The sequence below is a fragment of the Mixophyes fleayi genome, chromosome 6 (assembly GCF_038048845.1).
Source record: "Mixophyes fleayi isolate aMixFle1 chromosome 6, aMixFle1.hap1, whole genome shotgun sequence".
NCBI classification, from domain to species: Eukaryota; Metazoa; Chordata; class Amphibia; order Anura; family Limnodynastidae; genus Mixophyes; species Mixophyes fleayi.
The window spans coordinates 38,033,589-38,094,536 of NC_134407.1; the positions used below are offsets into that span (position 1 = coordinate 38,033,589).

At 39.6% G+C, this 60,948-nt stretch overlaps 3 protein-coding genes across 3 annotated transcripts; 2 read left to right on the forward strand and 1 right to left on the reverse strand.

Annotated features, from left to right (window-relative positions):
• Positions 1–11,011: 11,011 nt before the first annotated feature.
• Positions 11,012–12,031, reverse strand: LOC142095317 (taste receptor type 2 member 2-like). The gene has a single exon (XM_075178272.1). It carries the CDS (start codon positions 12,029–12,031, stop codon positions 11,012–11,014), a length of 1,020 nt encoding a protein of 339 aa, XP_075034373.1.
• A 12,145-nt stretch (positions 12,032–24,176) lies between these two features.
• TMEM52B (transmembrane protein 52B) lies at positions 24,177–36,306 on the forward strand. Its single transcript, XM_075178273.1, has 6 exons — positions 24,177–24,180; positions 25,614–25,678; positions 26,882–26,925; positions 30,002–30,040; positions 33,904–34,073; positions 35,904–36,306. The coding sequence occupies exons 1-6, from the start codon at positions 24,177–24,179 to the stop codon at positions 36,116–36,118; spliced, it is 537 nt and encodes a 178-aa protein (XP_075034374.1). The 3' UTR covers positions 36,119–36,306.
• An 11,968-nt stretch (positions 36,307–48,274) lies between these two features.
• GABARAPL1 (GABA type A receptor associated protein like 1) lies at positions 48,275–57,127 on the forward strand. The gene is made up of 4 exons (XM_075216317.1): positions 48,275–48,463; positions 51,049–51,127; positions 51,227–51,345; positions 54,479–57,127. The coding sequence occupies exons 1-4, from the start codon at positions 48,374–48,376 to the stop codon at positions 54,542–54,544; spliced, it is 354 nt and encodes a 117-aa protein (XP_075072418.1). The 5' UTR covers positions 48,275–48,373; the 3' UTR covers positions 54,545–57,127.
• The last annotated feature ends 3,821 nt before the right edge of the window (positions 57,128–60,948 follow it).

The window sequence follows — 60,948 nt, forward strand, 5'->3', positions numbered from 1 at the left end:
ACAAGAGCCCGTGGCAGACAGTCTGTTCCGTTATGCATTATTTTCTTATTATTGTCCGGTAATAATATAGTGCCAGCGGTGCAAATACCATTGGCGCTGCAGGTGTGGTGAACCGGGGCCCATGGAGATAATGGGGCCCACTGCATGGGGAACTAGTGAGCTGTGGGCCCCTCTTCCCTTCTCCCCGCTTCCCTGCACCGGGGCCCACAGCTCGCTAGTTCTGCCTTTGTATAGTGCCAATATATTTGCACCACTGTATGTATGGTAAACAAACACTGAAGACTACAGAAGTCCCTGGTCATATTAGTTAACAGTCTAAAGGTAATGGGAAATTTGAGTTAATGATGTTGACGGAATATCTAGTATGCCCCCACAACAGTATATACGCTTAAAGAAACATTCTTACATTTTAGCTGCATATATTTAAAGACAAATGCAACTGAAAGTATACATATAAGAGCGCAATTTTGGGCCAAGTTTTTATGTTTACGTTCTGGACACACAATTGCTTTCTACTCTAAATGAGGCCCTTTGACAGCACCGATAGGCAGCGGTGGAGATGCAGAGATCTGTCCACCAGACTTATTAGTATTCTAGCCACTGATAAATATGGCAGCTGCTTTCCTGGTCAGGTCCTCTCCAGGGTGAACAGAAGGGGAGATGTGAATTTATTTCTGCATTAGACTTTTAAAGGAATTCTTTTTTTTGCATTGAAGTTTTTATAGTATTATCATCTAGTTAATTAAATAGTTAAATAATCTGCCCCAATGGGTGATTGGGAAAAAATATAATATTGTTTTCAATGTTGATGATTTTATTTTGGGGATTAGAGTATTAAAACATTTGGGCAGAGTTTATCATGGAATAAACTGGTTGCATGACATTAGTGAATAGGATGCTGTGCACACATGGCAGAAGAAGGAAAATAGATGGATCTGCTGTTATGAGCCAGATATATGACTGATAAGCGGAGAGAAGTCAAACTGTACAGAGCAGAAAGGAAACATTTCATTATGTGCGCCCTGTAAGTGCACTTCAAAGCCACCTGCCTCTGCAGAAGTGTCCGTATAAGCCGTTATCGTGGGAATTTATTTGTAGGAGTGGGAACATTTTTAAATTTTTTTATCATCATTTTTCACAAAATTGCAGCAAGTTTGTTTATAGGAAAACTGCAGAAATTTTGTTTGTAAAGTACCTAATTACAGAATATATATGAGAGGTGGTTCGTGAAGGATCACAGTTTTGCATTGTTATATTTGGGGTCAGTGCTAGTCATTCACAAACCTGCCAATTCCCAGTTAGAGTGTGATAATAACCTGCTTCTGCTTTTCACCAGAAAATTATTAAAACACTAAAAATGACTCAGGTAGGCAGGTATGATATATGACCTGGAAACATTACATTATGGCATTAGTATACGCAGGAAGATGTCTGGCTTTTTACCATCTTATAGTTTTAAGTAGAGATGGTCACTGACCCCCGTGTTTTGGTTTTGGATTCGGTTTTGGATCTGGATTACCGTCGTGTTTTGGTTTTGGTTTTGGTTTTGCAAAACCGCCATTGCGTGTTTTGGTTTTGGTTTTGGTTTTGTTTGGTTTTGTTTTGCTATTTTTTTGGAAAATCCATGTTTTTGGGCCTAAATTAACCCAATTTAGTGCTCCAACTGTTTTAGAGACAAGTAATCTAATTGTTGAGGTAATAAATCATCCAAAAAAACAGTTTAATTCTTCGTTGGTAGGCCTATTCTACACACAAAACAGATTGTCTTCCTCTCCATCTATGCATATTGGCAATGCAGCCATCGTCTTTGAATGTATATTACACCCTACACTTATAGTTAAATATGTAAAGAAATGGAAAAAGCCAGTTTGGTTTCTGTCTCTCAAGGCCCCCCTCCACTTGTATAAAATACCAAAAAATTCAGCCATTATAGACTGTACAATATTAATTGACATGGAGAAAGCCAGTTTGGTTTCTGTCTCTCTAGGCCCCCCTCCACTTGTATAAAATACTAAAAAATTCAGCCATTATAGACTGTACAATATTAATTGACATGGAGAAAGACAGTTTGGTTTCTGTCTCTCTAGGCCCCCCTCCACTTGTATAAAATACCAAAAAATTCAGCCATTATAGACTGTACAATATTAATTGACATGGAAAAAGCCAGTTTGGTTTCTGTCTCTCTAGGCCCCCCTCCACTTGTATAAAATACCCAAAAATTCAGCCATTATAGACTGTACAATATTAAGAAAAATGGACAAAGCCAGTTTAGGGTCACTCTGTCTATGACACCCTACCCTTAAGGATAAATTGCCCTAACAGCAGCCTTTCAAGATGGTATGTGATATGGAAATGCCACAAGTCCCTTTCCTCTTTGGGGGTAGATTGCACCCTACACTTACATAGAAAGTTTTAAAAAGATGTTATCGACACCATCTTCAGCTTAATCCTCACCCTCATCAGTGTGTACGTCATCATCACAGACTATCAATTCATCGCTGCTTGAATCCGCCATTAGAGAACAGTCAGTGCTTGGATGTCTTGGATGGTGAAGGCCTTCCTCGTGGAAGATGTAGTTCATTTTTATAAACATCATTTTCTCCACATTTTTGGGAAGTAACCTTCTACGGCGATCACTGACTAAGTTCCCTGCTGTGCTGAACACTCGTTCAGAGTACACACTGGAGGGTGGGCAGCTTAGGTATTGCAAAGCAAGTTTGTACATGAGTTTCCAAATGGCCTGCTTTTCTTCCCAGTAAGGAAAGGGACTGTCTGACATTTCCATATCAACTACCTCTTGAAAGTAATCCTCCACCATCCTTTGCATGTTTATACTCATATTGGATGGAGTTATGGGCAAAGTGACACATTTTTTTGAAAAATCCTTCAAACCAGCCCAGATGTTAAATTGTTCTGGTCTGCCCCCTGTGTCTTCTCTGCTTCTTTTTTGGAAATTTAATTTTTTACGAGCAACAGCTTGAAAAAAGGGAAGGAGGACACGTCGTCAAGCCGAGGCCCAGTTCAGCGGCCAACTTGCTGAGCAATAGCTCCTTGCAAAAGTTCACATCTCGCTCATTTACAAGTAAAGACTCAATGTAGGTTTTAAACCTTGGATCAAGCACAGTGGCCAAAATGTACTGATCCGAGTTCAAGATCTTAATAACTCGAGGATCATTGTGAAGCGAATTAAGTACTTGATCGACAAGGCCAACATACTTTGCTGCATTGCTTGCTTTCAGCTCCTCCTTCATTTTCTCAAGCTGCTTTTCCAATAGTCTAATTAAAGGAATGACTTGGCTCAAACTAGCAGAGTCTGCACTGACCTCACATGTCACAACTTCAAATGGTTTCAGCACCTTGCACAGCACTGAAAGGATTCCCCACTGTGCAAGAGTGAAATACATCCCCCCTCCTTTCCCAATGTTATGACTTGTGCAATATGCTTGGATGGCTTTGCGCTGTTCCTCCATCCTCTGAAGCATGTACAGGGTGGAATTCCACCGAGTTACCACCTCTTGCTTAAGTTGGTGGCAGGGCAAGTTAAACTGCTCTTGGAGCTGCTGTAATCTCCTACATGCTGTGGCTGAATGCCTGAAATGGCCTGAAATTTTACGGGCCACCAAAAGCATCTCCTGCACCTCACGGTTATTTCGTAGGAAGCTCTGTACCACCAAGTTGATGGTGTGAGCAAAACAGGGAATATGTTGGAAATCACCCAGCTGTAATGCTCGCACTATATTGTTGGCGTTATCTGAAATGACATACCCTGGGGAGAGTCCGAGTGGTATAAGCCATGCATCAATCACATCTCTCAGTTTGCGTAACAAATTGTCAGCCGTATGCCTGTTAGTGAAGCCGGTGATACAAAGAGTGGCCTGCCTGTGACAAATGTTACGTAGTGGTGTACATGCTGCTGCTGTTCCTGCTGGTGAAGGTGAATGACCAACCCAGTGGGCTGTCACAGTCATATAGTCTTTGGTTTGGCCACTTCCACTTGTCCACATATCTGTGGTTAAGTGAACAGTGGGCAGAATGGCATTTTTCAGCGCAATCTCTACATTTTTACACACTTTTTGGTATAGTTGTGGAATAGCTTTACGGGAGAAATGGTGTCGCGATGGAATTCTGTAACGCGGACACAAAACCTCAATTAACTGTGAAAAACCAGTTGCGTTTATTGTGGAGATTGGACGCAGATCTAACACTAACATTGCAGCCATGGCGTCTGTGATTCGCTTGGCGACTGGGTGACTGCTGTCATATTTGCTTCCCCTCGCAAATGATTGTTTCACAGTTAATTGCTGAAATGTAGGACTGCTCATTTTATTAACCTGCCTCTGGGATGACGATTCACCCCCAGCAGCAGCAACAGCAGCAGCAGGACTAACGCTTTCTTCAGAGGAATCAATAATAGTGCCGGAGTCATCCAGCCTTAAGTGGGATGCCGGCCTAACTCCGAGCGCTACCGAGGACATTGATGAGGATGGTGTGGTGGGTGTATTTTGTAGCCGTCGGTATGTCGGTGAGCGGAGGGTCTTAGCTGATGAGGGAGTGCTTGTATTCTTTTGGGAAGAACAGCTTTTCCCAACACTTTGCCATGAACTCTCGTTAAATGGCGTAACATAGACGAGGTTCCAAGATGGTTAAGGTCCCTCCCTCGACTGACTGTGGCTTGACATACACTACAAATGGCTATACAATTGTTGTCTGGATTTGGGTAGAAATAATTCCACACATAAGAAGTGGATTTTTTTGTTTTATGCCCAGGCATGACAATGGCCTTTTTCTTGTCACGTACAAGAACTGCTGCCACTGGTGCAGGACTTACACAAACAACCTCATCCTCATCAACATCCTCATTAGCGCCCTCGTCGCCTACACAAATCTCCCCCTCATCCTCTTCTGATTCCAAAGTGGCATCCTCAATTTGGGTATCACCGGCTACACTCGGGCTATTAAGGCACACATCAGCAGAATGCTCACGATTAGACATCCCACTGTTGGATGGACTCTCCACAGGGATTGTTGTCATTTGTGAATCAGAGCAAATATTCTCCTGTAATGCCTCACTGTTATCTTGCAGCTCGGCTTTGACGCGTAACAGTAGTTGTGCACCAATTGTAGGCTGGGTAACTTTTTGGGATCTGCCACTAATAGCCAAAGGTGAAGGCATCATTCTCTCTTTGCCACTGCGTGTGTAGAATGGCATGCTTGCAATTTTTTTTTTATCGTCACTTAACTTTTGCTCAGTTACACTTCTTTTTCGCTTCAATACAGTAAAATTTTTTTTGTTTTTTGTTTTTTGCACTAATTTGAAAACACTCTGTTGTTTGACATCGCCTTGGCCAGATGACGTACTGGGAACACTAACATCAGGACTGGTGACAGAACCTGGTTGCTCATTCAGATCATATGTGGACTGCTTTGAATCCATTCTGAGCGCAAACCACTGGGGAGTGCTAAAAATTATTTAGTAGATACTGCTGACAGATATGACTTTTGACAGCCAGAAATATTAATGCACAATTAGGGAGGACACCCCAAAAGCACTGAGAAGTGCTAAAAATTATTTAGTAGATACTGCTGACATATATGACTTTTGACAGCCAGAAATATTAAGGCACAATTAGGGAGGACACCCCAAAAGCACTGAGGAGTGCTAAAAATTATTTAGTAGATACTGCTGACAGATATGACTTTTGACAGCTAGAAATATTAATGCACAATTAGGGAGGACACCCCAAAAGCACTGAGGAGTGCTAAAAATTATTTAGTAGATACTGCTGACAGATATGACTTTTGACAGCCAGAAATATTAATGCACAATTAGGGAGGACACCCCAAAAGCACTGAGGAGTACTAAAAATTATTTAGTAGATACTGCTGACAGATATGACTTTTGACAGCCAGAAATATTAATGCACAATTAGGAAGGACACCCTAAAAGCACTGAGGAGTGCTAAAAATTATTTAGTAGATACTGCTGACAGATATGACTTTTGACAGCCAGAAATATTAATGCACAATTAGGGAGGACACCCCAAAAGCACTGAGGAGTGCTAAAAATTATTTAGTAGATACTGCTGACAGATATGACTTTTGACAGCCAGAAATATTAATGCACAATTAGGGAGGACACCCCAAAAGCACTGAGGAGTGCTAAAAATTATTTAGTAGATACTGCTGACAGATATGACTTTTGACAGCCGGAAATATTAATGCACAATTAGGGAGGACACCCCAAAAGCACTGAGGAGTGCTAAAAATTATTTAGTAGATACTGCTGACAGATATGACTTTTGACAGCCAGAAATATTAATGCACAATTAGGGAGGACACCCCAAAAGCACTGAGGAGTGCTAAAAATTATTTAGTAGATACTGGTGACAGATATGACTTTTGACAGCCAGAAATATTTATGCACAATTATGGGGGACACCCCAAAAGCGCTGGGGAGTGCCAAATATGAAGAAAAAATAATAAACCTCTATCCTCCTCTCTGCACTAGCGATTTTGGTTAGAGCAATTGCAAGAACAATATTGTATTCTCTGTCCCTGCTCTAATTAGCCTATGACTACACCCTGCTCTCTCCCTCTGTCAAATGGCGATGGATTGCTGTGGAGGCGTGTATTTATAAAGTTGAAGTATCGCGAGAACCGAGCCCCGAGATCCGACGACGTCACAATGACGTTCGGCCTCGATTTGGATTCGGAACGGGCGGGAGAGTACCGAGCTGCTCAGCTCGGTACTCGGATACCCAAAGTTCGGGTGGGTTCGGTTCTCGGAGAACCGGACCCGCCCATCTCTAGTTTTAAGTACATTAACAAAACTATTACATGATGCAATGCATGTAAAATAAGATGAACAGAATTTTTTAAAACTTTTTATGATTATTATATTATCACCGGATGGGAGACACCATGGAAACATCATGGGAAATATATGCCTCTTTCATAAGGATATTTGTGTCCATGGTTTAAACCAGGGTATAACTAGCAGTCATCAGTCCCGTTAGCAAAATGTTTTTCTTGGGGGGAGGGTCCAGCGTTGAGTATCTACTCACTGCTCCAAGCGTCCAGACTCTGAGTGAGGATAGCACATATACAGCGGAGGCCCGTTGGGGCTTTTAGTTCCATCACAGTGTAGCTGACGGCACAGACATTCTCTACTGCATAAGCACCGCCCCCCGAGCATGTTCAAAAGAGAAGATATGGCGAACAAACTGGTTGGTCCAACATTGTCGCCCCTGACCCCCATCACCATCAGCCGCATATGGTGGTTGTTGATGAAAATACAGTCATACTTTTATTATTATGCTCATCTAATATAAAAGACTATAGTATATTTGTGAGTTAATTTAAGTAATAAAGGTTGGGGGGTGGAGGTTGTTTGAGTTGTTATCTCAGGTGGAAGAATAATCGGAAATTGGCCTCATCTTCTGGCTACAGCTAACTCAGCCAATTTACATATCACATAAAATCCATCTAGCAGGGTATTTGGTGTAAAGTGTTTATGCATTTCAAATGACTAAAACCTTCTTCTCTTAACTCCCCTCCACATCCAATTAATTTATTATCTACCTCAACACCCACTCTACAGTACCTCTCATCTCCCCACTTCATCCTAATCACTGTCTGCATCTACACTCACACTGACTTCCCACTACAGCTCCCTAATCACCGTCTGCCTCTATACTCCCGACCTCTGTCTTTATCTCCATCCTCCTTAATGTCTGTCATACACTGACCCGAGCTTTTGTCTTTCCTGACTTTACCACCTAATAAGTATATAGCCCAGCACTAATCTTAGATGTTGTTTTTTCTCTTCAGCCTCTGAAACTACTCTCTTCCTCTACACTTATGTTTTCAGGATTTCCTTATACATGCACATATGACTTAGGCTGCTTGGTTGGTTCAGTGGTTATTCTACCTGTTTCAACAGACAGATATCCTCAAAACATGAGCTCTTGGGGTTGCAGGGAGACTAGAGTTAAGATGCACTGCTCTACACTCACATTATCTGTTGTCTCCTCTCTCCATTCTCCCTAATCACTGTCTGCTCTATACTTACCCTACTCTGGTCTTCCCACCACATCCTCCACACTTAACATTTTCTTCCTAGCTATGTCTTTTGTCCCTAATCACTGTCTGTATCTACACTCACCTTATCTCTGTCTTTCCTATCCTTCCTCCTTAATAACTGTCTGTCGCACACCCTTGCTTTTGTCTGTCCTCTGCTTTCTCCCTAAGAACTGTAATCATTACACCTAAGTTATTGTCTTTACTCTACAGCTTCCCTAATCACAGTCTTCTTCTACTCAATTGAACTTTGGACTCCCCGCTCCATCATTTTAAATTACTCCATCATTTTAAATTACTGTCTTCCTCTACAGTAAAGCTGGATAGACACCTATGCAATTTTCGATCACACGATTCACAACCATTTGGTCAGATATTAGAAGAGCGTGTACGCTCTCACGATCATGTTTTATCATACAAAACACATAGCATCTGTTGATTTGGTTTCAGAAACTTCCTAAAAATCATGATCAACGATGGATTGATGTCGGGCAAATGTGGCCGTGTGTACGCACTCACAATCATCAGTGTAGGCAGATCTCTGTAGAGTGTGCATAGTCACGATCTTTTCAGCAGATGGTTATAACAGATGAAGATCACAGATCTGAAGGTAAATTGCGTCGGTGTTTACGCAGGAATCGGGATGCTCATCTGGACTTTTAGTCGTTGGTTGTTACATCTCAAGTAATATTGCATAGGTACCCAGCTTAACCCTACAGTAGCTTGTCTTTCCTTTCCAGCTTATCAAGCCACTATCTTTATATTGACTCAACCTAGCTTACCTGTCCTCTCCATCCTCCCTAATCACTATCTGTCTATACACTTATTACAGCCCTGGGGGTAAATGTATGAATCTCCGGATTCTTCATCTCCAGCGAGTTCAGTCTCTTCAGCCCTTAAATTTAAAGCAGCGCTGTCTTGTAAAGGGAAACTACCCTTTACAAGGCAGCACCGCTTTAAATTTAAGCGCTGAAGAGGCTGAACTCGCTGGAGATGAAGAATCCGGAGATTCATACATTTACCCCCTGGTCTTTTCTTTCCAATCTCCCTAATCACTGTCTGCCTCTGCACTTACTTTGGCTCTTGTTTTCCACTGCAACCCCCCGTAATCACCAAAATAGTCATTTCAGCTCCATCTCTTTGTGATAAAAAAAATCCAGACAGGAAAGGAGACTTCTGTTAACAATAACAGGAAACAATAATTATCCTAGCTGAAGTAAAATGTGTTCTTATTTTTCTAATACTAATAATTGTAATGACGAATTCAAGGACACATAGCACAGTAGATATTGTATAATGTTTATTTTTAGATACACATTTAAGTATGAACAAAAATTAGCCAGTATTAGAAACATTAGACACCTGTGATACTATAGTGTGTATGAGGTTCTTCTGTATATAACACAATTGAGCACATTTTTTCAAGCTTAGCATAAATGCAGATACTTTGCGTTTGCAGTGACCATACAGTGTTTCCCTATATTATGCCGGAGTCCATCAAGATGACAGGTTTGCAATATGCATACATTTCAGTTGGACAGCAAGCAGATTGGATTGGTCATAAGATTAACTAAATAGGTAAATTATTTGAGCATGTCACAGCACAAAAGCTCATAAACAGAATGGTAATATAATATTTAAACAAGTTAAAAAGAAGCTAAAAAGGAAAACTTAGACATACTCTTCATTTACATTGAATTGCAGAATGTTAGCCCCGCTGTAAGTGACTGTATACTTACAGATGTATAGTGAAAGGCCATGTTCACCATCACCTAAGCTCACAAAACACAAGAGGAGTTCTAAATAACAAAGTCTAAATTGACAAAACAAAAACACATTTATAAGTCAGAGCACACTGTGCACACTGGACAGCAGTGCCACGCAAAGATTACACTAAACACATTTGTGAGATACAAACTTGTTGTCCTTATTGTTTAATCACACTATAAGGATGAAATGGGAAGCGATAAATAATTATTTAATTAAAGGAAGTGGGTCAGAGGAACGTAGGCAGCAGGACATGGCTTATTCCTCGCTTTGCACCTAGTGTGCATGGTTTGTACACAGATAGGATCTGTTTCAAAAGGCATTAAATACCAAACATAATTATGCTCTTTTTAGGGAAGGATATGTGTTAAATCTATATGATATATATGACCAAACGTATTATTATAAATTATTGTAGAGAGATAATAAAAAAGACTTTAGGAACAGGATAATTTTTTGCAATGCATACAAAATTTAGCTACCAATAATATCATGGCATAATTATGATAATTAATTTTTTGTAATCTATTGATCTTATATTTATGCTACTACTATCGTTGACCTGTGGCAGTGCTGTCCCCTTACATACATAGAGGGGCTGATTTAGAGGTTGGTGCAGAATTTTGCTCAGGTGCAGAAATTGCAGTTGAGTAAACCATGATGACCTGCAAAGGGTACAAATGTAAACTTGTACTAAATAAATGACAGCTACAATCTGATTGGTTGCTATAGGCAACACCTCCACTTTTCAAACCCACCGGAAACCCACTGCTTGATAAGTTTACCCCCAGGTCTGTTTAACAACATTAGAAACTCTCACTGAAAACTGTATGAACAAGACAATTGATTAAGGGAAGATAATGCCCAATACTCAGTACATACAGGCGTTGTTATATGCATTGTCACTGGAAAGTATGAAATTGAGAATAGTAAATAAGAAGACCATATATGACTTAGATAGTAAGAATGCTGACGATATATGGGTACACTTATGGAAAAATTATTGGGCCACATTATAGAGCATTTTAATTTTAGGAAAGGAAAGTCCACCATGCAGCACCGAAGCTATTTCTGTAGTTCAGCAACAGAAGGATGTGAAGATTGGACTGTTTCTTCTGCTTTACTCTCCAACCAGTTGTACACAAACTATGACTCAGCAACACAGTTAAGTAAAGAATGTCTCTGTCTGAGTTACCTCTGGTTTGTAGCATTTTGCCTTCTCAAGAATCCTGATGAAAATTCTTTTGAGCTTGTGATTCCCATTGACAAGCAGAACAGAGTGTATGGAAGGATAGGCTCCGATGATTGTAGTGCACACACAACTCATTATGCCTTTGCCTAGGTTTCCTGATGCATATAGGTTGAATGCCAGCATGTAAAAAAAGAAAAAGGTGAAGAAGACGGTCATCGTTTTAACCGCTCTATAATGGGCATTTAATGATGGCTCCCTGAACCCTGTTCTCTCCTGCTCCTTCATATTTTGTGTGTGTCTTAAAAGGGAGGCAACCACCAGCCCAGTCGCAGCACAGAACAGAAAAAAGGGGGGGATGGATCCCACCACAGAAAGTGTAGAGAAGGCTGCAAAGTTGGTTCCACCTAAAATGAATGGTGTTGATCTATTGTTATTGTAGCTGTCAAATTTGCTGATGCTTTCAAAACCTTTTAGGCCAGAGTATGTGAAAGAGTTACTGCATGAAGCTGATATTGCAGCACTTGCCAGTAGGAAGAAAGGGACCCAACGATCAAAATGGGTCTTAAATATGGCAAAAATATATAGTTGGATATTAACTATTCGCACACAGTAGAAAATGCAGAGCAAAGTGGCAAGCCACATGCTAATGTCATTGAAAAACAGCCATGTACACTGCAAGTTGCTTATTGTGCTCTGCGAGCTAACAAGATCGGGAAACAGGTAAGACAACACATACATAGCTAAAACCAAAAACATAAAGGAAAATCGAGCTAGACCAAGGCAAGCAAGTATTGAATCACAGGAGCCCAGTTTTCTATGGGTCACCAGGTCAATTAAATTTATAGTCATCATGAAACCATTTGCCAGGACTCCAATAAAAGTCTCCAACACCAAAATAGTCAATGACATAATTTCATATACTGTCAATGATGTAGGACTATATGATGTAGAAGTTGCATTTTCTTGTTTTGTTTGATTGTTTGCCTTGAACATTGTTTTCCAAAATTCCCCTCTAGGTTTTTTTCAATCTAAATATGTCTTCTCCTGTTCACTTCTATTTTCCAGTGTCATGAAGTTTATCCACGGCTTCTGAGTGTTCTACAGTCACTTAAGCCTGCTAGGTTTTTGTGTCAAAATGGGAAGAATTCCAGAGAATTTAAATTGTGTCCGTATTTATTTATATTAGCATGTTATCATAGCGCATGCAAATGCCAAAAACATTCACACATGAAGAAGACTATTATTGACTCTTTGCATACAATATGCTGCTTGCTATGTGATTTAAAGCCAATGTTTTCTACTTTCTGTATTTTTATTCCTCAACAATAGTGTTATCATATGCAACTGAAATGAGAACATGGTTACATTCAATAGAAAGATTACAAGAATTAACGCCTGGAAGCTCATTTACGAAGCACAATCAATACACACAACAAGAAACCTTGGTTTTGCACATGTGCCCCTCAAAGGTCTTTGTCTTCACTCTGCAGATGGAGAAGACTCTGTAAACTAAAAACATGCATCAATGTGCAGAGACACAGGCAATTCTTTAGGAGGTGCGCTGTAAACCTTACATAGAAGATCAACCTCCTACCCCTTTAGTGCCACCCCTTTGGAACCAATTTGTCAGAGAAGCGCTGTCAAGAAATGGGGTGCTACTGGACTGATAACTTTTTATTCATCACCCGTTTCTCACGGTTTATTGTACTTTTTAATCCTTGGCCCAGTCTAAGTATATACACCAGAGCGTCAGTGTATTATGTGTATTATTAGTTCATGGTATTAGGTATAGTTTGCCCTTGCTATTACCTGCAATATTTTATGTATTAGAAATATACAGAATATTGCCATACTGTGTGAAAATAACAAGGACAACAGAAGTCATTTTGCTTGTGTTAGCTAAGGTAATTAACATTTGTCTCAAATGTCCATTGTTATGAGGTGCAGCTTAGATTTGGTTTGTAATCAGAACAATGTCTGAGCTAACTAGCAGGCAGCGCAAGTTAATTAGCTAGGTCAACAGGTAATCTGAGAGGTAATTAGGTTAGAACTTCTAGATGATATGCAATGTGCCTCCACAGTGATATACTGGCTGAAATAGCATTGGGAAATTTATTAACATGTTTCAATATATAAATGTTATTGTATCAAAATATATATCAGACTCAGATTGTGTAATGTGGCAGATATAATGTGTCAAATGTCTTGTTGTTTCACGCAAGTGTGAAATGTCATTCCTTGATGTTATATTGTAACCCTTTGTTTAGTGTATTCAGCCAAATAGGTAATTGAGTCACACCATTTCATCGTATAATCTAGGTAACAGAGACTGTATGTCTAACAGTTAAAGTGTCCACTGATAGACTCCTGCTGAAAGGGGGAGGGTTGAGACATTTGACCCTACTTCCTGTGTATACAGCCAGGAATATAAGGAGAGCAGAATGCCAATAGAGCTATTCTAGCTTGGAGGATCCTGGTGTACAAGACATCAGCGAAAAGGACTCTGGGCCAGGAATCGTGGTGTCGCTGGAGGAAACCTACCAGGACAAGGTCTGTGTGAGCCAGTAACCCAGGCTGGGCGACACCATAACTGTTTAGATAATCGGTAGTGGTAATATTGCGGGAGGATAAGACTCTGAAAGAGACTGAGACTATTATTTTGGAGTGCTGACTGCAAGAGGCTGCTGGAGGATACATGCTACAATTTACCCTGTAACTTGTGAACGACTTGTGGTGTTGTACTGTCGTAATAAAGCCTTATTCTGCATATATTCTGGTCTACCAGAGTGAGTTGAATCCCACAGAGGGTAACTGCCATCCCAGCTAAGAGTGGTATCCTCACAAGCGCATTTGCAGGAGAACTCGCCACCTGCAATAAAATAGGCCCTAATATACAGTGGCCTCTGTGATAACTTGTTTTTAAATATGTAGGGCTTTGCAGTATGGGAGAGGGCAAAGAGCAGCATACTGTTTACAGAGCCTACCAGACCCATTCTGAAAAGCCCAGGAGCTCTTCCCATTCCCTTCCTGTTCCCCTGAGCTGTGAGGGCTGAGATAATTAACAAGCAGGGGCAAACGCAGTATTTATAGAGGGGGGTTTTCATGCCACACCACCAGAGTGTATGCAAGGAGCGTGGCTAACAATTGAGACAGTGCTAGGCTGCTCTCCAACTCTTCCCATCCCCCTCAAATGGGGACAATGGTAGCCAATTGTCCCGATTATGGTGGGGCAGTTACAATTTTATTTGTCTGTCTCGTTCAGTCATGACTTTGTTACGACTGCAAGGATGGTTGGGATGTATGTCCTGCTTCACACTGTACTGCTTATTAAGGGCGAGCTGCTTGCATCTAACTGTAATGCTTGCCCTTAACAAACAGCCCAGTGTGAGGCGGGACATACATGCCAACTATTGTCGCAGTCAGGCCAGAGTACTAACTGAGCAGAACAGTCACATAAAATCGCCACTGCCCATCAGGACAGTTGGCAGACTGTGCTGCACTCTCCTATCTGTTTTTGTGGCTTTAACTACCTGAGGCTGCTCGTGTCTTAAGCTCAGTTGCTGCTTGTCTGGATCCTGGAATGTTGGGGCCTTGCATGGAAAAAAGGATAGGTATATAAAATATTTAAAGTCTAGCAGTGAGTGAACCATTTTGGCCTCCCTCCAACAACCAGTCCCAATGTCAAATCAGTAACACCTACATTTAATTAGGCCCCCCTACCTGAAACCAGCCCTGACATTAAATTAATAGAATGAGCATTTAATTAATTGACCTATTACCACCCAATTAGCCTCAACAGTAAATTAATAGCATTCAGATTTGATAGATAGACATATTTTCCCCCCAACTTGCCCTGACATTGAATTAATGGTACTCACATTTAAATAAATACACCTATTGCCCCCAAACATTACCAATATTAAATAATTAGTATTCCCATTTAATACTTACACCTATTTTCCCCCCGAAATGTCCCCAATATTAAATCATTGGTATTCACAATAAATAAATAGTCCTTCTCCCTAAACTCAGCCTCACATTAAGTAAATAATCCCCACACCACCGAAGCATTAATTATATGATTCCATCACACTATTTTCAATTAATAATCATTTCTATGACCCCACTATTAAATTAAATAATTCCCACCATAAAGTTAATGTTTGCCACCCACCATTAAATGATTACTACCCATCCTTGCCATTAAATTAATACCCAGTCTCTACCCCTAGTACAGAAAGAGCCCTCCCCCACACTTACCTTCTTCCATTCGATTCTGTAGAAAGAGGGGGGCGGGATGTACAGTTTAGAAGTGAGGGGCGGAATGGATCTGTAGATTTGTGGCAGTTAAGTGGCTGGTCCCAAGGGAGGTGCAAGTCTGCCTATGAGTCCTGAACGGAGGGCAACTGGAAACCTCCCATAAGTGCACACCTGACAAGATAGGGATCTCTGGAGTAGCAACTGTGGATTTGGTGCCAGCTTGCTCCAGGCCGCCTCCCCATCTAGTGTATCCATATGGGGTTCTCATGGTACAGTCTATAGAAGTCTGCTCTTGTGAAAGAGAAAAAAAATAGGTCAGAATCAGCTGATACTAAAGCTCTAAATATATATTCTGGACCAGAAAACTGCCCTGATTCTTCCCCCTACCTACTCATCTCACTTCTAGAAAACAGATGACCAGGTCCCTGGGGAGATTCTTGCACCCAGATTTTTGGAATACAGCTGTATTTTCTCATCAACTCATTCAAGATTAGAAATGGCCTCCTGTTTTGCCTGTGGAGAAATGGGATTTTCTGAAGCCAGCTGCCCGCAAATGGACTGTTCCTTTGCAGATATCTTTGCTACAGCTCCTGTAATCACATGTTTGCCCTTATTACAAGTACTGGTTCTAAAACAGGAGATAGTGGTCAGATTGGTGGTGGACTCTGGGGCAAGAAATACCTTGGCTTTGGAGATCTCATTGCATCAGAATGTAGTGTCACATAAAAGTCACATTCTAATTGGTTGTATACAGGAGGATGTCCGATCCAATTCAATAGTAAGGTTTCTGTTAATATACAAGGGAAAAACCAATACCCCGAATGTGTGTGTGTGCCTGCACTTGTAAGCTCCTCTGCTGATAGGTAAACTACCAACATTTTGACAATTGAGACAAAGGTACCGACAGTCAAGAGAGTGGAGTCAAACCCAGCACAGTTGGAAGGTATGCACTAAATAGGGTCATGCCCTTTATTAAGCCTAGCAGTTTAATGTAGAAGGTTGTCTATCCTGGAGGAAGGACTGTACTCTGCAAACCTATTCTCTGGCTGTTCCCTGACCTACTATTGGGCTGTTCCAACACTATGGGCCTAATAAAAGTTACATTTGGAAGAGCCCTGTCTCCTAAGTTCTGACTCAACCCCTTCTCTTCACAAATATAAAATTAAATCTTTATTCTTGATGAAAAAATGGAAACCCCACAAAAATCCAAATAAAAAAACAACCCACCTGCACTCTATAAATAACTGTGGTGAAATGATAAAAGCTAGGATTCCCCAAGAGGTTTCTTCACCTCCAGCCAATCACGCGGGACGCCTCTGGTAATTGGCTGGTATGAAGGTGTGCTGGTAGCTTCTGACTTTTTATCATTTCTCTTTGGTCATTTGTCATGAGCAGATTGGTAATTTTTGTGATGTTTTTCTTGCGATATGTATTTTTCTGCCATTTGAACAAAAAAGAAAATATATTTTTATTTCCCATTTGGAATACGATTGATCCAGACAGATTTCTGTTTAACAAAGAGCTGGGGTGTTATTTATTCAAATATCATTATTTGAAAATTGCATATGGGTGTTGTTTTTTCATTTATTCTTTTAGTATTATAGTCAGGGAACTTAGGGGCTCCCATCTACTATCCCGGATCTTCTGCAGTAGTAAAGTTGACTCTCCGTGGGTCCCAATATTGCTATTTGCCAAAGCCTCCACAATCCAGCGGGGGAAGGAATGAGTTCTAGTGGATTTCAGCACATGTCTGGCACTATCTGGAAGGGGAAAACCCTGTTTTTTGTGGACCCCCATCTCCCCACATAGTGGCACCAGCCCTGCGCTGACCAGTTTAGGGCTGTCTCTTTAAGCTGTCTAGCAATGGGCATGGTTGAGGATTTCCTGTCCATTTTTTTAAATTTGTATATTTTTTTTTATATTGTGTATAGGACGTGCTTTGTCTCAATCGATGTATCAGATGAGAACTGATCACCATCTCTTAGCTGGTGCAGAGTTCAAGTCCTTTGGCGTAGGGGAATTGACTCAAATCTCATTTCAAACAGTTTTTGCACATTGTTTGACGCTTATAAGCCTTCTGGGCCTGTTGTATCTATACTGACGTTATTCATGTTTTTAGGGCTCAAAAATATTGTACCACTCCTTTAAGCTACATGTTTTAAGAAGAGTTGAAGAAATCTAAAAGGAGTTGAAAAAAATCAACATATAAGTATTACATATTCAGTGCAGAATTGTTTGCACTTTCTTCCAGCATATAAACTTTAATAAATGTCCCCACTATCTGCTTAATGAATCTTGATTACTACACAGCTCTGCCTATTAAACAGTTTAACTGCCATACTCACATGCATTGCAGTCTACACTGATTGTACGTGTAAATTACATTATCAAAACTGGAGCAGGTTTTTGTCTTTTTTAATCTTTTATTTTAGGTTAAACATTTATCTTTATACTCCTCCAGTGCTTAAAATGCCCTCTTTACTGAAATAAAAATCAGAGTCGGTATGATTATAATTTATTGGATTATATTTTATTCTTATAGAAATAGAGATGCCTATTTTATCATAGCTTCTCAATATTTCACAAGCAAATAAATACTGCAGTAGTTGTAATAAAGGATTATTGGAATATACTTCATTCTTATAGTCACAGAGAGTTCCTGTGCCTTAAATACCCATTCTCACTCAGATAAATACCATAATAGTTGGTTTTACATATTATTTTTACTACAGATTATTACAATCATACATAGAGCCAGAGAACTTCGTTTGTGGTTACATATAACGCTGCTCAGGACAAACACAAAGCAAAGCTAAGCTCTGCCACGTCAGGGTAGTGGGGGATTTTGCTACATGGGGGAGGGATAGCGGACACATGCCTTATGGTAGGGATTAACGTCATTACCATGCGTGCACACCCCTCCTCTAGGGACACCCCACACCAGAAGCGGAACTAGCAAGCTGTGGGCCCCAGAGCAGGGAAGCGGGAAGGAGGAAACCGGGGTCCACAGCTCACTAGTTCCCCGTGCTGTGGGCCCCATTCTCTCCATGGGCTCTGGTGCACTGCGCCTGCTACATCAATGGTAGATCCACCACTGCCCCACACATAAAGCAACCAAGAGGAGGCCAATATAGAGAAACGGGTATGAAGATTATGCCTCTATTTCCAACATATTTGTTATAGTACAAACACCCCTAGATATCTAGATAGGTATCTAAGTAATAAAGATAAAGCAAAAACACAAAGTATAAGTCTAAACTATATGTATAAAATGATAACAATTTTCACAGCTTTGACCACTGTAGATAGTTAAACTCTTCCGTGTTATCCTTCCAAGTTATCTGTACTGTTTATGCTACAGAAGATGTCAGAGATTAGAACTGCTGACCAGATCTGTTACACTATGTTTGTATAAGGCAGTTGTGTTCTTGGTTGCAAAGCATTTGGTAGTAAAATCCATGCCAGTAACACAATATGCTGCATTTGCATGGCCAGTTTCTGTTTTGAAAACTTCACACACACAAAACTAATAATTTCCATGCACACATACAGAACAGAAGATATAATATCTACAATACAAATATAACTAGTAAAAACAGACCTGTTAAATAAAAGATCCGACCTCAGAATAGAGGTCTACGAATTTTAGGAAATGCAGAGAACTGTGTAACAACATAGGGGCAGCCAAGCATAAAAAACATTTTCCCGTTCTAATCCTTCTGGACAGTTGAAATGATCAACTTCTCTGTAACATTCTGTTACCATAATTGGCAGAGGCAGGCTGGGCTGGGGCGCAGGGGGGCATAGTGCAAACAACAGAAAAGCGTGGTCGCACACAGATATGGGACTTTCACCTGTTACTAGTAGGATAATCCCATCTTAGTATACAGGTGGGGTGCACTCCTACATGTTAATGACCATAATACAACAAAAGGGGAGAAAAAAGAACAAAAGGAGGCACCCCGGTCCCCAAGAAGATAATTGATGCTAATATAAAAATCAAAATTTTATTATTAATTATTAAAAAGTCAAACAAAGCGAAATAAAAATAAAAATGTATAGTGAGTGTGTGTCGTGTGTAAATATAATAGGAGCCCCATAGTGGCATTAATATTTGTTATGAGAGCAAAACTCAATTATATAAATTCCTTATAATATATAGGAATACATAGGATTCCAACTAGCTTTTCGCTTTGTTTGACTGTTTATCTTGTTAATAATTAATAATAAAAAAAATTTTTTTTTTATATTAGCATCAATTATCTTCTTGGGGACTGGAGTGCCTCCTTTGTTCTTCTTTCTCTCCTTTTGTTGTATTCTGGTTCCATAGTGCGCTACCTTGGGCTGGGTCATCTGCATTTTTTTCCTTTAAAATAGGCTGCTGAGTCGAGTATTGGCCCCCAGGCTAAAATTTGCCTGCCCTCCCCTGATAATTAGTTTACTTCAAACACAACTTACTATTTCAATGTCGTGCTTGATGACCATCCTACCTAACTCATTCTTATTTCAAATACAGGTGGATCTTATTTTCACTAAATAATGTGACACCTGGAAAGAAAATACATGTAACATGTAAAAGTACTTATTATATTCAGCTATACCTTGCTTGCATTCATAGGTTTCCTCTGTTGATGCAGCCAAGGCTGCTGCTCTTTACCATTGAAACTAGAGAGCTAGCATCTAGTACACCAAAAAAATGTATTAAAGTGTTATGACCAGTTTTAGCCTTTACTGAAATAATAACTTTGGTAAATTAATGAAGGTGAAACCTGTCCATGCTCCACGTGAGAACTTCACACTTCTTAGAACATTAACAAAATGTGTCATTTTTACTGCTTGATTGTAAACAGTTCCCCATGTTATAAAATTGTATCTTTCTCAATAATGTTATGCCATCTACAATTCAACCCTCCTTCGTCTAAACTGTGGGTCTTCCATCTTCTAGTTCCTTTTCCTGGTGTCATAATAAAACTACACTACTACCTAGAGGAGGAGTCCTCTCATGAAGCACTGAGGACTGCTCAGCGCAGCTGCTTTTTCTGCTCCATGGTTAGTCTAACAGCCGAAGCAGAAAACCTCCACTGTGAGACAATTTGGAAGGCGGCATGAGCAGGAAGACCAATGAGTAGCCACAATGACTGAGATTGAGGCTTTTTATGGCCTTCAAACTCACACCCCCGTTCTCCAGTCATTTTAAAGTGCCAAAGAAAATGTTTCACCATTTCAGGTGGTAGTGCAGTTTTAAGTAATTAAGTAATTCTTGAAAGTAGCATATTTTCCATGCATCATTCATGTTCAAGTCCTTGCAAATATATTGTCAACGTAAGTCACCTCCTGCTGACACATACGGTCATGTCAAACAGACAAAGAGTTCCCTGCTTGTGAGATCTAACAATCCAAAATCCTCACTCCTCCTTGAAGGTTGGTATGAGGCTCTGGTGTACATAAGTTGTGCTTGGTTTTCCCCAAGCATAGTGCTGTGCAATAAGACCAAACAACTCCACTTTGGTCTTGTCCGTTAAGGTGAAAATGTTCCCGAAGGTTTGTGTTTAATTCAGATGCAACTTTGCACCCTAAGCAGTATAGTGATATTTTTGGGGGAAAGAAGGTGACATGACTTTCCTTTCATAAAAGCCATTCTTTTTTTTTCTGGTGACTATCAGCAGCTCACTCAAATCACTTTCTTTATTGACATGAAAAAATAAGGGGTTCAGTTACTTTTTTTAATTTTATTTTATTTAATTAATTTTTGCAAAAAGAAAAAATATGTTTTTTGGTCCAGACAGCGCATTGTAAAAAAATATACAAGTTAACATATCAAGCAATGTATTGCCTAGTATGGGCAATGAGTCATGTTGCTTTATTTTTAATAAATGATGACAAATAAAATATTTTATATATCATGTCCTGTGAGATTAGATCTATCACATTTTAGGACTTGGTAAGGGCTGGATGACAAAAAAACCCACAGATTTGAAAGAGAGGGTGCACTTTCTTTTTCACATGAATGTACAAAGAGGCTCCAACTCTTTGGAATCCTGCGCGTCTCAATCAGTCTTTTCTCAACACTTCATAAAGGGAACTGTCCAGTAGAAATGTGCATATGCACCTGTATAGAAGCACAAACATTATTGCAAACGTCTTGATTGCTACTATCAATAATAGTTATAAGCTGGGCAGAGACCCTTTCCCATTGTGTTATAAATCTAAGCTTCTGTTACCTTACTGTTTCGTAAATAATAGAAAATGTAAAATGACAGCGCTGTATCTGATCAAGATAATAACAAGACGCTGAAAGGTATATAAAAATATAACAATTTATTTGTCACACACAATGGTAATAACCAATATATGATAAAAGTTAAAAATCAATCAAATCAATAGAAAATATTGAAATTCATTAGAATTAATAGAAATCTCCTGTGCCATAATAAACAGTCATAAATAAAGTGAATCCCGATAACAAGAATAGGTTAATACTATGACCTTATAGCTGGTTCACTTTGACCTCTATAGATCCTCATCTCCTTCCATCTTTTGTAATTTCCTGTGGTTCCACATAACTACACTTAATGTGTCCCCAGTTAATATTAACATTTATAATTACAACTTTCTCTATCTTTTCATTAGACAGCACCCACTGCAAACCCCTCAGGACTGTTGATTACACGAAGGAAAATGTAAAACACGCATTAAAATGCCTAAGTAAAGGAAAACAATTACAACATTTGTTCCTTGGATAACTCTCCAAAAGAGATCTACACACTGTTAGCGTTTAACTTTTTCCCTGCTAGAAATTCAGAGAACAGGTTACTACTATCTGTTTCTATTTTCTGTTTGATTACATTGAACGCCTAAACATAATGATAACCGTGGGGGTTATAGCTCAGTAATATGCTAATTAAATTGCTACAATTATTTCAGCGATCTGAGCCCTCCCACATGCTCATTAATAAAAGTGAGACATTGGGTATAATTCAGCCCTCACATGGAATGCAGAAGGGAGGTCATTTTACTGACCATCTCTGCCCAAACTGGTGATGAACACAAGTACTTTGGGAGGTACCTAAAGGTAAGAGGAATCTAAATGTATCACTTTGTTAGAAAGCAGATTCTATATCTGTTGTTTGAACACTGTGGGGCTGAATTTTCTATGTGATTGAAAGATCCTGATCTGGACACCCTCATTGACACTAAGAAATGTCATGTGACATCAGACATGCAGTCAATGCTACTGGTTGCAGATTCTCTTATAGACATTAGTGGTTCCAGTGGAGAAAGGCCTTTTTGGAATACACCAGGGTAACCTGCATCTACAGTATACAGTATATAAATATCCAGACTGGGGTGTTGGTACACCAATTTAATTCTAATCACACTCCCTTACAGTCACTGCTGGCGGGGCGGCTTGGTATGCGGGCTCCTCCACTCCTGATTCAGGCAGTTAAGATTTGGACAATCTGTAATAAAATAATGAAACAAACTGACATTGATCCATGTACTTCTATCTGGGGGGCAAAGAAATTTGAGAAGTTGAATACAGTGAAGAGGGCCAGGGAGTGGTCTCGGTTTGGTGTGGTGTCGGTAGGTCAACTTTATGACACAAATGTACTTAAATCCTTCGAACAGTTGGTTGGGGAATTCTCTGTACCCAGAACAATGTTTTATTCTTACCTTCAATTACGACACGCCCTAGACACACAATTTAAAGGGGAGACATTGGTGTTTGGGGTGGATCCACTGAGGAAACAATTACAGGCCTTGGGTTATAGAGGTCTGATCTCTCGAATGTATTCATGTCTTCTGTATTAATCCACTGCAGATGATTTGGATGGTTTGAGGAATCAGTGGGAAATAGATATTGGCCCTTTATCAGACAAGGAGTGGGGAATGGTTACAGACAGTACTAAAGGTTATACTTCATCATTAAAATGTCAACAAATACAGGTGTTTATCTTACACAGGGCCTACTTTACCCCTATTAGATTGGCAAAATTTCGCCCGGATGTTACCCCTAACTGTCGATCAATGCTAACTTTTGGCACCTTCTATGGGAGTGTTCATGTATACAAATCTTCTGGTGAAGGATCAGGAGATGTATTCATGTTACTGGAATTGAAGTGTCTCTTAGTTCACCGGCCATTTGTCTCTTTGGGCTCCGATTGAAGGGGAAAGTTAATAAACTGACAAAAATGTACATTTCACAGTTATTGATGTTGGCTAAGGTCTGTATAGCGAGGCTGTGGTTGGCCCCGACAAGTCCCACGGTTAAAAATTGGAAGGCACTGGTTAATACCAGCATAAGGCACGAGAGATTTGTTTATACTAGCAGACAGGCTCTGAAGAAATTTGAGAATATATGGTACAGATGGTTAGAGTCTCCATTCTATCCTATGTCATCTAGTACAGATGCTCTATTTACTTAAATGTATGGCTCCTGCAGTTCTTATAATAAGTATCTGAGTCCATGTAATAAACCCTGCATGTGTAACATACTTATATATAAGCATTTACAATGTATGATCCTGAATGAATATAGCACATTTATTATTATTATGCTTTATTGTAATCTTGTAAATTCCGTCATTTAATTCTAATAAAAATACTGGATTTAAAAAAAAAAAATATCCAGACTGTAACTTTTTATAAGAGACTGTGGGGTGAGATCTAAGGTGTTTTAGGGATAAGTTTACTTTTTAGCATTAGCTGCTTGGATGAATGTTAGATATAGGATTAGGTCAATGCCATAAGAGTTTTAATTTTAGGGGCTGAACATAATGACTGGTGATAGTGACATGTGCAAATAGAAAACAATATGTTTTTTTGGCCAGACAGTGCATTGTAAAAAGTTAACTTATCAAGCAATGTATTACCTAGTATGGGTAAGTACTAACAGTTACTAACATGTATTAATGAGATTTTAATTTAAGCAAATCATTAGTGAGTCATTATTAAAAATAACTTGTTATGTTATCTATAAAGCAGGACATGTAGGAGTCAGAATTTAGAATCACCTGCCTGGCCTAAAATAATCTATTCAAATTGTAATTAATTGATTTCATATATGTGTAAGGCCCTCTTACCTCTCTGTCTGTATTACCAAGTATTGATTTATTCCGGTGTTTGTTCCTAATTGTAAAGTGCTACGGCATATGCTGGCACTATATAAATAAGTGTCGTTGATGATGATGTTTCAGGAGGAAGTTTTAATGAGGGACATGAAGGATTAGGGCACAATTTAGATTATGGCTACTGACAGATCCTTAAGTAACTTAAGGAGGTTTGTCCTAGCCAGTAAAATTACCAGGAGATCCAGCTGAGACTGAACGAGAGTCCTTAAGGCTCATTTATGAATGGCAAAAAATAAGGACCACAATGTTTCTGGGGTGGTCCCCTTTCTTCACGTGTTAATTCAGGTTAAGAGTAGCCCCCAAAATGTTGTGTTCTTTCTGTGCTTCGCCAATAAGCATACGCCTTGAGGGGATCATTCACCTACACTCTCCATGTACAGCTTTTAAAGCATCTATTCTGTGTATGTATTCGGAGGCTTTGGGGAAGTGCCTGGTTCATCGCTGTACCAGATCCAGATGGTGTTGGAAAGAATGTGCTGTGTGCTTCACAGTTATAAACAATAAGACATGCTTGCCTACTTTGGGCAAGTACTTACCGGGAGGGGGCGTGGTGGGAGTACGGGAGGGGAGGGGCGACAAAACGCCATTTTCGTTGCGGGGGTGGGGCCTAAATGATGGCAGTAGCGGGATGCGGGAGACTTGCCAGCTCTCCCGGGAGTCCGTGGGACTCTGAGTCTCCCGGACATTCCAGGAGAGTTGGCAAGTATGCAATAAGAACTGACGCTGCTTCTTTATTTGTGCCTGCTGCAGTTTAAGCTGTACTCCCATTTCCTGGTCCTTGTAACTGCCCCTGGAAAATCAATCTGTGGCTAGCTTATGTGGTATTGTGGCTCCATCTGAAAATCCCCCTAGTTGATAGGGTAACAACATCACTTCACAACCCAACATTGTTGGTCCACCCCATTTATTGATTTCAACTTCTCCCTATTTTTTTTGCCTAAAATGATGCTCAGTTTATCTTAAGAGTGAGGGGACATCACGACTTTCTATAATATATTCGTCACTTTTATGTGTTTGATCTTTTTATTACACTGGTCGACGTGCACCGAGACACGTGATTTTCTACAAGAGTGCAAAACGAGTCTAGGTATAGGGAAAACATTTGACATTTAGCAATATACAACTGAGCTATATTATACAGTAGAATCAGAGCATCTTGTAAATGTTGTTGTTTTATCTCCCAGGTTCTATGTGTGGCGGTAACATGAGAGGACAGATTGCACTGTCTGTGGTCACTGGATTCTATCTGGTAATGTGTAACATAGATAGACATTTACAAGCATTATATGACATATCTCCAGGACATATTATCATTTTGCATGGTTGTATCCACTGAAACAGAAACTGGGAAACAGAAATCTTAAAGGCACATGATACTGAAATATATCAATGTATCAACTTTGTTTAATTCAGAGGTGCATTTCACTCCTCAATCTTCCTGTATTAATATGACAGCAGCCTCACATGACGGATGTGCTTTTGGGGACCATGCGTTTTCCACTATCTAAATTTCAGGCATAGATTTAGTAAAGCTTCTAAAAAAGAAAGGTGGAAGTGTTGCCCATAGCAACCAACCAGAGTCTAACTATTATTCCCTAGAATGTACCAAATAAATGACAACTAGAATCTGATTCTGATTGGTTGCTATGGACAACACCTCCACTTTTACTTTTTAGACGTTTGATAAATCTATCCCCAAACATTGTACTTGGTCTTTTGCTTTAACAGAGCTTTCAAAGTATGTTCTGTAAGCCTCTCTGCAGTATAATATATTAAGGGCTGAGTGTCAACAGCACTGAATGCTGGAGACAATGTTTAAATTGACTTGAAGCAAAGAGAAGTTGCTCAGAAAGTGTGTGAACAGGTAAGTGCATAGGACGCCTGATTTCAGCACCTGTGTGTACTGTATGAACCCTTAGCGGTGAGATAGACAATTCCTTTTACATCAAGCTGGATGTTTTTCTTGTCAATCTGCACATCAGTCTTTCTGCTTGCACCAGTCCATGCAAGTGGAGAGGTCAATTCCTTCCATAAGATCAGCACACATATTAAAGTGATATGCTTTGTACAACTTTTATTGTGCAGTAATGTTGCTGCTGTTGTGCCTGCTAGTTAATTAAAGAAATTGCATTGTAGGGGCCTTGGGGGTAGCGTGTGCTCAGAGGCCCATTTAGCAACCACACTCCTGCACACCCTGTAGGTATGCCGCTTCTGTAGTTCTACTTAAGTCTATCCTGTGCTATCAATGTTTATAATACATAAAAATGTAATGCTTGTTCATATGTCTGTATGCTTTCATTTTTCACCGTAAAAGAGATATTTATGTATGGCATCTGTAATTTTTCTGTTATTTAATTTACTATGTTCAAAAATATTTTTTAATTACAATATAATGTACTTTTTGACCCCCCCCAAGCTTGCTTGTTTACTGTAACTTATTATTGTATTACAGGTGTGTCAAGGAACTTGTGAATCAGACTGTGAGAACGCCAAACAGTGAGTAACGTCTCCCACCAATACCACAAATCTCACTCATGTGAACTGTGGAGTAAACATTTAAACATGAGCAAAATATTTTTAAAATAAATATTTCATTTAGTTGCCCCGGTACATTAAAGGAAAACCAACCCTCCAAAAATATTTTAATGTGCATTTCCTAATCCTAAAACAAAAAACGAATTGTCCTGAGGGCTCACCTTCTCCTCTCCGTAACCTTTACTTTTTCAGGTGCCAAACTGAATCCATCAGCTACTTGGATTATGAAGAATATGTAAATACATTTAAAGATCTACATCATTTTTATAAGCTTAGGAAAGGTATCATAAATGTGGAACATACTAGCAATACAATATATCATATGTGCAATTAAGAAAAAACAAGTTTTACATTTGGTGCATGGTAAAAACATTACTCAAGGAGTTTTAAAATGTCGAAACACACAGAGAAAGAAATGTTTTATTTTATTTTGACCAGCATCCTATATGAGCCAGCAATTTGTGCTTGTTTTAAAGCTTCCATTTGTGGACCCTAGATATTTTTGGGCTTTAATATTTTCAATCAATGCTTTCCCACCAGAACAGACAGCACAAATACGTCCTGTCATTAAAGACGAGTTAAATCGTGGCAAAATTACACATGAATCATGTTTTGTATAGGAACATGCAGTTCCGCAGAGGTGGAAAGATTCAGACATACAGCGCCGGGTTCATTAAGGAACATGAATGCAGATACATGCCATATTTTGCATTAATTTGCTCTGCGCATGCCTAGAAACGGAATATACACCAGAGAATGCAAGTGTATGTCATTTATCAAAGGACACTTATGACGTGCTACAATTTCATGGTCAAAACCATACTGGCCAACTCTCCCTGAATGTAAGGGAGACTCCCTGAAATAGGGGTGATCTCCCTCACTCCCTGAAGAGTCTGGCATTCTCCCTGATGCTGAGCCAGTACATGACGTGGTTGGCTTCACCATCTGTGGCATGATGACACGGTTCTGAAATTGTGTCCTATGCCCATGTATTGATGCCTATGGAGGTGGCCATTTTCTTGGAGACCAAGATTTAATATCAAAGACTGACAAGTAAGACAACATGACTTCAGTAATGGAGACAGAAATGTAAAAGACACTTCAGTCTCTAGAGATTCATTAGATGCTTTTCTTTAATGCATAGTTGCCTACTCTCCCACATTTCTGGGAGGGCTCCCGGGAGAGCAGGGCAACCTCCTGGTTCTCGCCCCCGCAATAGATAAGTGGCGGGGGGGGGGCTTAATGATGCAAATATTAGGTCATCTTAGCCCTGCCCCCTGCTGTAATTGGGCAAAATTGTGACAATCACTTAGGGGCGGGGCCAAAATGATGCGATTTATCAAGCCCCGTTCCCGCATGCCCACCTCCCCCGGGATCTCCTTGAAGCCAACGAGGAAAAGTTGGCAAGTATGGTCAAAACATGGAGGGGAATGAGCGTATGCACGTAGTCAATTTTCAGTAAGGGCATCAAGCTTTGGCCGTCTTTAAGGTACGCATTTTTTTCTGTATCACTTGCACCAGCTACAGGTTAGGTGTAAGTGCAGAGTGATAGTGATGACTGTGGCATTTGCATACTAGAACACGTGCTCGCAATCAAGAGTAACTGTAAAAATGCATTTTATATACAATACATATTAATAGCATCCTGATAAATGTTTTTTTTATTTTATGGAGAGAAAAAAAAGGGGAAAACAGTTTTATTTTTTTAATTTTTTTTCAATTAATGTCAATCTTATTAACAGGTGACAATAATTTAAAAAAAAATTCCCCTGTATGTTCTGATGGGACTTTATATTGAACATATAATTGTATGTATCCAGCAGTGTGTTGTGTCTGTCTCAATACAGTAAGTGCTGTATAAGCAGAACATACCCACACCCGTATTCATCAAGAGAAGTTTCTTCAGATCCGCTTGTAGTTGAATAAGAACGTGCGCAGGCAGTATGTGCGTTTTAAAAAAAATGCACAATATGTACATTCTGTGGAATTGAATTAAATAGTAGACTAAGGCAGGGATGATGATGGTGTCATTTCATTTGGCACTGGATGGAACACAAATGATAGGGTAAATCTGTATGCAGGACCTGATTAACCAATAGGCTGACTTGGCTGCAGCCTAGGGTGCAAGGCTTTAGAGGGGTGCACAATTTTTGTGACAGGGAGATATATAAACTGAAAAAAGGATTAGAGAATAGTTGTTCTCCAAAGTAAAAAGAAATCATGAGGGGGGGGGGGGTGAAAAATGCCAGATTTTAAATTAAGAACAAGTTTGTTTATGCCTACTGTGTGTTAGCCTGACATGGAAGGCGAGGGGGCGCTACAAACTTATTAGCCTAGGACGACCTGATCCCTTAATGAGGCCCTGCATGGAACATTTATGGCCAAAGGCAAAATGTGCGTGATTACAAATGGGGAATATGGCAAAAATACATCTGAACAGTTTTGGACATTTCATACTCCAACTTTTATTCCTACATTTTCTGCTGAAGATGGAGAGTCCCAAAATCATCAGTGTAAACTTGCTCTGATCTTTTTCCTTTGTAAATAATGGAAATTGAATTTAATTAAATCCTACATTTGGAATCCATAGTTAAAACAGTCGTTCCAGAAATGTGAGATTAGGTGCATTGCAGGCTTTGGTTTAAAGCTGCACTTCCAGAAATCCATTTGAGTTATTTCTGTCCACCACTTAAATGGCTGCAGATGTATGTGGAAGCGGGATGACCAACCAGAAGTCACAATTTCTGTGATATCATGAAAACTGTGGTTTCTGATTGGTTCATCTACTTAAATGACAACTCAATGGCATCGCACATGATTATGTTTCTATATGTTTTAGAAAACATGCTTTCTGTTATTATCAGGTCTTTTTACAAGGAATTAAAAATCAAACCTGATTGTAAGCACAAGTTTATTTTGTTTGTCTGGTTGTTAGAACTGAAAAATGTCCTATAAAACAATGAACGTCCCATGTGGGTCTGATCATTTCTCATGATTGATGAGCAAAGTTTTAATGTATTTGCTTCTATTCTTGTAGATGCTCCAAAACAGAGTGGATAAATCAGTGGTACATATGGTAAGAGAAGAACCCCAATCAGTTCCCTTTCAACTAGTAACATATTCAGGGCCTGGCTGGCAGACTTTAGCCTGGGGGGCAAGCACACATCACTGGCCCATAAGTAGCGGCCCATCCTTAAAGAGCGATTTTCAGTACAATATATATTTATCAATATAAAAATAGGATATTTTAGTGTTGCTTAATCAACTGTACTTTATTATTATAAATGGTAAATCTTAAACATTTAAAATAAATAATGCAACAAAAAACATATATTACATATCATAATCATCAGCTATTTATATAGAGCCACTAATTCCCCCCAGCGCTGTACAGAGAACCGATTTCAGTCCCTGGACCATTGGAGCTTGTAGTCTAAATTCCCTAACATGTACACGCAGACTGAAAGAGACAAGGCGAATTTAATAGGAGTCAATTAACCTACTAGTATACTGAAGTGGAAACCCTATATATATGGTATACAGTATATATATATATATATATATATATATATATATATATATGTTATAATCAGATATTGTTATCATGACAGAAGCATTAAAATAGATCTCTGTTTGTGGGAAAAAAGCCTTATTCTAATGCAGTACTATTTACATTAGTATTATTAGTTAAATACATGTATTATTAATTACACAGACACCACTGTATCGAGCCAGCACCGTACTGCTTCTTATACTTGAACCACTGTTTTCAAATCTTATGCTGCTGGCTTAAGATTTGCTCAAATCAAAAAATATTAAACAGTTCAAGTTACAGAAGCTGCGCTGATGTGCGTCTGTATAATTAATAAGTACCAAGAGAAAAATTTTTTTTTACTCATTTAAATAACTTTCATTTACTTAAAAAAAAGAAAATCTATATAAAACTTATAAAAGATAGACTACCTAGCTCACCCTTCCTTCTTTGGTCTCTCCTTCTTGTCCCACGATTTTCTCCCCATAATTACAAAAACATTTGGGTAAGCTTATCTATGGTTACCTGGTATGTTTTAAATAGCTACTTTCCTTACGCTATTTATATGTTGATCTATGCTCACACACAAGAAAATGCTATATTTTTTACACTTACCTGAATAAAATTGATTGTAATTTCTTATTTTCTCTCTCAGTTTATCTTTCTTCTTGGTGTACTTGTCCTGCTCTTCTCCCGCTGTCTTTTAGTGAGGGCTGCAGGGGTGGGTGTTTGCCCTACTTAAATGGGGGCCTCCTACTGTAAAGGAAGCTCCATTGTATTGGTGAATGACCCACCAGGGCACAGGAGAGGCAGGGCACAGGGTGTTGATCGGACACACGTGCTCACAGTAATTTCGTGCTACAGGGCTCCCGTAGTCTAGGGGAGGAGCCCTGTAGCATTGTTAACAGAGCGATGCAGGCAGCCTATGCAGTCCGAGCATTGCATAATACTCACCGCGGCCCATCCAGCCCCTGAACATATCCAAATAACTATGGAGACTTGGAAATAATATGAAGCATTCTTTTATAATATTGAAAATCATATCGTGTCCAATTATCCACTGAGGCGTGATATAAACATACAAGGAATCACACTCATGGCACAATTCTTATCTACAAAGAAACAAAGACATCCACAATGTACCTTGGAAATAACACTGTCACACATGCAGAATATAAAACAAGTCCTGCGTGTTATGGCAATATCGGAATGTACGAATACACCTCTAGAACCCTCTTCAAGAAGTATTCACCTATAGCAGACCCCTTTCCGAGGAACACTATATGTTCCAGACTACTCAGTTGCTCTCAGGTATTAACTTGTGATAGTTGAGGCTTATTAAACACAATGTTGCTAAATGGTGTGGACTGGACACAGAAGAAAGTTATATATGGTAGTGAGAACAACGATGATACAGTCCAACACAGGCCGAAAGTCAGGACGGGCAAAGATTTATAGCACAGTGCATAAACAACCACATTTTCAGGGGCATTCAACAGCTCAGGTCTAGTCTTATACTTTTAATGGAACCCGTTTTGCGCCTGCCTTTTAGTGGAGGAGCACTCCGACTAATATAATAAAACACTTCACACACAAAATTGTCACCTGTAATAGAGACAGTCCCTATAAAGTAAAATAATGGGCAGTATTTTACCCATCCCAAATCTTCAACCACACTGAGCACTAGACTAGTCAGGCTGGTTACCCCCATAACAGGGAGAACACAAGTCTAGGGACTACATGCCATAGCGAAAACCAGCCCCAGTCTGGTCTGTATAGGTTTGGTGGTTTTATGAAGGGCGACACAAAAAATAACAACAAAATAAAAGCATGCTTACCAGTCCCAGAGGCTAATCCCCAACATGAAAGCAGTGAGATGGTAGGTTAATTGGCTGGTACTAAATTACCCTTAGTCTCTCTTGATCTGAGTGTGTGATAGGGGATTTAGATTGTAAGCTCCAATGGGGCAGGGACTGATGCAAATGAGTTCTCTGTACAGCGTTGCAGAGTTAGTGGCGCTATATAGATGATGTATAGCTGGCAATAAGTAAAATAATAGAGTGTTATTTTAGATCATAATGTTTATAGTAATGTAATAACATCTTATATCACTACAGGGAAATCAGACTTAATGCTGTATTAATGGTTCTCCCAGCTCTAAAGCACCATTTAATTAGGAACCACTGGTGAAGGTAAATCTCTAAGTGGAAAAGGAGAACTACTCTATTATGTTCCTAATTAGGAGACTACAAACATTATGATTTAAAATCACACTCTATGTTTTAATATATTGACAGCTATATATGTAAATCCCAGTGATATTTGGAACTATGTTAATCTGTGCTGTGTGATTTTAGATATACCAGGTCTTGCTATTAATGTGCATGCTTTAAAGATGACATTATTTTATTATAAATAATAATATAAATACATAATACATTATAAACTGTCATTTTTATTGAATGTATTTTTTTTTTATATTCAAAATAATTTAAAGTGCCACACCTTGGCTCACTGTTTCTCAACTACCCCATATAGATCATTAGAAGTCTATACCAGCACTGTTTTATCTCTTGTTTAATTACTAGTAATATCTCTATTTTAATATTTCTAATATATCTGTTTTAAAAGGTGCATGTACTTGTTTTTAATTAATGCTGTACGAACAGCACAGGCATTTGAGCGTAAAGCTCAATTACTTCTAAGGCTACCGCATTGAACAGCAATTTACTTGCATCTGTATTCTGTCCTTATGTTGTAAAAACACTTAAAATCTGCTTAGGTGAATGAGCTCAAAAGCGACACTTAGAGCAATCCATAACTAGTGCAGTAATGGAAAGCACTCTGATGACACTAGAAAATATAGTAGCAATGCAATATTCTGAGAGGCTTCCTTTCAGGAATTAAGGAACTGTTTTTAACTGATTGTAGATAGCTGTTGCTCAAAAATAAAATGTTTCCATTGCTCACATTAATATTATTACATTTGGCAATTCCATTGATTGCTTACAGGCCTCCTAAACGTGCAGCAAATTGGCTTAGTGGTTAGCACCTCTGCTTCACAGCACTGGCGTCATGAGTTCGATTCCCGGCCATGGCCTTATCTGTGTGGAGTTTATATGTTCTCCCTGTGTTTGTGTGGGTTTCCTCCAGGTGCTCTGGTTTCTTCCCACATTCCAAAAACATACTGGTAGATTAATTGGCTGCTAAAATGAAATTTACCCTAGTGTGTGTGTGTGTGTGTGTGAATGTTATGGAATTTAGACTGTAAGCTCCAATGGGGCAGGGACTGATGTGTGAGTTCTCCTTACAACGCTGCGGAATTAGTGGCGCTATATAAATTAATGGTGATAAACTGTTCAGCTTCTGTTTTCCACTGACTCCCTCACTTTTCTCTCCTGCCTCAGGCTTGTGGTCACTGCAGGAGTTCTGCTTCTAATATTCGGGGTCACCTGTGCCTGCCTACGTTGCTGGTACCTAAGACAGCAGCACTGCCCAGAGAGGGGAGAGGAGCAGCCATATGAAGTCACAGTCATAGCCATAGACCATGACAGCACCATCCAGAGCACTATCACCTGTAAGTCACTTGAAGGGCAATGGTCCCTCTAAATCTACTTCCATCATAAGGCAGTGCTATTATATATTCAATGATTGCTACAGTAATGACATGCCTGATTTATATGCGCAAAATGTGTTTGCTAATTGTAGTGTGTGACTATGAATTTATATGGCCATATTATAAGTGGCGGATAGAATTAAGCAGCATCAAAAAAAATTCTGTTAATCACACTAGAAGTTAGCTTAGGCATAAATCATTTCTAAGTATTAACACAGTGAATCGTGTTAGACTGAGAACTGATAACCTTTCACATTTGGATAAAATGTCTGCTTATATATCATCTAACATGAGCACATGTATAATAAACAGCCTTCCTGAAATCTGATACATTCATATGTGCTCTGATAGAAGTTTAACAATACATACCCTATTTTTTATTTCATAAAAACATTGCGCCACTGAATTGCCATTTATTTTTATTTTATGCATTTAACTTTAGAGATCAAATTGTATACTATTTTTAACATGTGTAACTTAATGTTTGTTTATAAGGTTAATAATATTCTTTAAGTAATTAAGCTGGTTGTTCCCAAAATATAATATCTTCCTATATGTTTTGTGGATATGGCCAGAAGAGTTTTCAAACTGAATAGTCATTCCCTATTGAGCGGAAGTAATGTGCCATTTGTCATTCAAACAACTGCAACTCCAATTGCAAATCATTGGAATGGATCCATAGCTGCCTAATGACTAGAGATGCTCAATGACCCCCGTGAACTGGTTTTAGTTTTGGTTTTTGATCTGGATTAGCTTCGTGTTTTGGTTATGGTTTTGGCAAAACCACCCTCGTGTGGTTTGGTTTTGGTTTTGGTATTGGATTTTTTAGAAAAAATAAATAAATCCTAAAATATGCTAAAATCCCATAATTTTGCTCTTTTTTGTTCCTACATTGTTTTTATCCTCAATAACACTAATTTCAAGTCATTTGCAGTCAATTTTGACCAGCTCACAGATCACAATATTATTTTCATACACTTTCGGACAAAGACTGTAGCGATCTGGCTGTTTGTTAAGGGACAGAGCAATGACTCAAACACACGGCAGTTCCTAGCACATCTAGGACACATTGGCACACAGCAGTGGCAGAAAAGAAAAATGGTGCAAGATGGGGCGGTGTTCTTGGGCCCTCCCATCCACCTTTATGTTGGATCTTAAAAAGGATTCCAAAAATTGCGAGATCTGAGATCCAACGCCGTAACGATGATGTTTTGCCTCGTTTTCAAATCCGAAAAAGCGCAAAGGTTCCTAGCCAGCTCGGCTCGGTACTCGGAACTGCTAAGTTCGAGTATATTCGGTTCTCGGGAAACCGAGCCTGAGCATCTCTACTAATGACCAACAGAGCATTACTTCCCAATAAAAAATGTCTACCCAGCATGAACATAACCTTGACTTTACAGCACCAACCATATTTTGGGGAATACTGTAATTTTTGGTGACATTGGGGTAATCCCCATTTAACTACTAATGGAGGAGAGGGAGGGACTTCTTAACTGAGTGCTGCAAATAGGAGAGGACTGCTTCTTGGATGCATAAAGATCGATAAGACAAGAGCACTAAGGACACAGATATAGTTCACCAATGGGTCATTAATCATATTTCATATGCTTGTTTTTCTCGTAAATGCCTGACTTCACTTCTCCCTGAACAAATATAAAAATCTATATACTTATGAATTTCTTGGCAGGAATCTCCATAAGAATTGCCCAGTTATAAACACAATAAAAGTAGTACATCAATGGTAAACTGACAAATAAATGTACTCTCTAAAATTCTATCTTCTCTCGACAGCTCTTCAGTCTGTGTTTGGCCCAGCTGCCCGCAGGATATTTGCTGTGTCACACTCCCATGGTCCACCATCTCAAATCACTTCTTCAGGACCAGAAACTCCTCCCTGTTATGAAGAAGCCCTGCATATGAGTCGCTTCACCGTTGCCCGCAGCACTCATAAGCCTTGTCCTCTTGATCCAGTCCCAGAAGAAAGAAATGAAATTCCCATACCATGATGGACCACCACATTAGTGCATGTATTGTAGCCATATTTCTTATACTGGTCTCCACTACATGCCAAAATGGAAAGTATTATAGTGTATCATCCATTGATCTCAGCTCTTCCTACTATGAGGCGAGGAGTCTTAGCAGTGTTCTGGGGCAGTAGACATATGGTTCTCATCTCACCTCTAGCTCACCAGCCAACCCTCCACATGAACACTAGTCCTGATCACCATGTTACTTATAGAGTGACTGCACATAAAAAGCACATGATAAAAAGAGAAAGAACATCTTGATAGACAATGGGAGTACAGGTACTGGAGAGAGAGAAGCAGTATTATCTGTCCTCTGTACTTCCTGTCACTATGGTCCTCATATGGTGTCTGTAAAGGGGCGTGCACAACGATTGGTTTGCTTGTCCTCATAAAGACACACTGGGTCTGATGCAGAGTTAGGAGCAAAGCAACAAAAACAGAATATATTCGCACCTGGATAAGGCATTTTGCAATGCAAGAGGTGCAGATATTTTTTTATTTGGTTTTGGCATGCAGGGAAAATACTAATACTGGCATGTAGTAGACAAACACTGTACAGTTTTATGCCCCCTCCCAACTCTAAACTTGTCCCTACATTTTTAATTTGCCCCCCACCACCACCACCCCACCTGCAGTGCAACATGGCTTTTCCAAGGTGCAAATTTTCTCCTTTTTTTGCTTTGCTCCTATTCCATACTTATGCAAACTTTGGGTTCATCTATGATGTGCAGTGCAAGTAGAAGCCATGATAGCACTTTTATTATGTCACCTGGACATTTCAAACTGGTTATGTGACCCAGGTATGCGACCCAACTATGTGAACAAAGAGGACAGCGTGAACAATAATGGGAACCAGCTGTACAATAGGTGGATTGGGAGTTTGTTTGGCATTACTAGCAATGAGCCTCTTTTGTGACTGGTCCAGTGCAAACTGCATTGTTGGATATTAATGTCTAAGTCTGATATTTAAATAAATTAAACTTTTGGGACGTTAAGTGGGCAACATTGAGGAGGTTTGGGAAGCGTGATTTTATTGAGCTTACCCTACTCCGACAGTTGTTATGCACACTTATACACACTAACACACTTGTTCCTCGTTTCAACTGTGCCCTCTTCCAATTACAATGTAAACTCTCATGAGCAGGGCTGTCCATGCCCTTTGTTTTCTGTATGCATTTATTTTGTCTACCTTGTATATCCCTGTTTGTTCTGCTTTTTCATACTATAAAACGCTGCAGAGCACTGTAGTGCCTTACAAATCTATAATAATTATTATTTTTGTTAAGCAAAAACATTAATGGACCCATGTATAATCATTTGCAGATGTACATATCAAATAAACATTATGTTTCTGGTTTAACACATATATGCCACTTGAATGAAATCTGTAATATTGGATACATAAATTGGTCAAATCTTTACACATTTTAGGCCTCCTCATGCCTGATTGCACAAGGCAAAGCCAAAGTATTCAGGTGTCAAAATAGACATGTTAATTACCTCAGAGTTGTGCCCTGGCAACTTCAGTCTCATAAGTATGAACATGCTTGATATTCTAGCTCAGTGTTGGCTAGCCTGGGACCAGGGCCGCCGAAAGGGGGAAGGGGTACATCTTACCCGGGCCCGGCCATGCTAGGGGCCCTGGCCCGGGCCCTCACTACTAATTTATCTTTGTCATTTTTTTTTTATTTTTTTCTGGCGATCTTTCCTTCTTTTTTTTTTTATTTCTTTTTTTTCCCGTGGGGGGTTCCGTCTCATTCGTTGGTGGGGGGAGCTGGAGGGGAAAAAAATACATACTCACCACGTGATCGCGGCGCCGTGTCCCTCCTCTCAATATATAGCAGCCAATATATAGCAGCTTATTGCTGGAAGGGTATGCTGGGACTTGTAGTTTCACAACACCTGGAGTGTCACAGGTTAGCCAAACCTGTTCTAGCTATTTGAGACAGCTTTCTCACAGTATAGGCAGTCCTGCTTTTTGTTATCTATGATATATCCAGTGCAAACCCTGGTCAGTGACATTGAATGGATGACTAGAGAGGGTAGACCTGATGCCCTGGGAGAAGGTAACATGTCAATGAACGAGAGCTGCAGCTATCTAATCATATGCCACTTTCTGAATGAAACAGTGTGCCCCCTCATTTAAATCTGCTTCAGCTTGATCTATCATCACCATCATCACCATTTATTTATATAGCGCCACTGATTCCGCAGCGCTGTACAGAGAACTCCATCAAATCAGTCCCTGCCCCATTGGAGCTTACAGTCTAAATTCCCTAATACACACACACACACACACAGAGAGAGAGAGAGACTAGGGTTAATTTTGATAGCAGCCAATTAAACTACCAGTATGTTTTTGGACTGATGTGAATGAGTTCTTTGTACAGCGCTGCGGAATCAGTGGCGCTATATAAATAAATGGTGATGGTGATGATGATGCCTAATGCCACAGCAGGGTAAGCTTTTTGTAATCCTTGGATTGATGAGAAAATTGCAACACCCAGCTGTTTGCTGCTTATACAGTTACACTAGGGCCTACACATACACTGTTATATATCTTATATTGCCAAAAGATGCAAGCTTATATGTATGGCAGGTTAGTAAAATAAAATCATGTGACTGTTGTGGTTGTATGTGTCGAATTTACAGTGAGATTTGATCTATGCACATTACTGATTAGTGCAATGAATTCTGCTCTTCCACGCTTTCTATTCCATTCACTTATATTCCCATTACATTTTACATACCGCAACTTCTAAATTTCTACTTCAAATTTCTATTTCAACCACTGCAGATATGCATATCAGGAGCCTGAAAGCTATCTAAGTCTATGTCAACTCTAATGTGCATATCACTATATTTAAATTTACACTTCTCTAAGCTGCCAGTAGATGGTGCAGTAGAGTCAGTATACTGTCTGCGGAAGCCATTTACATTCTCAACATGTTGGAGATGGAACTGAAGCGCACTTAAACAGTAAACTAATAAACAATGCCACGGGACCACTGTGAATGAAGCGCAAATATGATCACATACACTGTATGGAAAAAAGTATTTGGACGCTTGACCATTACACCAACAGGGACTGTAATGACATTGCATTCAAATACATATACTTTAATATAGAGCTGGTCCCATTTTTGCAGCTATAACAGCTTCCACTCTCCTTGGAAGGCTTTCCACAAGATATTGGAGTGTTTCTGTGGGAATTTGTGCCCATTCATTCTGTAGAGCATTTAGTCCTTCTGACGACAAGGCCTGGCTTGGAATCTCCGTTCCAGTTAATTCCAAAGGTGTTCGATGGGGTTGAGGTCAGGCTCTGTGCGTTCTTCTACACAAAACTAATCAAGGACTTTGTAGTCCTTGCTTTGTGCACTGGGTACAGTCATATTGGAATAGAAAAGGGCCTTCCCCAAACTCCTGCCATAAAGTTGGAAGCATAGATTTGTCCAAAATAACTTTATATGCTGAAGCATTAAACTTCACAGTCGGCATAATGCAGTCAGGCAGGTAATATTCTCCCAGCATCCGCCAAACCCAGAATCGTCCATCTGACTGCCAAACAGAGAAGCCTGATTCATCACTTCACAGAACACATTTGCACTGCTCCACAGTCCAGTGTCAGTGTGGTTTACACCACTCAATCCGACGCTTGGCATTGGTCGTGGTGATATGTAGTTTGCATGCAGCTGATCGGCCATGGAAACCCATTCCAGCAATTCAATCTCACACTCACCTCTCTCTAAGGTTACAGATCTGACTGGCCCCTTCCCCAATACAGGCACCTGCTTCCACACTTTTCACACACCTAGGTTCTGCCACCATCTACTTATAAGGCCCGTAGAACACCTATGACTCAATTACGCAATTGAACACACTCTGTGCTCTGATAGCAAAATGAGTTAACACTTCCCACAGTGGTATTTAAAGGGATAGCACAGCCAAGTAATCAACCTCTTCTAAACAGGCAGTGAATTTGATTAAAGCAATAAGGACAACACTTATTACATTTTTAGATTTAATATACAAAAAAGTACAATGCTATATTGTAACAATTAATAAAAGATGACACAACACACACAGCAAAACATGTAAAATAAATGAATAAAGTTTCAGAGTATAAACTTACATACAAATTGTATAATCTGCACCAAGGGAAATTGGTTTGGAAGATGAACAGCTTATCAATGTTGATTGACTTCCCAAAAGACTGACAATATCTGGAAAAAGTGATCTCTTCTTTTAAATAAACTTTTTCCACCCTTTCCCTCTTGTTGGGATGTAGTCTCCAGGGGAAGCCTGCAACACATTTTACAACCACAATTTACATCTTCCCTGTTTAATCCCCAATGCTAAAATGTGACATATCTTTCCTGAGGAGTGTCACACAGACCCAATATTATTATTAATAAATTCAATACAAATTGACCAATTTATAGATACCAAACATGTATAGGTCCAGTGAAGTAGTTGAGCTGAAGAAAAATGGGAAATACAGCACAGAATTAGATTGTGATCTAAACTAACACAGTGAGCAAATAATAAAATATATGATATATAATCATTTTATTAAAACATATAAATGATTATTTAAACAAAACAAATTCAATAACTGTGCAAAGCAATGGTATTTAGTGTGATGTTTTTACATAAATCACTGTTTTGGACCTATATAATAACTATAAACAACCTAAAGTTTAATGACACCTATAGTGATAGTCAGACTTAGAATAACTTGGTGTACAAAAGAGTAAAAAGTCAGGGAGGCAACTGATTGGAAATCTACTATACTTGCACGTTCTAAAAACATCATATGCAAACTTGGCTGATGCAAATTAAAGGAGGTGAATTGCAGTGTTAAAAAGCAAACCTGATTGTTTTATCAGATGAATATGAGCAGACCTACAGTTCTGTATAAGACGACAAAGAAGATTCCTTATCCAACCACAAATTTCTGCAAGCCAGGGTTCTTGTATAATGACAGCAGTTGATGCAAGGTTCTGTAGGCAGCTGTGCACATCAAATAACACCTCCTTAGATAACAGCACCATAAAGGGTTGTCTAGCTTCATAGAAGCTGCATATTTGAAAACAGCTGATTTTATAGGAGAGTACAAAAAGCATATATATATATATATATATATATATATATAAATATCCGCAGATGTGCCACTTATGAATCAGCATGTGTATATTTTAGGTCCGTAGTGTTAAACAACCACTTAATATAAAGCACTGACGCATTTTATTATCTATCATTTCCTATTATTCTAATATATTTATATATTTAATATATATTTTTAAATATCATTGTTTTACTCAGTTTTTGAGTTTGTATTGTCTACATGGTCATTTATATGTTTTAATAAAACGATTATATATTGTATATTTTATCATTTGCTCACTTTATATCACAAGCCAATTGGGTCTTCTGCACTGTATATCCCTTTTTTTCTTGTATCACTGTTGATTTGGTCTACACAGCCCCTTAGAGCAGCATTTCTGGCCAACTTTTGATTTGAGATTGGCACTTCTTATAATGTAAAATATTTTGATTATTTACTGTTAAATTAATTATATTTGCCTATATAAAATATAGCAAGACATCATGTGGTCTCCCTGTGTAAGATCACACGCTGATCGGTTCCTAAAAGTCTCTTCAGGTGCCAAAAACCACTCCTGTGTCAGGATATAGCTCACCCCATGAGGTCTTTGAAGCTATTCAGTTCCCCATAAGGTGACAATGTTATCTTGTAACTCTGGGGTCTGCGTCAAGTCATTAACCCTGTGAGAGTAGAGCTTTGCATTTGCACAACCCCCTAACTTACACAGAAAAACAAATTATTAATGGATTCATTTAATATACAGTATTTACAATGCAGTCCCTTATGATTATGGTTTAATCACCATAGTTATGCTATTTGCTAATCCTTACAACTATAATTCCTCCCTGATCACTACATACATGCATCCATTAATGTTTACCTAATAAATTATTTATGTAATTTCACTGGCAACAATATTAACATGTACAGTGCATATATAATTTGTCACTTTGCTTTATTATTATTTATCTTTATTTATTGGGCACCACATAAGGTCCGCAGCGCCGTACAGAGGGAAAAGATCAAGACACAAGTCCCACAAAGTCACATCTGTTATAGTTCCTGTGTGATGGCAGTTCCCAGTCACATAAAATAAATAGGATACCAGTGTTTATAAATAAGTTTGATAGTAGATTTGCAGCTTAATACGTTCTCCCAATCCAACTGGATGGATCTACCTATTTATAAGTGCTCACTCTTCCCCAAATCAATATCCACAGTGGTCACTAACACCTTCGACTCTGGCGCTTCAGGGTAATGTGTGCTCTCCTGGTAACATTCTAGGCTAGGGGATATTATGCAACTCTCTAAGATGCCATCTTGTTTGCTCAGGTGAGATGGTAAGGCTGGAGGGTGGTCTGTCTGAGGTATGGTCACAAACAGTTCCCCTGGTGTTGTGGGCATGCTGGTGATGTTTTGGGCCAACTGATGAACCTTTTACTTACATTAACTCTATCCAGGGAAAAAGGGATCTATCACGGAGTACACAGTAACGGTTAGAATCTTTACAGTCTATCTGGTTTAGCTCCACCCACCACAGAGGCATGGAGTCTAACGAGGCAAAGGTTTTTGCCAGGGACCCCTGCAAAGAGGGACCCCTGCACTGCTTACACCCTGCAGGTCTTCATTCTCCGGATAGCTACCAGACTAGACTGACAGGAGAAGATGTTGTTAGCTGACAAGGAGAGATCAGAATTGGAAAACCAGGATACAGGGATATTGAAGAGTAACAGATACAGGGTACCAGGATTAGCTGAGAAGCATATAGTGCTGAATACCAGGATCTGTTGAAAAGGAACAGATCCAGCATAACAGGAGCCAAACTATCCAGCAGCTACTTCAAGGACAAGATCGATAAGATCAGACTAGAAACAGTATCCTCTTCCTCGACAAGCAATTAGTTCAATTCCTTCCCACCACCCTCTGACACCCTCTCTTCATTTGACCTCACAAATGAAGAGGAAATTTCTACTCTATTCTTATCTTCCTACTCTACCTCCTGTCCACTTGATCCTATTCCCTCGCAAATTGGTAGATCCCAGTCTCCTGTGCTCATTTCACCTCTAACTAAAATCTGTAATCTCTCACTCTCTACTGGCATCTTTCCATCACTATACAAGCATGCAGTGATTACTCCTATTCTAAAAAAAAACAAGATTCCGACCCAAACTCTCTCTCAAATTACCGTCCCATCTCTCAGCTCCCGTGCCCCTCCATGCTTCTAGAGAGACTTGCTTACACTCGCATGACACGCTTCCTTTCCACAAAACAACCTGTTGGATCCTCTTCAGTCTGTCTTTTGTTCTCAACACTCCACAGAGACTGCATTGAATAAGGTTGTCAATGATCTGATCACTGCTAAAACTAAACGCCATTTCCTTTATCAGTTGGAGTACTGCAAGGCTCAGTGCTAGGTCCTCTGCTGTTCTCTATCTATACCGCTTCTCTTGGAAATCTAATAAGTTCCTTTGGTTTTCAGTAATATCTCTATGCGGATGATACACAAATCTATCCATCCTCTCCTGATCTCTCGACATCTGTGTTGTCCCGTGTAACTGACTGTTTTTCTGCCACTTCATCTTGGATGTCCTCTCGCCAACTCAAACTTAATCTTTCTAAAACAGTTAATAATATTCCCACCCACCAACAAGAGCATACCTGACATTTCTATCTCTGTTGATAACATGACCATAAATCCCACCCCAGAAGCTCGCTGCCTAGGTATAATCCTTGACTCACACCTATCCTTTGTTCCCCACATCGACTCTATATCTAAATCATGTTACATACATCTAAAGAACACTTCCAGAATTCTCATGCAAGACACTTCAAAAACCTTAATTCATGCACTTATTATCTCCCGCATTGACTATTACAATCAGGCCCGGCGCTCCCATTAGGCAAGGTTAGGCACTTGCCTAGGGCGCCGGGCTCTGGAGGGCGCCACAGAATACTAAAAGACTTTAAAACTGTGCGGCGACCGCTGACCATACCTGTCACGGCCGCCGCACAGCATTCAGATGCACGGGGAGGGGGGAAGAGGCTATTTTGTCACCACCGTCGCCTCTCTGCTCCGTCTCCGCCCCTCCACTTACTAGTGTCAGTGAGTCTTCCCCAAAACAGACTCAAACCCCTACAATCTATTTTGCATGGTGCGGCAAGATTGATTTTCCTTGCAAATCGTTATTCCTCTGCTGAATCACTCTGTATGTCTCTACACTGGCTGCCTGTTTTCTACTGAATCCAATACAAAATACTTTTACTAACCTACAAGGCCATCAACAAAGCTGCACCAACATACATCTCCTCTCTCTCAAAATATCTCCCATCTCGGCAACTCCGTTCTGCACAAGATCTGCGTCTCTCATCCACCCTCATTACATCCTCCCATTCCCGGTTACAGGACTTTTTTTCAGACTGCACCCACTCTCTGGAATTCTCTCCCTCGCACAATGAGACTCTCCTCTGGTCTACAAACTTTCAAGCGTTCTCTGAAAACCCATCTCTTCAGACAAGCTTATAATATTCCTCAACTACTCTCTTAACCTCACTATTTTACCCGTTACACAATTTCACACAAGACAACCACCCCCTGACCAACATTGTTGTGTGACAGGATCATTTAGCTTATGAGTCACTTTTACCTTTGCAGCCTGGCTGGGCCAAAATGCAAAATGTAGACTGAGCCTTGGCCTGATGTGTCAAACTCCCATTGTCCCATAGATTGTAAGCTTGCGAGCAGGGCCTTCTCACCTTTTTGTCTGTTTTACCCAGTTTGTTTATTAGTTTACTATGTTTGTCCCCAATTGTAAAGCACTACGGAATATGTTGGCGCTATATAAATAAATGATGATGAAGTATATCTAGAATAGCTCTTCATACAAGCAATTTGGTATTTATTTTATTATTGATTTTAGTCTTGTGGAGACTCCTGTCCGCAGGTAAATTTTGTGGAATATGCGTTTTATAGCTATAATTTTGTCAGCTTATAGCAGCAGACGGCCACATAAGCTGACAGGACTCCCTGGTTATAAATGCACCTTAAAGGTACCCGAAGTCACAGATGATCATGGTCACCATATAAGTGCCACAGGCCAACTGATTTTAACAAAACCCAATAGTTTTAACCTGGGTACACATGACAGGTTTTTCAACCAAGTATTGTGCCAATCACATGATAAACCACTGTTAGGTGACTAAAAATCACTACCAACGATGGAACGATGTCTGGCACATATGGAAGTGTGTATGTACTCACACCCAGCAGTGTAGGAAGATCTCTATAAAGTGTGCAGAGTCATGATCTTTTCAGCAGATGGTTATGACAGATGAAGAGCATATATCTGAAGGTAAATCATGTAGGTGTGCCACATAAATCTGCAAGCTCATCGGGACTTTCAGTCGTTGGCAAAATCGTTGCAGAAATCGCATCTGCAGTGATTTGCTATAGTGTGTACCCAAATTTAGATGAATTCTATTACCAATGGAGTTATGAGACTATGGGCTAGATTTCCTAAACTGCGGGTTTGAAATAGTGGAGTTGTTGCCTATAGCAACCAATCAGATTCTAGCTGTCATTTTGTAGAGTACACTAAATAAATGACAGCTAGAATCTGATTGGTTGCTATAGGCAACATCTCCACTTTTTCAATCCTGCAGTTTAGTAAATATACACCTATGTCTGCCAGTAAAAAATAGAGATCAGTAGAAAAAATGACAATACATGACATACACTACATTTCCCATAGCATTCATCACACCAATAGTATTCATCACCATCATCATCATCATCTATTAATATAGCACCATTATATTCCGTAGCACTTTACAGTTGGAAACACAGAGAGAGACAGAAAGATAAGAAGGTCCTGCCCGCAAGCATACAATCTAAAGTATTCAGGATCATTTTTCATTTCCTACACCAATTTAGCTCTTAATGCTATCATTTTGACTTTTTGATACTTTTTTACAATTACATAAATAATGTGTCAGTAAAAAACATATTGGGCATTAGTAAATCTGTAAATAAAATGACAGTAAATAATATTTTCAAGGCTTGACTTCCCTGGCTGGAGGGGGACTGGGTATATGGGTGGTGATTACACTTGGTGGGTGCATGAGAAGGGTGTGTGGTCATGCTACACACAGTGTGACCACATCCTGTTGAGGTGTGCTACATTCCCCCAGGGCTGTGCCTAGAGCCCAGTCATACCCAGTCCTCTTCCTCTAAAAACACACCTTCAATGCCAAGCATACAGTTGAAGGGGCACACATCAGTGGGGCACAAACTGTCCTGTTATTGAGACAAAATACCTGATCCACTGAACAAAGGGACCGCCCCCTCACACCAGGACTGTCCTGCCTAAACTGGGAAAGTTGGTTATTATGATTAGGGTGAATTACAGAAAAGGTGTTTTGAATTTTAGCTTGGAGCTAAGGACACACCAATATTCATGGAGGGACAGTGCCGAATCTGGGGGGACTGTCATTAATTATGGGAGAGGTTGGGGGTGGCTGAGCCTTTCAGTATCGCGAGGCACGACCCCATCGTGATATGACCATGCCCTATTGCATTGTCATAACTTCCCCTTCTTGTACTACCCCAAGTACACAACTGGATGGCTGAGAGGTATGCCAGGATAATAAACATTTAATTATTTAATTTACTATAAATTATATTACTTTTTATACTCTTTCAGTGCTAAATGCATTTAATTTCCAAATAGAGTAAAGATCCTGATTGATAATTTTGAAAATGAACGACATGAATCATAGAGAAACCAGTGTTGTGTGAAGACAATAAATGACTACATAATATCTATCACAACAAGAAATAATATTGATAATTGCTTTTGCATTGCCACATACTAGCAATAAATGCAGTTCACCACTGTCCTGTCATGACAAAGAAAAAGCTGTTTCCTGGTACAAAGAATCATGTGACCTGTCAGTGACAGTTCAGGAATAACAGGCGTCATGTCCATGTGCTAATGGCCTGCAGCCACTGACTAATATCATTAATAATATACCAGCCTGTTTCCTCTCACACACATTCATTTATACATACTGTGTGTATGTTATCACCATAGCCTGCTGCAAGCAGAGAGAAGTGGGACACAAAATTAAGTGTGTTGTGGGACATGAGTGTTACACTATTGTTGGCCTCTCCCTTATTATGGTTTACACATGTACGGCTATATCCAATATCCATACAGTACTTTATGTCACAATATGCTATTATTCCAAAAAAAACACGCTAATAAAACATTTAGTGTGTGTATATATATATATATTAAAGGTAGGGGCCCCGGTGCACTGCTTTGCCCGGGGGCCCATAATGTTGTTAAGATGGCCCTGTAACCAAGGGCTATGCTGTAATTGGGAATATATGTTATCATAGCTACATTCACTGTACACCTGCTCCTCTGTACTGGCTGAGTCACCTGTTTACCTTCTCTAAGCTCATGTGATACAATGTCACAAGACTGGTTAGTACAGCAACACAACACAGCATCACTTACACCCTCCCCTAAACAGCATCTGAAAATACCATGGGGGTTAACTGCTTCCCTGCCTGCAGCTAATGCAGAATAGCAACTTTGTGTTTCATTATTCTTTATATAACACTGTTGCATCCACATTAACTTATTTACCACACATGCAAAATTAGAAGAAGCAGGGACTGTCACTGCGACACTACTGCAACTGGTATTTTGTATAAATATAATTCACCTTATCCAACAGGTTGAAGTAAACTAATTGATCGCATTAATGAACACTCAATACAAATCAATATTGCAGGCAGTGACAGTCTGACTCTCCATTTGTTGTGGAACTATAAATCCCAGCTGTTGTAGACGTGCAAGTCCCAACATTCCCTATTAACCTGCGACTGTCAGGGCAGTCAAGAACTTGTAGGTTTACAACAGATGGAACAGCTGAGGACTGCCAGCAGCAGAGGAGGGGTTAACATTCTCTGTCCTTTGTTTGGCTCAGAGGGTACAGCCCAAAGGAGTGACTTGTGACGTCACAATGCCCCGGCTCATTGCTTTTGTAGCAGAGACTAATATTGAGGTTTAAAGGGAAGGTTCTGCTGTACACATTGGGACACAATAAACGGGGCAGCCATGAAATTTCAGTACAAGGAGGATCATCCGTACGAATACAGGAAGAAGGAGGGTGAGAAGATTAGGAAGAAATACCCAGACAGAGTGCCAGTGAGTATGAGCCGTGTACCTGTCTAGAAGCTTCATTCCTCATGGCCTCCCTGCATTATTAACCTCTGACTCACAGGGATATTTTGTGTTTTTATATATATATATTATTTAAAGGTGTTTTACAAAAAGTGGTCTACTAGCCATTTTCCTGCATATGGAAATGTCTGGGAATACATTCATTGTTACCAGAGATAGCCATTGTGTTGGCTGTGAATAACATTGAATCCGTTGCAGTTAGTGACAGAACACTAGGCCCTTTGTGTAATGTATTGCTCCCTATAGCAGGTATTTTTGTTAAACTAATGATAGGTCATGTTTTAGCACAATCAGTTTCCTGCCCAGGTAGGTGACTACAAGTGATTTAGTGGTGTTTATTGGAAACATACAAAGGTAGAATGTGAAGGGAGTTTTACATGTCTTGAATTGCTTAGGGTGATTGTGCTCATATCTCACATTGCTCATTGTCACATACTAGGCATCCATCACAATAAGAGTAGGAGTGACCATGTCTTGATGTGTTCTCCCAGTTCATCATATACCAAAGGTTTACAGAAGACATAAATGGGAATCCCATATTTGTTTGGCTCGCTGTCATGTGGAGCTTTCCATATGTGTATTGTGACATTTGTTGAATTGTGCATAACTAAAGTATTTTAACATCAGCATTGGTGAATATAATATCTGTATTATAGAGATTAAAGGTGACTCATGAAAACCCCCTAAATATATGAGCAGTGAAGGACGAATCCGTGCACCACCATCTGAATCTGTACCCTGGGGAAAGATGGTGCGCACAGTGCTCCTCCTCTCCCAGAATCAGCACTGCAATGAGAGGGGAGGGCTTATCTGGTGCTTGTCTTTTATTTAACCCCTTCAATATTACGTGAAGCGTGCTGTTGGCTGCTGGGATGCTGAAACCTGGATTCTCATGCAGTATGACATTATATGATGTGCATATACATTGGACATTGCCAGTGCACTCCATTTAGTTCATAACTGATATAAAATATCAGTGTATACAAAAAGGCTCATCATTTTAGCCAGCTTTTCTTTTGTAGATAACTGTGTTTTATTTTGACACTTTTGTTGTTCCTTGGCAGGATAACATCTCTTGTTCATAGTGATTGTATAAATAATGTAAGATCTCTTGCTCCTGAGTTAGGGGAAACATGGGACATGGGGCCTCACAACACTGTTTGAAAAGGAAATTTCTACCTGATAAAGTCGTATCTGTCATGTAACGTCACCTTGACATAAACACGAAAATTGAGGTTATCTTGAACACAGTCAGGATCTAGGACACCTGTGTGTATAGGGGAGACAGTGATAATCTACCACTGGCTCCCCGAGGACTCCGGGCTGTTCTGTTCCCAAATTAGGCACGCTGACATCTGGCACAACGTATGTTTAATATTCAGGGCTGGATTAAAACATGGCTGAGGCAGCCCAAACCCTATGGTCATCTTATTAAATCGACCCTCCAGATTCTGACAGGGTTGGTTATTCGAGGGTTCATACTGTGTTAACAACCTGGGAGTAGTTTTTAAAAATGCTCCATTTATACTCTGTATTTATTTGCGGTTATTATATGTAAAGAAACTTGGTTCCATTTCTTACAGTATCAGAAACTCCCCTGTGCTTTTATTGATTTTTGAATAATTTTTTTTTTTTTTATGACAACCAATCGGGAGGTTTATTGCATACACAGTCTAAATTCCAGCATTTATCAGTATAATAGATATGTCTTCATTATTAAACAATTTATTTAATGCACAGCTGTGAACACAGAAATAATTCATCACATTTAAATGACATGAAAGAGTTACATAAGATTTAGGGGTATATTTACTAAACTGTGGGTTTGAAAGAGTGGAGATGTTTCCTATAACAACCAACAGATTCTAGCTGTCATTTTGTAGAATGTACTAAATAAATGATAACTAGAATCTGATTGGTTGCTATAGGCAACATCTCCACTTCTTCAAACCCGCAGTTTAGTAAATATACCCCTTAAACTTTACAGGCCACAGGGACTATTTGTTGTTGCTTACATTTCCCCTTGCTGATTATCATCTCTTATTACTTGAATAAGGAATGATGTACTGTAGCCATTTACTAAAAAGTCATGCCGGGACAGCGCATCCGATACGAGGCTGTCCCAGCGATGACTTTGCTTCACTAATATTTCTGGTAACTGACCTGAAAACTTTACTGTGCGTGAATGAGCTTAGGTCACACATGCGCGGAGTCAATTTCGTTATTTAATGGAGGAGAGAGTACATAGCCTGCCAGGGATGGATCCAAAGATTCCTCTTCCGCAATGCTCTTTTCATAGGACAGAATGGCTAACGCGATCTTTGGGGTCATGCGGTATTCTGCAATTTTTAGTCTAATACAGTAGATATCTCTGATATCTCCTGCTTTAGGCATTTGTTAAATGACTAGGATACTAAAATATGCCTAAACTATGCTGAAACAGCTATTTCTCATGGTATAAGACTTAAATAGGCCCCATGTCGGCTGTCCCCTCATAATTTTTGTCATCATATTATGTGTATACATGGAAGTGTTTTGGCTTTTTATAGGTTATCGTAGAAAAGGCTCCAAAAGCTCGAGTCCCTGACTTGGACAAGAGGAAATACCTAGTACCGTCGGACCTCACTGGTATGAAACTATTACCCATCCCACGTATCTACATAAAAACATTTGTTTAACTATGAGTGTTGATGGATTGTATGTGTTTTTTATTTTGGCAACCTCTAGTTGGACAATTTTACTTCCTAATCAGGAAGCGCATTCACCTTCGCCCTGAAGACGCACTTTTCTTTTTTGTGAACAACACCATTCCCCCCACCAGCGCTACCATGGGGCAGCTCTATGAGGTAAGTTGCCTAGGGTTATATTTAGAGAAACTTCATAAAATATCATATGAATTGGGTATGGGGAAGCCTATGAGGCATCACCATTGGCATTAGTTAGTCATAGTCAAACCAAGGGGGGTTTCCTAGTGCCTGGAAACCCCCTCCAAGCCTTGGGCATTGTATAATTGAGGTGGCTGGACCCTGCCCCCGCTTCCCACGGCTCTGCTTGAAAAGGGAGAGCTGCGTGCACCTAACAGTAGTGCATGCAGCATTGCCCATGTATATTATGGGGATAGGAAGAGTTGGAGAGCAGCCAAGCACTGTCTAATATTATAGCCACGCCCCCATGCATGCTGGTTACTCCCACTGGTGGTGTGGTGTGGAAACCCCCCTCTACAAATCCTGAGTTTGCCCCTGTTAGTGGTATCTGAGAAAAGATAATTTGATTAGAGCACTAGGGTTTGTTTGTGGGCATTTGTATTATAGCACCATTCGTACAGGCCTGTGGGAAGCTCTATGTACCAGCATCAGTGTTTGTCCATAGAGCTATTGTATGAGATAACAGCAATAAGTTAGTCTATGGGACATTTGTGTGATGTAACAATATTAAAGGCAGTTTGAGTCCTTGATGCAGATGGATAATATAAAAATCAGGTTAGCTCATGTGTGAGCTAACCTTACACATGAGGTTAGCTCACACATGAGTGAGCTAACTGTGTGAGCTAGTATTAACTAGCAGCTTTTTGTTAGTCCTAATAATACTTCATATAATTAAGGTCAGTCTGTGTGGCAGATTTTGTAGATAAGAGCATTAGGCCTCATACACATGGGCGTTGGGGACACAAAAAAAAAAACCTGTTAAAAGTGTAGACAAAACCTTTTACTTGTTAACTCTTTGAAAAGAGCACTCAAAGTGTGTTGTCAGAGCTTCTTACAGCATAAGTTACTATGTACTTGATGAGTGCTGCCTTAGAACTCCATCTTATTTAACTGAGCTCTAAGAACGCTGCGGGCAATGTTAAATTGGAGGCAAACGCTTGTCAGAAAGTGTATGTACGTGCTTTATTTCATCTATTGGCATCCAACCACATTTGCTAGGATTTAAAAACGACTGTGGAATATGTAAATTAAAAGCTTGTGTGTGCATAAGCCATTATAATTAGGTTTAGCTAAATGAACTAATTTCAGGTGGCATCATTAGCAATAGTTATAGAGTAGTTTATGAAGTAAGAGTTGTTATGCACGTCTAGTTACTATCCAATAACGATTGTCGTAATGTGGTTCCAAAGCATAATGTGATTTAATAGCCAAAAGTAGCAGAATAACAAATTGGAATAAAATAAGTACAGCTGTTACTTATCACAGGCGCCCTGGATCCAGTGTACAGTCATTCAGGTCTGAAGGCTGTGGTCAAGTAGACTGTCCACTAGGTCCAGAGCCCCTGCTTATATACAGTCAGTGAATACAGTAAAACAATGCAGATGATGTGTCTTGCTTCTATAGGTCCAGGCTTCAGGAGGGTCCAGTGTAAGGCAGGTCATAGGCCAGTTCAAACGAAAATATCCAAAGGTGGGGATCCGCTCTCCAGGGGATGCACTCCAATTTTCCCGCCAAGAATCCAGTTTAAACTAGTCTATTTATATTACACAGACAGTATCATTTTAAACATTTATTCCCTATTATCGCTAACTAGAGTATGCAATGTGCGATCCCTTCGGACAACTGCGGATAAATAGGGGATTAAAATTATACTAAACATGACATGTTTCCTGTAACCTGAACCTTTGGTTTCACTAACATGTATATAACTTATAATATTAACTGTAAATATTGCTACATTTTGATATAAAGAACTACTATTAGTGGGTACTAATTACAAATGTGCATGTTCGTGTGAATGCGTGTAAATGTGTAAAACCTGTTATTGCCACGTGTTACGGCTGGATACGCTTCTCCACGCTGTAGCATGCTATACGCGTAATTTTCAGACAAAGACGGCCAAGTTGTTAGATATTAATTGAAATTACTTTATCCAATTAGCTGACTTCAACAGAGTATTTATTACACCCGCTCATGGGGCATTTGTGTGAGGTGACAGCGGTGGGGTTGGACCAGGGGCAGATGTGTGAGGTGTCTGTATTACATGTAGTTCCTAGGCAGCTATTTGTAGTGAAATAAGGCTTAAGGGTTAGTCCATAAGTAAACTGTATAAGATAACAGTAGAATGAGGTAAGTGTATACTGTGCTGGGGGTCCAACCACTGAGCAGCTTTATTATGACAACTTTAGGGTTGGTTCATGAGGCTTTTGAGGCAGCATCATTAGGACAAGGCCAGAAGGCAGTTGCTTAAGGTAACAGCAGTAAGGTTAGACCATGGGGCAGCTAAGTGAGATACTAGCACAGCCGGCTAGTATATGAGATAATAGTAATAGAGTTAGGTCATGTTGCAGTATACAGTGCTATTACAACATCACTGGCAGCTGATTTGGGGAAGAGCGTTAATGTTGGGTCACTAGCTTGAGGTAACAGCATTAGAGTAGCGTAATAGGGCATCTGAGTGAGGTAACCACATTGGGAGTATGTCTTGGGGCACCTGTATGATAACACTATTAGAGTTAGTCCATGGGTCAGCTGATAACAGCATTAGGGTTATGCTGACCACACACGCAGTATTTGCAGATTGGCCCGATATCAAATGTATTTCCACAAAATGATTGCCATGCTCAAGATAAATTTGGTAATATTTGGACATGCCCAAAAGTTTGGTTGGATGATGACTGCTGACTTTGTGTCTATTAACAGGTCCAAATGACTTACAGACGTATCCAATTTTGTGTATGTTGTGTAGTCAAATAGGAGATGGACACTGTTGTTCAGAGCTGGGGCGAGTGACAGTCTTGGCCCGTATGTGGCCATAGGAATGAGATAAAAGCATTAATGCTGAACCACTAGGACAGTTATATGTGATACAAGTATTACGCTTAGACATTGGCCATTCTGTGAGACCCTGTAACAGTAATAGGTCTATCCTATGGGGCAGCTGTATATCGTAAAGCCCTTTGACTATTGGGTAAGAGCACATTGAACAAAACATTTGCTAAACATTTTGACACTATGGACGCTAACAAATATATGTGATTTTTTTTTTTCTCAGGATAACCACGAGGAAGATTGTTTCCTGTACGTGGCCTACAGTGATGAGAGCGTGTATGGCAAGTGACATCACAAAGTGTGGATCCTTCCATCCGAACACCATCAACACCCTCACCTATCATATCACAGAACGCTCAACCTCTAGGACTGCACAGTTCATTCAACCTGCTTGTCGGGCTGGTTGTCTTGGGATGTTTGGTAGGGCATAATGGGGGAGGGGCTCACTGCTAAGAATTCACAACTTTTAGGGCAGGGATTTATTAATAAATGTTAAATACCCCAAGGCTTGAAGATATGAATGACTTGTATTAAATAATAAAGACTAGACAACTCGTCGGTGCACATGAATGGGAATACAGGGGCTAAGTAGTTCCATGGCACTTCACTTTCCATATTAAGAACCGAATAGTCTTGTTACTGTCTCACATATTGAATGTATAAAAATAATCTTTTGGTCTCCCGCAATCATTTTCCATCAAACCAGAACTTGGAGTCATTTGCAACATGTAACTCTTTCCTGTTTGTGCAGTAGACATCACTGTCCCCATTCAGTATAATACAGGGAGTTTAAAAGCCTTTTACCCAGCTGCCGATAAATCATTAAAAACGTGCAGGGTAAAATAAAGAGAGAGACAGAACTTAAAAAAACACTGGCTTAAATATCATTCCCCACCACAGCTAGTTATATTAACCTATATTATTTTGTGAAGTTTTCCAGTTTCAGAAACTTTCTTTTAAGTATCATATTGTTGTTCTTTTGTTAAATCAATACATCAATTTGCTAAAAATCAACACAATTATTTAAAGTAAAAAAACACTATATAGCAGGTAGCATTCATAGATAAATTAGCAATGTACTGTTAGTATGAAATTAATTATGGCTGTTATTATGTTTCATTAAATCTTAACTGGATTTTTATTGCAGTGCGCTCTATGAATGATGTACTGCAAGTGTCCTTTAGGTGGCAGTGTGGAGTACATATAATGGACATTTTCTTCCTTATTTTTAAATCGTGACTCAGCTCATTTTAATTACTCATTGTTTACTTGTGTTTCAGTCATTATTTATTTTTGCTATAATATTATCTATATGAGGGATGATACTCCTTATGTGGTGATAAATATTGGAGGTAGAAGTGTATCTGTACAGGTCACTGTTGCTGTGTGAGAAGCCCTAGACCTTCTCTATTCAGGACCTGTATAGCATAATGTAGCCAATTAGAAAATCCATAATTTATTGTTAATTGATAATGAAAATGGTGCTCTTTACCTCATCATATTTACTGGATAATCAAAAGAAATAATTACATCTGAAGCAAATAGCAGTTAATAGGCCCCAACTTAGCATCCAAAACGTACCTCCTGAACTGGCCAAAGAGGAACACTTAGTTTAAGAAAATTCACTTTTGCTTGTATTAGTGAACACTCACTCACTACTGAGACACGAGTTATATAACTATTAGCCTGCACACAACACTAACTTGACATTTTTTTTTTTTAAAAAAAAAGCAGTATTTGCACAAAAAAATCTTCACGCAGATCATCCCAACAATGCACAAAGTCACAACTACATAGGGATAGGCCACAGAAACAGTCCTTCCAAAATCGGGACTATCCGGATATATGCTAACTTTGCATTACATGACCTGCACCCGATCCCACATGCGGCGTGATGTAATTATCATATAAACATACTGTGTACATGTGACCCACACATATTGTACAGCCTCACACCAAACATGATGAACACAAAATTGCCTGGCCAAGTAAGCACTAACACGGACCCAGCTCACCGTATCCATGGATTTCAGGTACATCTGCACCTCACTAACACTTACGCCTTGGCGTAGTTTCAGACCTTAATGAAAATAAAACATAGCTTAATGTTTGTAGTTATAGGAAACACAAAAATCTCCAAAATCTATAACAATGTACAAAATTGATTATATTGAATTTAGAAGCCAGATAGAGACTTTTGGGACCCGTTGGATATGTTTATCCATTTATATCTCTATTTAAGTCTGAAAAAAATGATTTATTTTTTTTTAAGCTAAGAGGGATGAAGAAATTGGGCCCATAAGAGGAAAGCTCTGGTCCAAAATACTGATGATATTGTCAAAGATAGAGTAATAAAAAGCATTGCTTGTTATTACTGTTATTAAGGAAGTTAGTGGCCCTTTTTAGTTGGATGTATGACAAAAAATATATATATGTATATATTTTCTCTATGAAAGATATTTTAAAGGTATGCCAGTCCAGGGGGTATATTTACTAAACTGCAGGTTTGAAAAAGTGGAGATGTTGCCTATAGCAACCAATCAGATTCTAGCTGTGATTTTGCAGAATGTACTAAATAAAGGATAACTAGAATCTGATTGGTTGCTGTAGGCAACATCTCCACTTTTTCAAAGCCGCAGTTTAGTAAATATATTCTGCATAGCATTCATTGTTAAGTGTGAAGATTTCACTATGACCAAATGAATTCCTTTTCTCATCATTTCAAACTATATTTCATTGATTTATGTTTACAAGAAACTGTATATTTAATTGTTTTATGTTTACAAGTTCTGTTATGTCTGTTTGATTTAATCCTGTCTCATTAAACAGTTCTGATTGTATCGCTATATTTGAATAAAATTGTAAAACTTAAGTATATGGTGCTGATTCCAGGCTTAATGTTTTATATAGCGCAGGAAACAAATGTGTATGAATTATGCCCTTTTATTGATCTTCTAGTTTATCATGCATATTTTTTTGCTTATAATGTTTATTTTTTCTATCAAGCTATTCTATCTAGTCTAGAACTGTTATATAGCTTTTCACATCATCATCATTGTTTATTTGTATGAAGCCACAGATTCCGTAGCATAATTGACATAAATGACATACATGACAACAGTAAGCATAATACAGGTACGTAGGAACAAAGGAGCTGAATAATAAATGCATGGATGTAATCAGCAGGACGAATCGCAGGCATACTATAAAATTCAGCATCAGACATGGGTAAAATCGAACAGATTAATGAATGCAAGTATGCAATTAAATCACAAATTATATGCAATAATTCAGTATAAGCACCAGAACAATTCAGCCTCTGCAAGGACAAATGACAGACAAGAAATGGAGTTTTTGAGGACATAATTGTCATGCTTGTGCAAGTACTGGGCTTAAAAAAAATAATAATGATTTCTAAGTGTGTTATTATATAAAAGTAGATGAATCTCATCATAGTCTTTAAAATGTCTTTGTTGGAACACCTACAGTGTTACAGCATAGTCTATTAAATAATTGTGTCAGTGCTATTCTTAGGAAAGTAGATGCCTTCGCAGCCGCTTTTAATATCACTGTTATCCATCACCTGAACCCCCCCCCTCCCTAAAGCCCAAAATTAGGAAAGTCTTGGGAGTAAGATTGATCAGTCCTCATAAAAAGGAAGTAGAGGTTTTTCCTCTTAGTGACCAATCAGATTCTAGCTATCATCTCTCTAGTACATTCTAGAAAATGATAGGTAGTATCTGATTGGTTGCTATGGGCTAAACATCTTTTCCTTTTTTAGAAGATTTGATGAATCTACCTCTTAGTGTAATCAAGTTATTTGAGGGTGAGGATCCTGAGGCCTTTGCCCCCCTGCCATCTCAAAAATATTGTGCATAGCTTCCTGCCTTTCTGTTATCTAACAAGTCATTGTCACCTGACATGTTTCCCAAAACGTACTGACTGAGTATTGCAATATGACCTACAGATCGACCCTTCACAAAGGGACAGGCTGCACAAAGTAATGACAGACATCTATACTTCATTTCTTGCCTTTTATTCATGAGTGCATCTTGTAAAACACCAAAGTTTCAGTCCCAAACGGATACTTTTTAATGTTGCACCCTTCTGTTACTTCTGTTTTTTGTTGCAGAGAAATATTGCTCCTACATTGCAAATTACATATTACTTAGAAATATAACCCCCCCCATACATTCCAAACCATCTGCAGAGATCATCATCATCATCACCATCCGCAGCGCTGTACAGAGAACTGAAATCACATCAGTCCCTGTCCCAATGGAGCCTATAGTCTAAATTCTCTAACCCACACACACACACAAACGTCAATTTGATAACAGCCAATTAACTTGCTAGTATGTTTTTGGAGTGTGGAAAGAAACCAGAGCACCCGGAGGAAACCCATACAAACTCCACACAGATAAGGCCATGGTCGGGAAACAAATTCATGACCCCAGTGCTGTGAGGCTGAAGTGCTAACCACTAAGCCACCGTGCTGCCCAATCTTTTTGAGGGACGCTCCCCAACTGCCAGCACCTGTTTCACGGTGACACCACCCAAACTGTCAACCACCTGCTCCACGCAACTTCCAGCCACCTTCTTGTAGAGAGGGGTCCTCTGCCACCAACTGCCCGCACATGTTGTACAGATAACACCCACCCTTGATGCCTCCACATGCTCTTAATTTTCTGGAGTCAGTTCAGGGCTGAGCATGTGTTCATTGATCCTGAATGACCCTGAAGCTATGTTAAGCAACTGGAAGGAAGTGCCCTTGTTGGGGTCATACAGGCCTATACGTGCTACACACTCACAGGTGCTGATGATTGCAGCATGGTGCAGTTCGGCGTCAACCAGTACACCTCAATTGACTACTTGGCAACACTGGCATAGAACATAGGATAACCCCACCCTTTCAAGCACCTGATATGAGCCTATAAATTGATTGAACAACTTCCACTTCTGTATGTTATGAACCACGGCGGTGCCCAGCCGCCGCGTCTCTCTGACCTGAGTCCCGGCCGTCGCTATGACGACCGGGACGTCACTACCTGTACTCGGCCCGACCGTTGCCAGGGCAGCGGCCGGACGCCGAGCGCTCGTTTAGCACGCCCCAGCAACACTAAGCAGCTGGGTACAGGGCTGATTAAATCCATTATTAATTAATTAGCTGGGGCCTGGTAGTGATTACAGGGCTAAGCCCTGATTGGATAGTCTCAGTAAATAAGGCAGGGAGGGCTTAGCCTCCCTGCCGGTTATAGCTTCCAGTTTACTGCCTGCTACCTGCTCCTGTGCTGTTGGTGTATACCTTTTGGATTGTCTTTGCCGTGTAAGACCCCTGCCTGTACCTTGGATTTTGCCTCTTTGCCTGTGACCTTGATTCATTTTGCCTGTGCCTTGGACCCCGCTATATTGCTCGTGACCCTGACCTTTGGCGTGTTTCCGGATTATCCTGCTTGCTAGTGACCCCTGACCTTGGTTTTCGTCTGACCATTCGCTGCCATCTACGCTGCCTCCTGGCCTTTCGCTACAGTTTTGTATCACAAACTCACACTACATCTGGAGATAAGTCCTGGGGGCATCTGAGTACCGGTGAGCGTATAAAGCTCTATGGGAAAGGCGGATGCTAAAGGTGAAGACCTCCGCCAACTAGTTCTGTGAGTTTGTGTACTGACTGTCAGCGTAACACTGTATTGTTTGTTTGAGAGGCTGGTGATGTATTGTCATTTGAAGGCTATTGGGGTACCTCTTGGTAAGTTAGCTCTCAATTTAAAAACACATATATGTATGGACCAAATATACGGACTCTCACTGTTTCGAGTTACGACCACCCTATTAGAAGAAGCGCGGTGAAGTGGCGGGTGGCTCTCCATACATTTGCAAATTTGTGCAACTGAGACTTCTGCATTTTTATGTACAAGTAGAAATGGCAGCTCCTTTGCTGGTTATAGCAATGTGCTGGGGGATTTGTTCTGTATTTGTTCCTTTCAGGATAACCTTTCAAGCACCTACTACGAGCCTATAAATTGATTGAGCAACTTCCACTTTTGTATTGTTTGTTTGAGAGGCATGTTGGTATCGGTAGCTGATGGGGAGTGTGGGTGCTGTATTGTTATTTGGAGGCTTTTGGGCTACCTCTTGGTAAGTTAGCTCTCAATTTAAAAACACATATATGTATGGCCCAATATAGGGACTCTCACTGTTTAGAGTAGGCACCACCCTATTAGAAGAAGCGCCATGGAAGTGGCGGGTGGCTTTCCATGCATTTACAAATGTGTGCAACTGAGATGTCTGCATTTTTATGTACAAGTAGAAATGGCAGCTCCATTGCTGGTTATAGCAGTGTGCTGGGGGATTTTCTCTGATAGAACATCATGCCTTCTCTTAAAGTTCTGAAGTATCATAACCTAGAACTAGATACACAGTTGCTCATAGATTATCAGCAATTTGAAGTACCACTACATTGCAATGGTAAGCTGGTTTATGTAAATTAACTACTAGTAGCACTCCCAATTGTATACTAGAGATGCTTGAAATTGTTTTAAAGTGTTTTTTAACCAGTTAATTGAAGTGCTTTGAAAATATATGTAGTAAATTCTCAAACTTTTGAGCAAGGCAAATCGGGTTAGAGCCAGTTCAAATACGCCCAAGCTAAAATGGCTGCATTGTAGTATTTGTAATGCGTTTCCTTGCAAA

Excerpts from the sequence above, each read along its gene's own strand:
- TMEM52B (XM_075178273.1), top strand. Across the intron at positions 26,926-30,001 it reads GACTGTGAGAACGCCAAACA|ATGCTCCAAAACAGAGTGGA; the intron begins GTGAGTAACGTC and ends CTATTCTTGTAG. Across the intron at positions 34,074-35,903 it reads CATCCAGAGCACTATCACCT|CTCTTCAGTCTGTGTTTGGC; the intron begins GTAAGTCACTTG and ends TTCTCTCGACAG.
- GABARAPL1 (XM_075216317.1), top strand. The coding sequence starts at position 48,374 with ATGAAATTTCAGTACAAGGAGGATCATCCGTACGAATACAGGAAGAAG. Across the intron at positions 48,464-51,048 it reads AATACCCAGACAGAGTGCCA|GTTATCGTAGAAAAGGCTCC; the intron begins GTGAGTATGAGC and ends GGCTTTTTATAG. Across the intron at positions 51,128-51,226 it reads AGTACCGTCGGACCTCACTG|TTGGACAATTTTACTTCCTA; the intron begins GTATGAAACTAT and ends GGCAACCTCTAG.
- LOC142095317 (XM_075178272.1), bottom strand. The coding sequence starts at position 12,031 with ATGTTCAAGGCAAACAATCAAACAAAACAAGAAAATGCAACTTCTACA.